The following is a 72,089-nucleotide window of genomic DNA, read 5'->3' as shown; positions in this document are numbered from 1 at the left end:
GTCTCAGGGGGACTTTGAGATATGCCAACAAAATACATTTCCAATTCACACATGCGTTTTAATACAGCAGTAAAAGAGGACTCAGTAAAAACACTTGCTGTTAGGAAACTATCAAATTAAAGTATCATTTTGGTTTTAGGTCTGCGCCGGTTCCGTTTAGTTTTGGTCGGTTTGTTTTTATTTACATGTTCTTATTTACATGTGTGAAATAGGACAAATATAAGTACCCACCAAAATGATGATGATGATGATTATTATTATTAGATAACAAATGGAGAAGACAAATGCGGTTCAGTAAACGATGTAAAGTTTGAAGCACCCTTATAATCTGGCAGTAGATAGATTACTTCAGGGTTCATGTCAACTCTCTAATATTGAGCCTCAGTAGTAGTTAACTAATACAATACCACAGTCTACAATCTCTATCATTTCTTATTTGGATGTGTAGTGAAGGAGAGAGTCAGAGACTGTTCAAAATAACCACCACCGACACGTCCTGCACCGCTCAACCGGGTACATAAAACTGCTCTGTCCATTTGGTTTAGGATCCCCTCCCTCCCTCCCTCCCTCCAAAGGAATGGATGAATAATGGATAAACACAAGTGTTTGCTGAAGATAGGCCTTCCATCCATCTGAGGGAAGGATCTTTAAGGCATCATGGTGATGACTCTCTGTTACTGGCTGAACAACACTGGGGGGGGCACATGTCCAAAACTCCTTCAGCCTGGTCCAGATCTGCTTGTGTTGTCTTGCCTACTCCAATGGCCGTATACAGCACAATCTGATCTGAGACGAAGCTCAACCTGGTAACCACCTAGTAACATCCAGGCTAAACCTGGTAACCCCTAGTAACGTCAAGGCTAAATCTGGTAACAATCTAGTAACATGCAGGCTAAACCTGGTAACCCCTAGTAACATCCAGGCTAAACATGGTAACCCCTGGTAACCCCTAGTAACGTCCATGCTAAACCTGGTAACCCCTAGTAACGTCCAGGCTAAACCTGGTAACCCCTAGTAACGTCCAGGCTAAACCTGGTAACCGCTAGTAACATCCAAGCTAAACCTGGCAAACCCTAGTAACGTCCAGGCTAAACCTGGTAACCCCTAGTAACGTCCAGGCTAAACCTGGTAACCCTTAGTAACGTCCCGGCTAAACCTGGTAACAACCTGTGTGTGTCGTAGTAAGGCTCCAGATTCTATAAAGAAACAGTGTTTCAGTCTAGTTGTATTACTCTTGGCTGTGAGGACAGTGTTTCAGTCTAGTTGTATTTCTCTTGGCTGTGAGGACAGTGTTTCAGTCTAGTTGTATTACTCTTGGCTGTGAGGACAATGTTTCAGTCTAGTTGTATTTCTCTTGGCTGTGAGGACAGCGTTTCAGTCTAGTTGTATTACTCTTGGCTGTGAGGACAGTGTTTCAGTCTAGTTGTATTACTCTTGGCTGTGAGGACAATGTTTCAGTCTAGTTGTATTTCTCTTGGCTGTGAGGACAGTGTTTCAGTCTAGTTGTATTTCTCTTGGCTGTGAGGACAGCGTTTCAGTCTAGTTGTATTATTCTTGGCTGTGAGGACAGTGTTTCAGTCATTGTTTTATTGTATTTCAAGTACTACCCTAAGTTGTTTTTTTTGGGGTATCTCTACTTTACTTTACTATGTATATATTTCACAACTTTTACTTTTACTTCACTACATTCCTAAAGAAAATAATGTACTTTTTACTCCATACATTTTCCCTGACACCCAAAAGCAGGACAGGACAATTGTACAATTCACGCACTTATCAAGAGAACATCCCTGGTCAGTCCTACTGCATCTGATCTGGCAGACTCACTAAACAGAGAACATCCCTGGTCATCCCTACTGCCTCTGATCTGGCAGACTCACTAAACAGAGAACATCCCTGGTCATCCCTACTGCCTCTGATCTGGCAGACTCACTAAACAGAGAATATCCCTGGTCATCCCTACTGCCTCTGATCTGGAGGACTCACTAAACAGAGAACATCCCTGGTCATCCCCACTGTCTCTGATCTGGAGGACTCACTAAACAGAGAACATCCCTGGTCATCCCTACTGCCTCTGATCTGGAGGACTCACTAAACAGAGAACATCCCTGGTCATCCCTACTGTCTCTGATCTGGAGGACTCACTAAACAGAGAACATCCCTGGTCATCCCTACTGTCTCTGATCTGGCAGACTCACTAAACAGAGAACATCCCTGGTCATCCCTACTGCCTCTGATCTGGCAGACTCACTAAACAGAGAACATCCCTGGTCATCCCTTCTAGCTTCTGATCTGGCAGACTCACTAAACAGAGAACATCCCTGGTCATCCCTTCTAGCTTCTGATCTGGCAGACTAAACAGACATGCTTCGTTTGTAAATTATCTCTGAATGTTGGAGAGGCCCTGGTCAGTCCTACTGCCTCTGATCTGGCAGACTAAACAGATATGCTTCGTTTGTAAATTATCTCTGAATGTTGGAGAGGCCCTGGTCAGTCCTACTGCCTCTGATCTGGCAGACTAAACAGATATGCTTCGTTTGTAAATGAGAGCGCCTGGCCATATGTTTAAAAACAAGAAAATGGTGCCGTCTGGTTTGCTTCATATAAGGAATGTGAAATGATTTATACTTTTACTTTTTTGATACTTAAATATAATTTAGCAATTACAATTACAGTATATTTCACTCCAAATACTTTGACTTTTACTAAAGTAGTATTTTACCGGGTGACTTTGACCTTTACTCGCATCATCTTCCTTTAAGGTATCTTTACTTTTACTCAAGTATGACAGTTGGGTTCTTTTCTCACCACTGTTATGTAGTCTACACCAAAGCCAGGATGCATGCAGTGTCACCATGGGGTTCTTCCATTACTTTTGCTTTAATAGATTCAGGCAAGAAACAGATGGAGCAAATCTTTATGTTTGAGCATCCTATAATGTGGACACGCACGCACGCACGCACGTGCACGCACACACACAGTTGAAGCTTCAACAGCGGAATTACATTATTTATTTATATTTATAAAGGAGAGAAATAGTTTCAGTTGTGGTGGGCCGTGGTTGAGATGACTAAATATCTTCTGGGATTTAAAGAGGGGTCACAACATAGTGCTGTTTTTTTTTTAATCGATAAGTATAGCCTACCAAGGCTTGGCGCTGTTTACAGTCATTACAGGGGGGGAAGTGTCCCATCCCTCTCCCTTATTACCAAGGGGGATAAACCACTTACACAGAGAAGCCCGCGGAGTGGCTGAAACACCTGTCAATCACTCGGTGGTGCTGCGGAGTTCGATCGAGGAACCAGAGTCAAAACAGAAGTCGGAAAGTCACATTTCACCAATGCGTCAAAGCCTGGGTTTGACCAACTGAAAAGGGATTTATAATCATAACTTCATTAACCGGAGTTGAATAATAACGTTACCGTGTTCCGTGACGGCTGTGGTCTATATGGTACTGCATTCTTTCCTTTAAAAATGTTACATTTTGGCGTAAAATGTTGGTTGCATATGACCAAATAAATTGTTGACCATTTGGAGTCTGAGGACTTTACTAGAAGGGATGCCAGACAACCAACGTGCGTGAGACCATCCTCTGCCCTTGTACCTGGTGGTAATACCGACTGGCCAACGCGATGGCGTCCGAGGTGGTCTGCGGGCTGATCTTCAGATTGCTTCTTCCGATATGTTTAGCAACAGGTACGTTTAATGCATAAAAAGGTACCGCATCTAATGCGCATCTAATGCGCCATCCAAATAATCATGAAAACAGTCTTTAAAAAAAACCTCACAGGCATTGCAGATGACAGCCTGCAACAAAATATTAGTTTAAATATGTTTATTGCCCTAATAATAACAGTCATACTTTTATGAAGGAATTTATATATATATATATATATATATATATATATATATATATATTTAAAACGTTACAGTAGGCTAATCAATGTCTGGGTACTGTGTTACAGGTTTGTGGTTCTTGTTGGATAAGTAATGACACAAGAATTCAGTCGTCTTTGATTTTGTACTAACCACTGAAATCCATTTATCTATGGAAAACCTCCTAATATGAGCACGTATTACTTCACAGGGGCGGTTGTGCGTTACATTTATCTATGGAAAACCCCCTAATATGAGCACGTATTACTTCACAGGATGCGGTTGTGCGTAACACACTGCAACCTTTCAGTTGTATTCCATTACTTTTCTGCTACAAGTTAATATCTGAAATAGAAAAAGGTTTATTGATTGGCAGGTCAGGAAAAATGTGTCTTGATTGGTTACGTGATAAAGTTCACATCTTTTCCCATTCCTTCACCAAATGTTCAGACTAGAACGGCCCGATTGCTGTGACATGAACTGCGTATGGACGTCATGTGGAATTGATCTTGAGCGCCTTTTTGGAGCCGTTTTATTTCTCCAAGCATCTGAAAAACAACCATGTGAGATTTAAAGTACCAAATATTATACCATTTGGTTGTAACGTATTTATTACCATGAAATAATTAGGAGATTGCTTTGAGTTCATCTATTTTGAAGAGGCTTATTCAGTGTCAAAAACATTAAACTAAATGATGGATTTTTTAATTGTATTTCTCAACCACAAGTATAATTTGTAGTAGACCATATTACTGTAAACATTGGACCAGTAACTAGGGGGTAGGTAGACAGGTGGACCAGTAACTAGGGGGTAGGTAGACAGGTGGACCAGTAACTAGGGGTGGGTAGGTAGTAGCGGTGCGTGGGTAAAATCACTGGGGAAGCCAATCCCTCCCACCCCAAGAAGAAACCATAATGTTAATAATATGTACTGTGATAATTGCGTTGTTTTCTCTATAACCTGTTAGTTCATCTGCCTGACACCGTGATATTTAGGTCTAAAGCCGAGACAATAAGAAGACACAGTGGCAGAATAAATTCAATCACACCTTTGTTTCATCACAAAACCAGAGCAACCTCTGTCCGGTGGAAGTCCACAAAGCATATTGCATGTAACAAACAGTTACATGACCTACAGCATAGTCAAGCAAGGTAATGTTTCAGACATTTTCGGACCACTAAACAACTATTGATTTAGAACCACAGAGAGTTGCTGCAAGTCATGAAGAAAACCAGAGCTACCTCCACTATTCCAGCACCATTTCAACAACAGGAGCTGCCTCCACTATTCCAGCACCATTTCAACAACAGGAGCTGCCTTCACTATTCCAGCACCATTTCAACAACAGGAGCTGCCTCCACTATTCCAGCACCATTTCAACAACAGGAGGTGCCTCCACTATTCCAGCACCATTTCAACAACAGGAGCTGCCTCTACTATTCCAGCACCATTTCAACAACAGGAGCTGCCTCCACTATTCCAGCACCATTTCAACAACAGGAGCTGCCTCCACTATTCCAGCACCATTTCAACAACAGGAGCTGCCTCTACTATTCCAGCACCATTTCAACAACAGGAGCTGCCTCCACTATTCCAGCACCATTTCAACAACAGGAGCTGCCTCCACTATTCCAGCACCATTTCAACAACAGGAGCTGCCTCCACTATTCCAGCACCATTTCAACAACAGGAGGTGCCTCCACTATTCCAGCACCATTTCAACTTCAACATTTCAACATCATCAAATCACCTCTGCTTAGTCTCATACAGTGACAACTTAAAGATACCAAAAACTATTTAGTCCAACGTAAGCTAAATATGATGTGGCTGTCCATGGTTCTGATTTCTGTGTGTGTGTGTGTGTGTGTGTGTGTGTGTGTGTGTGTGTGTGCGCTCGTTCTTGCAAGTATAGAAAACACGTTGACTCACCCTACTGGTAAGGTTTAGGAGTGGAATTAGGAGGAGAGGCCTCATTTAACTCAGTAAATTCCTCAGGTTTTTAGCCATGTTTCAGACAGGCCAATCACATCATGTTTATGATCAGTGATTAGTTCATTGACTATGACTATCTTGAAAGTGAGGGATACAACATTAAGTAGCCCTATTATCATAACCTCTTTCACTTATCGACAAATTCTATCTTTTGGGAGGGGCAGAAAACAGTTTTCAACCAGCGATTGAGTTGTGAGACTGCTGTAGAGCTCATCACTCCCCCTAACTGGGAGGGGGCCAGAGACAATTACTCGATGCCGACACATCTTTCTAGCTGATTTACACGCTGAAGCTATGTTGCGCTTGGTGACCTCTGACTGTTTCATCCTAACATCGTTGGTGCCGACGTGGATAACAATATCTCTATACTCTCTACACTCGCCAGTTTTAGCCTTAGCCAGCACCATCTTCAGATTAGCCTTAACGTCAGTAGCCCTGCCCCCTGGTAAACAGTGTATGATCGCTGGATGATTCGTTTTTAAGTCTAATACTGCGGGTAATGGAGTCACCAATGACTAGGGTTTTCAATTAGTCAGAGCTAATGGTGGGAGGCTTCAGCGGTTCAGACCCTGTAACGGGTGGAGGAGAGACCAGAGAAGGCTTGGCTTGTGACTCCGTAACGGGTGGAGGAGAGACCTGAGAAGGCTCGGCTTCTGACTCCGTAACGGGTGGAGGAGAGACCTGAGAAGGCTCGGCCTCTGACTCCGTAACGGGTGGAGGAGAGACCTGAGAAGGCTCGGCTTCTGACTCCGTAACGGGTGGAGGAGAGGCCAGAGAAGGCTCGGCCTCTGACTCCGTAACGGGTGGAGGAGAGATCAGAGAAGGCTCGGCTTATGACTCCGTAACGGGTGGAGGAGAGACCAGAGAAGGCTCGGCCTCTGACTCCGTAACGGGTGGAGGAGAGGCCAGAGAAGGCTCGGCCTCTGACTCCGTAACGGGTGGAGGAGAAACCTGAGAAGGCTCTGCTTCTGACTCCGTAACGGGTGGAGGAGAGACCTGAGAAGGCTCGGCTTCTGACTCCGTAACGGGTGGAGGAGAGACCTGAGAAGGCTCGGCTTCTGACTCCGTAACGGGTGGAGGAGAGATCAGAGAAGGCTCGGCTTCTGACTCCGTAACGGGTGGAGGAGAGACCAGAGAAGGCTCGGCCTCTGACTCCGTAACGGGTGGAGGAGAGGCCAGAGAAGGCTCGGCCTCTGACTCCGTAACGGGTGGAGGAGAGGCCAGAGAAGGCTCGGCTTCTGACTCCGTAACGGGTCGGGGAGAGGCCAGAGAAGGCTCGGCCTCAGACTCCGACTCGTTGATTAATGGGGAGAACAAGTTGAACGTTTCTATCGGCTGAATGAGAGACACGCCAACAGCATTTCTTTACAGAAGTCCTGAGAAAATAGTCTGCTGTGGGATTAACACTACTGCCTGAATTTACTGGTAGAACAGACACTGTTTCATCCTTTTAAACACACATATTCGTCTTTGCCTAACGATTGCGTCTGAAACCGATCTTGCTAGTCGGCTATTCTCACCATAAGGTGATAGTTCTCCCTTTCACATTATTAACATGGTAGACCTCCTCAGCATGTTAATTGTTCCTACGCTGAGTTCACATTAACACACAGAGACTGTCAGGATGATTAACCACGTCAAGTGTGTTCTCTCTGAGGCTGATATCTAACAGACTAAACAGCAATACCACAGACATGTGCAGATATCTGTATGGTACATGTGCATATATCTGTATGGTACATGTTCAGCCATGTTCAGATATCTGTATGGTACATGTTCAGATATCTGTATGGTACATGTTCAGATATCTGTATGGTACATGTTCAGATATATGTATGGTACATGTTCAGATGTCTGTATGGTACATGTGCATATATATGTATGGTACATGTTCAGCCATGTGCAGACATCTGTATGGTACATGTTCAGCCATGTCCAGATATATGTATGGTACATGTTCAGCCATGTCCATATATCTGTATGGTACATGTTCATCCATGTGCAGATATCTGTATGGTACATGTCCAGCCATGTTCAGATATATGTATGGTACATGTTCAGATATCTGTATGGTACATGTTCAGATATCTGTATGGTACATGTCCAGCCATGTCCAGATATATGTGTGGTACATGTTCAGATATCTGTATGGTACATGTTCAGCCACGTGCAGATATATGTGTGGTACATGTGCATATATCTGTATGGTACATGTTCATATATCTGTATGGTACATGTTCAGCCGTGTGCAGATATATGTATGGTACATGTTCAGATATCTGTATGGTACATGTTCAGATATCTGTATGGTACATGTTCAGCCGTGTGTAGATATCTGTATGGTACATGTTCAGCCATGTTCAGATATCTGTATGGTACATGTTCAGATATCTGTATGGTACATGTTCAGATATCTGTATGGTACATGTTCAGCCATGTTCAGATATCTGTATGTCTTTATATGTCTCTGGTCAATACTGTGTGAAATGCAACATTTCAATTCTGTTAAATATGTTGGTTTTACTTTAATGTCACTACTTATTGGGGGAATTACTAATATCTGTGTGTGTCTGTTACAGCTTGTTTGTTCCGGTACAATGGGCTATCATTCGTCTACCTCATCTACCTCCTCCTTATTCCCCTTTTCTCTGAGCCCACCAGCACAACCATGCAGGGTAAGTCTCCCTCTTTCTCTATCACCCTCTTCGCTCTACCTCTTCCTCGTCCTCCTTTACCACCTCCTCTATCTCCTCCTCTACCTCTGCCTCTACCTCCTCCTCTACCTCATCTTCATCCTCCTCTACCTCCTCTTCATACTCCTCTACCTCCTCCTCCTCTACTACCTCCTCCTCTATCTCCCCTACCTCCTCCTCCTCTACCTCCTCCTCCTCCTCCTCTACTACCTCCTCCTCTACCTCCTCCTCTACCTCCTCCTCCTCTACTACCTCCTCCTCTACCTCCTCTACCTCCCCCTCCTCTACTACCTCCTCCTCTACTACCTCCTCCTCCTCTACCTCCTCCTCCTCTACCTCCTCCTCTACCTCCTCTACTTCCTCCTCCTCTACCTCCTCTACCTCCTCCTCCTCTACCTCCTCTACCTCCTCCTCTACCTCCTCCTCCTCTACCTCATCTTCATACTCCTCTACCTCCTCCTCCTCTACCTCCTCTACCACCTCATCTACCTCCTCTTCATCTTCCTCTTCATCCTCCTCCTCATCCTCCTCTTCAGCCTCCTCTACCTCCACCACCTCCTCCCTCAACTTTTCTCTCTACCTCTTCCTCATCCTCTACCTCCTCCTCTTCTCTCTACCTCCTCCTCTTCTCTCTATCTCTTCCTCCTCATCCTCCTCTACCTCTACCTCCTCCTCTTCTCTCTACTTCCTCCTCTTCTCTCTATCTCTTCCTCCTCATCCTCCTCTACCTCTACCTCCTCTTCTCTCTACCTTCTCCTCTTCTCTATCTCTTCCTCCCCATCCTCCTCTACCTCTACCTCCTCTTCTCTATACCTTCTCTCTTCTCTCTATCTCTTCCTCCTCATCCTCCTCTACCTCTACCTCCTCTTCTCTCTACCTTCTCCTCTTCTCTCTATCTCTTCCTCCTCATCCTCCTCTACCTCCTCCTCTTCTCTCTACCTCTTCTTCTTTCTTCCTCATCCTCCTCTACCTCTACCTCCTCTTCTCTCTACCTTCTCCTCTTCTCTCTATCTCTTCCTCCTCATCCTCCTCTACCTCTACCTCCTCCTCTTCTCTCTACCTCCTCCTCATCCTCCTCTACCTCTACCTCCTCCTATTCCCTCTTTTCACAGAACCAACCAGCCTGACAATCGCCTTTGGACTTTGCCTCTAACTCTTCTCTAAACGTCACATAGTCAATGGCGCTCATAAATACATCACCTCCAGAACCAACCACCTTCACAGAATTCTCTGTTTCAGAAAAGCCAAATTGTTTTTCCTTGCGGACATGATTTCCATGGCAATGATTGGATAATGCAGCTAGTTTGGTCACTGGTTGTATGGTTTGTTCAAGAGAGAAATGTATTGCCTATTTGGGCTCCCGACAAGCGCAGCGGTCTAAGACGATGCATCTCAGTGCTTGAGACGTCACTACAGACACCGTGGTTTGTATCCAGGCTGTATCACAACCGGCCGTGATTGGGAGTCACGTAGGGTGGCACACAATTGGCCCAGAGTCGTCCGGGTTAGGGTTTAGCCGAGGTAGGCAGTCATTGTAAATAATAATTTGTTCTTAACTTGCTTGCCTAGTTAAATAAAGGTTCCTTTAAAATGTAAAACATGTATTATTCAATTGAATTGAGAGAGGGGTTCTCAGAATTCAGATGAGGAGAACTGATGTAAAAGCTACTCAGCTGTTTTGCACAGAAAAGGTCATAAGGAGATCTAAGAGGTCAATGCTTTAGTGTATTATATGTAGAAGTTGTCCTGAACTTAATCGTGCAGCTGACCAATTATGACATGAGTTCTGGGTTAACTTAGAATACAGAGTCCTCTCGATCTCTCCTCTGGCCCAGTGTGGTTTAGTGTGGCATTGTGGTCATGAAAATAGCCTAGAGACAGGTATTCCTTCCTATACCACAGAAGGATAGTAAACCGGATGGTTTAGACGGTTAGAACAGGTGGAATGGAGGGATAGAGTACAGTATGGAGGAAGGGATGATGGAATGGAGGGATAGAGTACAGTATGGAGGAAGGGGTGATGGAATGGAGGGATAGAGTACAGTATGGAGGAAGGGATGATGGAATGGAGGGATAGAGGACAGTATGGAGGAAGGAGAGAGAGAGGAGAGTCTTTAAAGTGTACTACTTACCGTCTCATCAATAGGTAATGAGAGAAGAAGACTTCTGAAAGGTAATGTCAGGGAATGCATGACTTCAGGGTCACATGGTGTCACATAGGTCAGTCCAACACTATAGTTCTCCCCTCTGCCTGTAAAGATGTGAAGGTGGGGTCCTGTTGGGGTCCTACCCCCATCCTCTACATATAGACTCTATTGAACATCCTGATCCTACCTCCATCCTCTACACATAGACTCTATTGAGCATCCTGGTCCTACCCTCATCCTCTACATATAGACTCTATTGAACATCCTGGTCCTACCCCCATCCTCTACATATAGACTCTATTGAACATCCTGATCCTACCTCCATCCTCTACACATAGACTCTATTGAGCATCCTGGTCCTACCCTCATCCTCTACATATAGACTCTATTGAACATCCTGGTCCTACCCCCATCCTCTACATCACATATGTCAGAGTCAAGGCCCGCGGGCCACATCCGGCCCGCAAGAAGGTTTTTTACGGCCCCTGGGATGATCTTGATTTATTATTAGAACCGGCCCGCAGCAAGCCGGCAGCCCGCAGATCTTTTACACGCACCAATACTACATTTCCCACAATGCAAAGGTGACGCACCGAGCAGTAGGCTGCTTCATTTCAATATTTATTGGCACAGCAGTCGTCAGCATCACAGTAAAATTAACTTTCAGATACCCATCAAAAATGGCAAAACGGAAGGTGGATACTGAGAACCGGGGGTTTCAAACAAGGTGGGAGTCGGAGTATATGTTCACGAAGGTAGCTGGAAAACCTGTGTGTCTTCTGTGTGGAGAAAGTGTGGCGGTACTGAAAGAGTATAATCTGAGACGACATTATGAAACGAAACACGCGGACAAAAACAAGAATATGGACATGGAACAAAGGCTACAAAAGGCAGAGGAATTAAAACGAGGCCTCAAATCTCGACAGGCTCTGTTCAAAAAAGCCAAATCACAAGGCCAGGCTGCTGTCAAGGCCAGTTTTATTTTGGCAGAAGAGATCGCTAAATCTGCATGATTAAAAAAAACTGCATGATTAAAGTTTGTGACGAAGTTTGCCCAGAAAAAAGGCAACTCTTTTTAAATGTGAGTCTGAGCAGAAACACCATTGCCGAGAGAGTAGACCAGTTGTCCATCAATCTAAAAGAGCAGCTTGTGAAAAAGGGAAAAGATTTTATTGCATATTCCTTGGCTGTGGATGAGAGCACCGACATTTCTGACATTGCCCAGTTGTCAATTTTCATCCGCGGAGTGGACTCCAACCTAAGCGTGACAGAGGAGTTTTTGGCTTTACGTCCTATGCATGGCACAACTACGGGGCATGATTTGTATGAAGAGGTGTCAAGATGTGTAAATGAGATGGAGCTGCCTTGGGAAAAACTCGTGGGTTTGACAACCGACGGAGCACCTGCGATGTGTGGACACAGGAGCGGACTGGTGGCGAAGATACGGGAAAAGATGCAAGAGGAAAACGCGACAGGTGAGCTGACAGCTTATCATTGTATCATACACCAGGAAGCGTTGTGCGGTAAAGCCTTGAAAATGGAGCATGTAATGAGCATCATCACGCGCACAGTTAACTTTATCAGAGCCAAAGGTTTGAATCACCGCCAGTTCAAGGCATTTCTGACGGAGTTAGAAACGGAGCATGGTGATTTGCCTTATCACACAGAGGTGCGATGGCTAAGCCAGGGAAAGGTGCTTCAAAGATGTTTCGAGCTTCGTGAGGAGATTTGTCTGTTCTTGGACAGCAAAGGGAAAGACACAACACAACTCCGAGACGAAATGTTTCTGTGTGAAATGGCTTTTCTGTGTGACATTACGAGTCATCTGAATGCAATAAACTTGCAGCTGCAGGGTCGGGATCGTGTCATCTCTGATATGTACAGTACAGTGAAGGCATTTAAAACCAAACTGACTCTGTGGGAGACGCAGATGCGGAAAGAAAATTTGAGCCACTTTCCCAGCTGCCAGACCATGAAAGAGAAGCTCTCTACCAGTGCGTTCCCGAGCACACAGTTGGCTGATAAAATAGGTATGCTTGCCGCTGACTTTCGACGCCGATTTGCTGACTTTGAAGCACAAAAAAGCAGGTTGGAACTGCTCGGTAACCCATTTGCTGTTGACGTGGAAAGCTCACCACCAAACCTCCAAATGGAGTTGATTGACCTCCAATGCAATGATGCACTGAGGGCAAAATATGCGGCAGTGGGTGCTGCGGAGTTCGCCCGTTTCCTCCCCGGCACAATGCCCCAGCTGCGCATCCAGGCTGCTCAAACGTTGTCTATGTTTGGCAGCACATACCTGTGTGAACAACTGTTTTCTTTGATGAACCTGAACAAAACATCACACAGAAGTCGACTTACTGCTGAACACCTCCACTCAATTCTGAGGATTTCTTCAGCTCAGAGCCTTACCCCGAACATTGATGAACTTGTGGAAAAGATGGGACACCACCAAGTATCACCCTCAACCTCAAACAAGTGAACATTACTGTGCAATCACATATTTAGAGTTTTTACTCAGTTCAAGTTTAAAAGTTAAAATTTAATATTTGTTTTCACTGCATGTTACTTCTCCTTAAACAAAGTGTTGTTTTTGATTAATAGATTTTTGCACTTTATTTTTTTGTATTTCAATCCAATTATATTTTAAAAATATTTCAGTTGAGTGGATGATAGAAAATTGCTATTATTGTTTTTTCTTTGAAGTAAATTTAGCCCACTTTTGCTAAAATAGAAAATATAGTCTACTGATGGTGCCTTGAATACCGGTTTCTTTCATTTAATGTTCATGTTATGGGGATATTTATATAAAGGAAATTTGTCTTTTGTGTCTGTTGAAAATTAAAGATTACTGACAGAGCCATAAGAAAATATTGCTTTATTTATCTGATCATATTGTAATATATTTGTTAGGTTTTCAGTAGGTTCAATTAGGTTCACTAGACTATATGCGTCATTTAAAAATTTTTCAATGAACATTCGAACAGTCCGGCCCTCGTCTTGTAGCTGATTTTTTTATTTGGCCCTCCGTCCATTTGACTTTGACACCCCTGCTCTACATATAGACTATATTGAACATACTGGTCCTACCCTCATCCTCTACATATAGACTCTATTGAACATCCTGGTCCTACCCTCATCCTCTACATATAGACTCTATTGAACATCCTGGTCCTACCCTCATCCTCTACATATAGACTCTATTGAGCATCCTGGTCCTACCCTCATCCTCTACACATAGACTCTATTGAACATCCTGGTCCTACCCTCATCCTCTACATCCTCTCTATTGAACATCCTGGTCCTAACCTCATCCTCTACATATAGACTCTATTGAGCATCCTGGTCCTACCCTCATCCTCTACATCCTCTCTATTGAACATCCTGGTCCTACCCTCATCCTCTACATATAGACTCTATTGAACATCCTGGTCCTACCCTCATCCTCTACATATAGACTCTATTGAGCATCCTGGTCCTACCCTCATCCTCTACATATAGACTCTATTGAACATCCTGATCCTACCTCCATCCTCTACACATAGACTCTATTGAGCATCCTGGTCCTACCCTCATCCTCTACATATAGACTCTATTGAACATCCTGATCCTACCTCCATCCTCTACACATAGACTCTATTGAGCATCCTGGTCCTACCCTCATCCTCTACATATAGACTCTATTGAACATCCTGGTCCTACCCCCATCCTCTACATATAGACTCTATTGAACATCCTGGTCCTACCCTCATCCTCTACACATAGACTCTATTGAGCATCCTGGTCCTACCCTCATCCTCTACATATAGACTCTATTGAACATCCTGGTCCTACCCTCATCCTCTACATATAGGCTCTATTGAACATCCTGGTCCTACCCTCATCCTCAACATATAGACTCTATTGAGCATCCTGGTCCTACCCCCATCATCTACATATAGACTCTATTGAGCATCCTGGTCCTACCCCCATCATCTACACATAGACTCTATTGAACATCCTGGTCCTACCTCCATCCTCTACACATAGACTCTATTGAGCATCCTGGTCCTAACCTCATCCTCTACATATAGACTCTATTGAACATCCTGGTCCTACCCTCATCCTCTACACATAGACTCTATTGAACATCCTGGTCCTACCCTCATCCTCTACACATAGACTCTATTGAGCATCCTGGTCCTATCCCCATCCTCTACACATAGACTCTATTGAGCATCCTGGTCCTACCCCCATGGCCCATCCTCTACACATAGACTCTATTGAACATCCTGGTCCTACCCTCATCCTCTACATATAGACTCTATTGAGCATCCTGGTCCTACCCTCATCCTCTACATATAGACTCTATTGAGCATCCTGGTCCTACCCCCATCCTCTACACATAGACTCTATTGAGCATCCTGGTCCTACTCCCATCCTCTACACATAGACTCTATTGAACATCCTGGTCCTACCTCCATCCTCTACATATAGACTCTATTGAACCTCCTGGTCCTACCCCCATGGCCCATCCTCTACACATAGACTCTATTGAGCATCCTGGTGAAGTATAGCAGACAAACATAAAGATTCAAGCAGCCATGCTGGGGTTCAAGCTTTGGCCTCATAGCACCAGCATCAGGACAAATTTGACACATTTTACATACGATGAACTACTTCTGTACTCAATATCACACTTGCCAAATATCAGAACTCGAACAGCTAGATTCATATCCCTGAGCATGTGTGCTAACTTTCATCACTCTGAGTCAAACATGTAAACAGGTGTCTTTTATAGCGCCACCGTGTGGTCGATCTGAATGTGCTTAGATATGTTAAATCTGAGTGTTTGGAACATGTGTACCAAGTTTTGTAACAATACGAATATCTGTGTCTGATTTATATGCATTTTGGTGCCAGACTACGCCCATGTGATTGTCTTTTGATGAGTATGGCCCATCTTGTTTGAAATACTAGCCTGGAAAATGTTGCGTTGGTCCATGTATGCAATATATCAAGTTTCGAGCAAATCAGTCTTTCGGTGTGAAAGGAGTCGTGTTTTAAGTGTTATTCACAATTGAAAAAGGTGGAAAATCCAACATGGCGGACCTTATTTTGTTCCTTGTTATCCAGGCCTTACCCAGGTCTTACCCAGGCCTTACCCAGGTCTTACTCAGGCCTTATCCAGGTCTTACCCAGGCCTTACCCAGGCCTTACCCAGGTCTTACTCAGGCCTTATCCAGGCCTTACTCAGGTCTTACCCAGGACTTATCCAGGCCTTACCCAGGTCTTACCCAGGCCTTACCCAGGTCTTACCCAGGCCTTACCCAGGCCTTACCCAGGCCTTACCCAGGCCTTACCATCTCACAGGAATTCGCTTGTTTTTCACAACCTTTTTACCGCAACTGGAATATCAATAATACGGCATCCAATATTATGGTTTCACCAAGCTGCCCGGACCCCTAACTATTTACCAATATTATGGTTTCACCAAGCTGCTTGGACCCCTAACTATTTACCAATATTACAGCATCCAATATTATGGTTTCAAAAAGCTGCTTGGACCCCTAACTATTTACCAATATTATTGTTTCACCAAGCTGCTTGGACCCCTAACTATTTACCAATATTACAGCATCCAATATTATGGTTTCACCAAGCTGCTTGGACCCCTAACTATTTACCAATATTATGGTTTCACCAAGCTGCTTGGACCCCTAACTATTTACCAATATTATGGTTTCACCAAGCTGCCCGGACCCCTAACTATTTACCAATATTATGGTTTCACCAAGCTGCTTGGACCCCTAACTATTTACCAATATTATGGTTTCACCAAGCTGCTTGGACCCCTAACTATTTACCAATATTATGGTTTCACCAAGCTGCTTGGACCCCTAACTATTTACCAATATTACAGCATCCAATATTATGGTTTCACCAAGCTGCTTGGACCCCTAACTATTTACCAATATTATGGTTTCACCAAGCTGCTTGGACCCCTAACTATTTACCAATATTATGGTTTCACCAAGCTGCCCGGACCCCTAACTATTTACCAATATTATGGTTTCACCAAGCTGCTTGGACCCCTAACTATTTACCAATATTATGGTTTCACCAAGCTGCTTGGACCCCTAACTATTTACCAATATTATGGTTTCACCAAGCTGCTTGGACCTCTAACTATTTACCAATATTATGGTTTCACCAAGCTGCTTGGACCCCTAACTATTTACCAATATTATCGTTTCACCAAGCTGCTTGGACCCCTAACTATTTACCAATATTATCGTTTCACCAAGCTGCTTGGACCCCTAACTATTTACCAATATTATGGCATCCAATATTATGGTTTCACCAAGCTGCCCGGACCCCTAACTATTTACCAATATTACAGCATCCAATATTATGGTTTCACCAAGCTGCCCGGACCCCTAACTATTTACCAATATTACGGTTTCACCAAGCTGCTTGGACCCCTAACTATTTACCAATATTATGGTTTCACCAAGCTGCTTGGACCCCTAACTATTTACCAATATTATGGTTTCACCAAGCTGCCCGGACCCCTAACTATTTACCAATATTATGGTTTCACCAAGCTGCCCGGACCCCTAACTATTTACCAATATTATGGTTTCACCAAGCTGCTTGGACCCCTAACTATTTACCAATATTATGGCATCCAATATTATGGTTTCACAAAGCTGCTTGGACCCCTAACTATTTACCAATATTATGGTTTCACCAAGCTGCTTGGACACCTAACTATTTACCAATATTATGGTTTCACCAAGCTGCCCGGACCCCTAACTATTTACCAATATTATGGTTTCACCAAGCTGCTTGGACCCCTAACTATTTACCAATATTACAGCATCCAATATTATGGTTTCACCAAGCTGCTTGGACCCCTAACTATTTACCAATATTATGGTTTCACCAAGCTGCTTGGACCCCTAACTATTTACCAATATTATGGTTTCACCAAGCTGCTTGGACCCCTAACTATTTACCAATATTACAGCATCCAATATTATGGTTTCACCAAGCTGCTTGGACCCCTAACTATTTACCAATATTATGGTTTCACCAAGCTGCCTGGACCCCTAACTATTTACCAATATTATGGTTTCACCAAGCTGCTTGGACCCCTAACTATTTACCAATATTGTGGTTTCACCAAGCTGCTTGGACCTCTAACTATTTACCAATATTGTGGTTTCACCAAGCTGCTTGAACCCCTAACTATTTACCAATATTATGGTTTCACCAAGCTGCTTGGACCCCTAACTATTTACCAATATTATGGTTTCACCAAGCTGCCCGAACCCCTAAATATTTACCAATTTTATGGTTTCACCAAGCTGCTTGGACCCCTAACTATTTACCAATATTATGGTTTCACCAAGCTGCCCGAACCCCTAACTATTTACCAATATTATGGTTTTACCAAGCTGCTTGGACCCCTAACTATTTACCAATATTATGGTTTCACCAAGCTGCACGGACCCCTAACTATTTACCAATATTATGGTTTCACCAAGCTGCTTGGACCCCTAACTATTTACCAATATTACAGCATCCAATATTATGGTTTCACCAAGCTGCTTGGACCCCTAACTATTTACCAATATTATGGTTTCACAAAGCTGCTTGGACCCCTAACTATTTACCAATATTATGGTTTCACCAAGCTGCTTGGACCCCTAACTATTACCAATATTACAGCATCCAATATTATGGTTTCACCAAGCTGCTTGGACCCCTAACTATTTACCAATATTATGGTTTCACCAAGCTGCTTGGACCCCTAACTATTTACCAATATTATGGTTTCACCAAGCTGCTTGGACCCCTAACTATTTACCAATATTATGGTTTCACCAAGCTGCCTGGACCCCTAACTATTTACCAATATTATGGTTTCACCAAGCTGCTTGAACCCCTAACTATTTACCAATATTATGGTTTCACCAAGCTGCTTGGACCCCTAACTATTTACCAATATTGTGGTTTCACCAAGCTGCTTGAACCCCTAACTATTTACCAATATTATGGTTTCACCAAGCTGCTTGGACCCCTAACTATTTACCAATATTGTGGTTTCGCCAAGCTGCTTGGACCTCTAACTATTTACCAATATTGTGGTTTCACCAAGCTGCTTGAACCCCTAACTATTTACCAATATTATGGTTTCACCAAGCTGCTTGGACCCTTGACTATTTACCAATATTATGGTTTCACCAAGCTGCCCGAACCCCTAACTATTTACCAATTTTATGGTTTCACCAAGCTGCTTGGACCCCTAACTATTTACCAATATTATGGTTTCACCAAGCTGCCCGGACCCCTAACTATTTACCAATATTATGGTTTCACCAAGCTGCCCGGACCCCTAACTATTTACCAATATTATGGTTTCACCAAGTTGCCCGAACCCCTAACTATTTACCAATATTATGGTTTCACCAAGCTGCTTGGACCCCTAACTATTTACCAATATTATGGTTTCACCAAGCTGCCCGGACCCCTAACTATTTACCAATATTATGGTTTCACCAAGCTGCTTGGACCCCTAACTATTTACCAATATTATGGCATCCAATATTATGGTTTCACCAAGCTGCTTGGACCCCTAACTATTTACCAATATTATGGTTTCACCAAGCTGCCCGGACCCCTAACTATTTACCAATATTATGGTTTCACCAAGCTGCTTGGACCCCTAACTATTTACCAATATTACGGCATCCAATATTACGCCATCCGATATTACAGCATCCGATATTACGGTTTCACCAAGCTGCTTGGACCCCTAACTATTTACCAATATTATGGTTTCACCAAGCTGCTTGGATCCCTAACTATTTACCAATATTATGGTTTCACCAAGCTGCTTGGACCCCTAACTATTTGGCGACTTCAGAATGGGTTATGTTATTTAAATCTTTTAACAGTTGCCAGTTGTTTTTTTTCCAACAAAGCTGTTTTAAAATAAAGGATTTAATATCCCAACAAATGTATACTGAACGAAAATATACGCACAACATTTAAAGTATTGGTCCCATGTTTCATGAGCTGAAATAAAAGATCCCAGAAATGTTCCATATGCACAAAAAGCTTATTTCTCTACAATTTTGTTCACAAATTTGTTTTCATCCCTGTTAGTGAGCATTTCTCCTTTGCCAAGATAATCCATCCACCTGACAGGTGTGGCATATCAAGAAGCTGATTAAACAACATGATCATTACACAGGTGCACCTTGTGTTGGCATGCACCTACCCCAATGCTCTGTTTCTGATGACTGGGAGGAATGTAGGAGTAGATTTCAGGAGCAGGACCAGACACCTTTTTGACAGAAGACTGATTTAAGGCATGTACGTGATAGGCCTATCTGGTTTATATGATTATGATGGTCATAATGCTTCTTGAAAGTGTCATAATGTGTATTTTCTACAAGTTATTTAAAATATGATGTGAAAAAAACATGTCTGTAAAGAACTAATTACAACAACAAACAATTTAAGAAACAAACTTTCAAACGAAAGGAAACTTCTTGGCAGGGAAAAAAACCGAATGTGAATAAATGTGGATTTTGACACTCTTATGTAGTTGTCATAGCCAGTCTTAAAATAATGCAATATACTGTATGTCACAACAGATGTAAATATATGGGTCACGACCATGTTATGACCATGTTATGACCGTGTTATGACCGTGTTATGACAGGGTTATGACAGTGTTATGACAGGGTTATGACAGTGTTATGACCGTGTTATGACCGTGTTATGACCGTGTTATGACCGTGTTATGACAGTGTTATGACAGTGTTATGACAGTGTTATGACCGGGTTATGACAGTGTTATGACCGGGTTATGACAGTGTTATGACAGTGTTATGACAGGGTTATGACAGTGTTATGACAGTGTTATGAAAGGGTTATGACAGTGTTATGACCGTGTTATGACCGTGTTATGACAGTGTTATGACCGTGTTATGACAGTGTTATGACCGTGTTATGACCGTGTTATGACAGTGTTATAACAGTGTTATGACCAGGTGTCAGGTAATGCGTTACCTTGACCACTGTAGGTTTTAGTGCTACGTATACTTCTGTAGGTTCCAAAAGGCTTCCTAACAGCTTCTACCCATAAGACTATTTACGTTGACCTCCCCTGCCCCCACACTCACACTCCAGTGTTAAAATAAGACTGGCTAGTAGAGATGTTGGTAGGTAGTATTTAATAAGACTGGCTAGTAGAGATGTTGGTAGGTAGTATTTAATAAGACTAGGAGAGATGTTGGTAGGTCGTGCTGGAAGACCCAGCCACGACCCATCTTCAATGCTCTTACTGAGGGAAGGAGGTTGTTGGCCAAGATCTCGCGATACATGGCCCCATCCATCCTCCCCTCAATACGGTGCAGTCGTCCTGTCCCCTTTGCAGAAAAGCATCCCCAAAGAATGATGTTTCCACCTCCATGCTTCACGGTTGGGATGGTGTTCTTGGGGTTGTACTCATTCTTCTTCTTCCTCCAAATACGGCGAGTGGAGTTTAGACCAAAAAGCTCTATTTTTGTCTCATCAGACCACATGACCTTCTCCCATTCCTCCTCTGGATCATCCAGATAGTCATTGGCAAACTTCAGACGGGCCTGGACATGCGCTGGCTTGAGCAGGGGGACCTTGCGTGCGCTGCAGGATTTTAATCCATGACGGAGTAGTGTGTTACTAATGGTTTTCTTTGAGACTGTGGTCCCAGCTCTCTTCGGGTCATTGACCAGGTCCTGCCGTGTAGTTCTGGGCTGATCCCTCACCTTCCTCATGATCATTGATGCCCCACGAGGTGAGATCTTGCATGGAGCACCAGACCGAGGGTGATTGACCGTCATCTTGAACTTCTTCCATTTTCTAATAATTGAGCCAACAGTTGTTGCCTTCTCACCAAGCTGCTTGCCTATTGTCCTGTAGGCCATCCCAGCCTTGTGCAGGTCTACAATTTTACCCCTGATGTCCTTACACAGCTCTCTGGTCTTGGCCATTGTGGAGAGGTTGGAGTCTGTTTGATTGAGTGTGTGGACAGGTGTCTTTTATACAGGTAACAAGTTCAAACAGGTGCAGTTAATACAGGTAATGAGTGGAGAACAGGAGGGCTTCTTAAAGAAAAACTAACAGGTCTGTGAGAGCCGGAATTCTTACTGGTTCGTAGGTGATCAAATACTTATGTCATGCAATAAAATGCAAATTAATTACTTAAAATTCATACAATGTGATTTTCTGGATTTTTGTTTTAGATTCCGTCTCTCACAGTTGAAGTGTACCTATGATAAAAATTACAGATCTCTACATGTTTTGTAAGTAGGAAAACCTGCAAAATCGGCAGTGTATCAAATACTTGTTCTCCCCACTGAATGTACAGATGAGGATTTGCAAGTAAAGATACTGTTTGCAAAAGAGCAGAAAAACGAAAACAATATAGGGATGAGGTAGGTAGTTGGTTGGATGGGCTATTTACAGATGGGCTGTGTACAGCTGCAGCGATCGGTAAGCTGCTCTGACAGCTGACGCTTAAAGTTAAGCCTCCAACTTCAGTGATTTTTGCAATTCGTTCCAGTCATTGGCAGCAGAGAACTGGAGGAAAAGCGGCCAAAGGAGGTGTTGGCTTTGGGGATGACCAGTGAAATATACCTGCTGGAGCGCGTGCTACGGGTGGGTGTTGTTATTGTGACCAGTGAGCTGAGATAAGGCAGAGCTTTACCTTGCAAAGACTTATAGATGACCTGGAGCCAGTGGGTTTGGCGATGAATATGTAGCGAGGACCAGCCAACGAGAGCATACAGGTCGCAGTGGTGGGTAGTATATGGGTAGTATATGGGGCTTTGGTGCCAAAACGGATGGCACTGGGATAGACTGCATCCAATTTGCTGAGTAGAGTGTTGGAGGCTATTTTGTAAATTACATCGCCGAAGTCAAGGATCTGTAGAATAGTCAGTTTTACGAGGGTATGTTTGGCTGCATGAGTGAAGGAGGCTTTGTTGCAAAATAGGAAGTAAATTCTAGATTTAACTTTGGATTTGAGATGAGTCTGGAAGGAGAGTTTACAGTCTAGCTAGGTATTTATAGTTGTCTACATATTCTAAGTCAGAACCGTCCAGAGTAGTGATGCTGGTCGGGCGTGCGGGTGCAGGCAGCGATTGTTTGAAGAACATGCACGGAAGCAGTGTTGTATGGCATTGAAGCTAGTCTGGAGGTTAATTAACACAGTGTCCAAAGAAGGGCCAGATGTATTACAGAATGGTGCCGTCTGCATAGAGGTGGATCAAAGAATCACCCGCAGCAAGAGCGACATCATTGATGTATACAGAGAAGAGAGTCGGCCCGAGAATTGAACCCTGTTGCACCCCCATGGAGACTGCCAAAGGTCCGGACAACAGGCCCTCCATTTTGACACGCTGAACTCTATCTGAGAAGTAGTTGGTGAACCAGGTGACGCAGTCATTAGAGAAACCAAGGCTGTTGAGTCTGCCGATAAGAATGCAGTGTTTGACAGAGTCGAAAGCCTTGGCCAGGTCGATGAAGACGGCTGCACAGTAATGTCTCTTATCGATGGCGGTTATGACATCTTAAGACTTTCTAGGAGAGATGTTGGTAGGTAGTAATTTTTAAACCTGGCTAGGAGAGATGTTGGTAGGTAGTCATTTTTAAACCTGGCTAGGAGAGATGTTGGTAGGTAGTAATTTCTAAACCTGGCTAGGAGAGATGTTGGTAGGTAGTATTTTCTAAACCTGGCTAGGAGAGATGTTGGTAGGTAGTAATTTCTAAACCTGGCTAGGAGAGCTGTTGGTAGGTAGTAATTTTTTAAACCTGGCTAGGAGAGATGTTGGTAGGTAGTAATTTTTAAACCTGGCTAGGAGAGATGTTGGTAGGTAGTAATTTTTAAACCTGGCTAGGAGGGATGTTGGTAGGTAGTAATTTTTAAACCTGGCTAGGAGAGATGTTGGTAGGTAGTAATTTTTAAACCTGGCTAGGAGATATGTTGGTAGGTAGTACATTTTAAACCTGGCTAGGAGAGATGTTGGTAGGTAGTAATTTTTAAACCTGGCTAGGAGAGATGTTGGTTGGTAGTAATTTCTAAACCTGGCTAGGAGAGATGTTGGTAGGTAGTAATTTCTAAACCTGGCTAGGAGAGATGTTGGTAGGTAGTAATTTCTAAACCTGGCTAGGAGAGATGTTGGTAGGTAGTAATTTTTTTAACCTGGCTAGGAGAGATGTTGGTAGGTAGTACATTTTAAACCTGGCTAGGAGAGATGTTGGTAGGTAGTAATTTCTAAAGCTGGCTAGGAGAGATGTTGGTAGGTAGTAATTTTTAAACCTGGCTAGGAGAGATGTTGGTAGGTAGTAATTTTTAAACCTGGCTAGGAGGGATGTTGGTAGGTCCTAAGTGTTCCCATGTTAACATAGCATATTAAAGTCCTAAGTGTTCCCATGTTAACATAGCATATTAAAGTCCTAAGTGTTCCCATGGGGCCATAGCATATTAAAGTCCTAAGTGTTCCCATGTTAACATAGCATATTAAAGTCCTAAGTGTTCCCACGTTAACATAGCATATTAAAGTCCTACGTGTTCCCATGGGGCCATAGCATATTAAAGTCCTAAGTGTTCCCATGGGGCCATAGCATATTAAAGTCCTAAGTGTTCCCATGTTAACATAGCATATTAAAGTCCTAAGTGTTCCCATGTTAACATAGCATATTAAAGTCCGAAGTGTTCCCATGTTAACATAGCATATTAAAGTCCTAAGTGTTCCCATGTTAACATAGCATATTAAAGTCCTAAGTATTCCCATGTTAACATAGCATATTAAAGTCCTAAGTGTTCCCATGGGGCCATAGCATATTAAAGTCCTAAGTGTTCCCATGTTAACATAGCATATTAAAGTCCTAAGTGTTCCCATGGGGCCATAGCATACTAAAGTCCTAAGTGTTCCCATGTTAACATAGCATATTAAAGTCCTAAGTGTTCCCATGTTAACATAGCATACTAAAGTCCTAAGTGTTCCCATGGGGCCATAGCATATTAAAGTCCTAAGTGTTCCCATGTTAACATAGCATATTAAAGTCCTAAGTGTTCCCATGTTAACATAGCATATTAAAGTCCTAAGTGTTCCCATGTTAACATAGCATATTAAAGTCCTAAGTGTTCCCATGGGGCCATAGCATATTAAAGTCCTAAGTGTTCCCATGGGGCCATAGCATATTAAAGTCCTAAGTGTTCCCATGTTAACATAGCATATTAAAGTCCTAAGTGTTCCCATGTTAACATAGCATATTAAAGTCCTAAGTGTTCCCATGGGGCCATAGCATATTAAAGTCCTAAGTGTTCCCATGTTAACATAGCATATTAAAGTCCTAAGTGTTCCCACGTTAACATAGCATATTAAAGTCCTAAGTGTTCCCATGGGGCCATAGCATATTAAAGTCCTAAGTGTTCCCATGGGGCCATAGCATATTAAAGTCCTAAGTGTTCCCATGGGGCCATAGCATACTAAAGTCCTAAGTGTTCCCATGTTAACATAGCATATTAAAGTCCTAAGTGTTCCCATGGGGCCATAGCATATTAAAGTCCTAAGTGTTCCCATGTTAACGTAGCATATTAAAGTCCTAAGTGTTCCCATGTTAACATAGCATATTAAAGTCCTAAGTGTTCCCATGGGGCCATAGCATATTAAAGTCCTAAGTGTTCCCATGTTAACATAGCATATTAAAGTCCTAAGTGTTCCCACGTTAACATAGCATATTAAAGTCCTAAGTGTTCCCATGGGGCCATAGCATATTAAAGTCCTAAGTGTTCCCATGGGGCCATAGCATATTAAAGTCCTAAGTGTTCCCATGGGGCCATAGCATATTAAAGTCCTAAGTGTTCCCATGTTAACATAGCATATTAAAGTCCTAAGTGTTCCCATGTTAACATAGCATATTAAAGTCCTAAGTGTTCCCATGTTAACATAGCATATTAAAGTCCTAAGTGTTCCCATGGGGCCATAGCATATTAAAGTCCTAAGTGTTCCCATGTTAACATAGCATATTAAAGTCCTAAGTGTTCCCATGGGGCCATAGCATACTAAAGTCCTAAGTGTTCCCATGTTAACATAGCATATTAAAGTCCTAAGTGTTCCCATGTTAACATAGCATACTAAAGTCCTAAGTGTTCCCATGGGGCCATAGCATATTAAAGTCCTAAGTGTTCCCATGTTAACATAGCATATTAAAGTCCTAAGTGTTCCCATGTTAACATAGCATATTAAAGTCCTAAGTGTTCCCATGTTAACATAGCATATTAAAGTCCTAAGTGTTCCCATGGGGCCATAGCATATTAAAGTCCTAAGTGTTCCCATGGGGCCATAGCATATTAAAGTCCTAAGTGTTCCCATGTTAACATCGCATATTAAAGTCCTAAGTGTTCCCATGTTAACATAGCATATTAAAGTCCTAAGTGTTCCCATGGGGCCATAGCATATTAAAGTCCTAAGTGTTCCCATGTTAACATAGCATATTAAAGTCCTAAGTGTTCCCATGGGGCCATAGCATATTAAAGTCCTAAGTGTTCCCATGTTAACATAGCATACTAAAGTCCTAAGTGTTCCCATGGGGCCATAGCATATTAAAGTCCTAAGTGTTCCCATGTTAACATAGCATATTAAAGTCCTAAGTGTTCCCATGGGGCCATAGCATATTAAAGTCCTAAGTGTTCCCATGTTAACATAGCATATTAAAGTCCTAAGTGTTCCCATGGGGCCATAGCATATTAAAGTCCTAAGTGTTCCCATGGGGCCATAGCATACTAAAGTCCTAAGTGTTTCCATGTTAACATAGCATATTAAAGTCCTAAGTGTTCCCATGGGGCCATAGTATATTAAAGTCCTAAGTGTTCCCATGTTAACATAGCATATTAAAGTCCTAAGTGTTCCCATGTTAACGTAGCATATTAAAGTCCTAAGTGTTCCCATGTTAACATAGCACATTAAAGTCCTAAGTGTTCCCATGGGGCCATAGCATATTAAAGTCCTAAGTGTTCCCATGTTAACATAGCATATTAAAGTCCTAAGTGTTCCCATGTTAACATAGCATATTAAAGTCCTAAGTGTTCCCATGTTAACATAGCATATTAAAGTCCTAAGTGTTCCCATGTTAACATAGCATATTAAAGTCCTAAGTGTTCCCATGGGGCCATAGCATATTAAAGTCCTAAGTGTTCCCATGGGGCCATAGCATACTAAAGTCCTAAGTGTTCCCATGTTAACATAGCATATTAAAGTCCTAAGTGTTCCCATGGGGCCATAGCATATTAAAGTCCTAAGTGTTCCCATGTTAACATAGCATATTAAAGTCCTAAGTGTTCCCACGTTAACATAGCATATTAAAGTCCTAAGTGTTCCCATGGGGCCATAGCATATTAAAGTCCTAAGTGTTCCCATGGGGCCATAGCATATTAAAGTCCTAAGTGTTCCCATGGGGCCATAGCATACTAAAGTCCTAAGTGTTCCCATGTTAACATAGCATATTAAAGTCCTAAGTGTTCCCATGGGGCCATAGCATATTAAAGTCCTAAGTGTTCCCATGTTAACATAGCATATTAAAGTCCTAAGTGTTCCCATGTTAACGTAGCATATTAAAGTCCTAAGTGTTCCCATGTTAACATAGCATATTAAAGTCCTAAGTGTTCCCATGGGGCCATAGCATATTAAAGTCCTAAGTGTTCCCATGTTAACATAGCATATTAAAGTCCTAAGTGTTCCCACGTTAACATAGCATATTAAAGTCCTAAGTGTTCCCATGGGGCCATAGCATATTAAAGTCCTAAGTGTTCCCATGGGGCCATAGCATATTAAAGTCCTAAGTGTTCCCATGGGGCCATAGCATATTAAAGTCCTAAGTGTTCCCATGTTAACATAGCATATTAAAGTCCTAAGTGTTCCCATGTTAACATAGCATATTAAAGTCCTAAGTGTTCCCATGTTAACATAGCATATTAAAGTCCTAAGTGTTCCCATGGGGCCATAGCATATTAAAGTCCTAAGTGTTCCCATGTTAACATAGCATATTAAAGTCCTAAGTGTTCCCATGGGGCCATAGCATACTAAAGTCCTAAGTGTTCCCATGTTAACATAGCATATTAAAGTCCTAAGTGTTCCCATGTTAACATAGCATACTAAAGTCCTAAGTGTTCCCATGGGGCCATAGCATATTAAAGTCCTAAGTGTTCCCATGTTAACATAGCATATTAAAGTCCTAAGTGTTCCCATGTTAACATAGCATATTAAAGTCCTAAGTGTTCCCATGTTAACATAGCATATTAAAGTCCTAAGTGTTCCCATGGGGCCATAGCATATTAAAGTCCTAAGTGTTCCCATGGGGCCATAGCATATTAAAGTCCTAAGTGTTCCCATGTTAACATAGCATATTAAAGTCCTAAGTGTTCCCATGTTAACATAGCATATTAAAGTCCTAAGTGTTCCCATGGGGCCATAGCATATTAAAGTCCTAAGTGTTCCCATGTTAACATAGCATATTAAAGTCCTAAGTGTTCCCATGGGGCCATAGCATATTAAAGTCCTAAGTGTTCCCATGTTAACATAGCATACTAAAGTCCTAAGTGTTCCCATGGGGCCATAGCATATTAAAGTCCTAAGTGTTCCCATGTTAACATAGCATATTAAAGTCCTAAGTGTTCCCATGGGGCCATAGCATATTAAAGTCCTAAGTGTTCCCATGGGGCCATAGCATATTAAAGTCCTAAGTGTTCCCATGTTAACATAGCATACTAAAGTCCTAAGTGTTTCCATGTTAACATAGCATATTAAAGTCCTAAGTGTTCCCATGGGGCCATAGTATATTAAAGTCCTAAGTGTTCCCATGTTAACATAGCATATTAAAGTCCTAAGTGTTCCCATGTTAACGTAGCATATTAAAGTCCTAAGTGTTCCCATGTTAACATAGCATATTAAAGTCCTAAGTGTTCCCATGGGGCCATAGCATATTAAAGTCCTAAGTGTTCCCATGTTAACATAGCATATTAAAGTCCTAAGTGTTCCCATGTTAACATAGCATATTAAAGTCCTAAGTGTTCCCATGTTAACATAGCATATTAAAGTCCTAAGTGTTCCCATGTTAACATAGCATATTAAAGTCTTAAGTGTTCCCATGGGGCCATAGCATATTAAAGTCCTAAGTGTTCCCATGGGCCATAGCATATTAAAGTCCTAAGTGTTCCCATGGGGCCATAGCATATTAAAGTCCTAAGTGTTCCCAGTAAGGATGCATTACATTTAACGGAACTGTTTGGGGCTGTTGCTGCTTCCTCTGTGTGGAAGGAGTACTGGATGTCTGTCAGTCCGTTAGACCAGAGCTCATATGTATCCAGGTGAACAGGTTACCTCTTTATAGAGGAGAGACCATAAGAGTGGCCCATAGGGCCAAAGCGTGGTGGGTCTTAATTTGATCACTCTTGTTGCTGAGGATTTTCCGGCACAGCAGGAAATACAAACTTGTAGTCTATTTGAGTTTTAAAAAGGATTCTAAAGTTTTTAATTTCCACTTTGAAATATCGAACTTGATTTGCCCAAATGAAAAATGTGTCAACCCCTACAAACATTACCATTAATTATAATCCACATAATAATAACTCAAACGGGCTCAAATTAAGATCCTACTCCTTATCTCCTGCTTCTGCAGTGAGACAGCTTGATGTACAGTACACCCCCTGGACAGGACACCAGTCTATCTCCTGCTTCTGCAGTGAGACAGCTTGATGTACAGTACACCCCCTGGACAGGACACCAGTCTATCTCCTGTTTCTGTAGTGAGACAGCTTGATGGACAGTACACCCCCTGGACAGGACACCAGTCTATCTCCTGCTTCTGCAGTGAGACAGCTTGATGTACAGTACACCCCCTGGACAGGACACCAGTCTATCTCCTGCTTCTGCAGTGAGACAGCTTGATGTACAGTACACCCCCCTGGACAGGACACCAGTCTATCTCCTGTTTCTGTAGTGAGACAGCTTGATGTACAGTACACCCCCTGGACAGGACACCAGTCTATCTCTTGCTTCTGCAGTTACACAGCTTGATGTACAGTACACCCCCCTATCTCCTGTTTCTGTAGTGAGACAGCTTGATGTACAGTACACCCCCTGGACAGGACACCAGTCTATCTCCTGTTTCTGTAGTGAGACAGCTTGATGTACAGTACACCCCCTGGACAGGACACCAGTCTATCTCTTGCTTCTGCAGTTACACAGCTTGATGTACAGTACACCCCCCTATCTCCTGTTTCTGTAGTGAGACAGCTTGATGTACAGTACACCCCCTGGACAGGACACCAGTCTATCTCCTGTTTCTGTAGTGAGACAGCTTGATGTACAGTACACCCCCTGGACAGGACACCAGTCTATCTCCTGCTTCTGCAGTGAGACAGCTTGATGTACAGTACACCCCCTGGACAGGACACCAGTCTATCTCCTGTTTCTGCAGTGAGACAGCTTGATGTACAGTACACCCCCTGGACAGGACACCAGTCTATCTCCTGCTTCTGCAGTGAGACAGCTTGATGTACAGTACACCCCCTGGACAGGACACCAGTCTATCTCCTGCTTCTGTAGTGAGACAGCTTGATGTACAGTACACCCCCTGGACAGGACACCAGTCTATCTCCTGTTTCTTTAGTGAGACAGCTTGATGTACAGTACACCCCCTGGACAGGACACCAGTCTATCTCCTGCTTCTGCAGTGAGACAGCTTGATGTACAGTACACCCCCCTGGACAGGACACCAGTCTATCTCCTGCTTCTGCAGTGAGACAGCTTGATGTACAGTACACCCCCCTGGACAGGACACCAGTCTATCTCCTGTTTCTGCAGTGAGACAGCTTGATGTACAGTACACCCCCTGGACAGGACACCAGTCTATCTCTTGCTTCTGCAGTTACACAGCTTGATGTACAGTACACCCCCTATCTCCTGTTTCTGCAGTGAGACAGCTTGATGTACAGTACACCCCCTGGACAGGACACCAGTCTATCTCCTGCTTCTGCAGTGAGACAGCTTGATGTACAGTACACCCCCTGGACAGGACACCAGTCTATCTCCTGTTTCTGTAGTGAGACAGCTTGATGTACAGTACACCCCCTGGACAGGACACCAGTCTATCTCTTGCTTCTGCAGTTACACAGCTTGATGTACAGTACACCCCCCTATCTCCTGTTTCTGTAGTGAGACAGCTTGATGTACAGTACACCCCCTGGACAGGACACCAGTCTATCTCCTGTTTCTGTAGTGAGACAGCTTGATGTACAGTACACCCCCTGGACAGGACACCAGTCTATCTCCTGCTTCTGCAGTGAGACAGCTTGATGTACAGTACACCCCCTGGACAGGACACCAGTCTATCTCCTGTTTCTGCAGTGAGACAGCTTGATGTACAGTACACCCCCTGGACAGGACACCAGTCTATCTCCTGCTTCTGCAGTGAGACAGCTTGATGTACAGTACACCCCCTGGACAGGACACCAGTCTATCTCCTGCTTCTGCAGTGAGACAGCTTGATGTACAGTACACCCCCTGGACAGGACACCAGTCTATCTCCTGTTTCTTTAGTGAGACAGCTTGATGTACAGTACACCCCCTGGACAGGACACCAGTCTATCTCCTGCTTCTGCAGTGAGACAGCTTGATGTACAGTACACCCCCCTGGACAGGACACCAGTCTATCTCCTGTTTCTGCAGTGAGACAGCTTGATGTACAGTACACCCCCTGGACAGGACACCAGTCTATCTCTTGCTTCTGCAGTTACACAGCTTGATGTACAGTACACCCCCTATCTCCTGTTTCTGCAGTGAGACAGCTTGATGTACAGTACACCCCCTGGACAGGACACCAGTCTATCTCCTGTTTCTGTAGTGAGACAGCTTGATGTACAGTACACCCCCTGGACAGGACACCAGTCTATCTCCTGCTTCTGCAGTGAGACAGCTTGATGTACAGTACACCCCCCTGGACAGGACACCAGTCTATCTCCTGTTTCTGTAGTGAGACAGCTTGATGTACAGTACACCCCCTGGACAGGACACCAGTCTATCTCCTGTTTCTGCAGTGAGACAGCTTGATGTACAGTACACCCCCTGGACAGGACACCAGTCTATCCCTTGCTTCTGCAGTTACACAGCTTGATGTACAGTACACCCCCCTATCTCCTGTTTCTGTAGTGAGACAGCTTGATGTACAGTACACCCCCTGGACAGGACACCAGTCTATCGCAGGGCCTAACTTAAGATATCATAAAATGCATCTCTTATTGGTGCTGTGACTGACTGGGTTGGGTTTGATCCCAGATCCCCTGCTTGTCAGAAGTCTTTGTTAGCCTGCAGAGCTAAAGCCTAGAAATCAATTCAGGGAGCTAACGGCTAACGCAAGTCTTCATGTAACTCACCATGCTAACATGATTCACTGACTAACCTCCCATACACTGTTCCTGTTACGGACTCACCTCCCTACACTGTTCCTGTTACTGACTCACCTCCCTACACTGTTCCTGTTACTGACTCACCTCCCTACACTGTTCCTGTTACTGACTCACCTCCATACACTGTTCCTGTTACTGACTCACCTCCATACACTTTTCCTGACTCACCTCCTTACACTGTCCCTGTTACTGACTCACCTCCCTACACTGTTCCTGTTACTGACTCACCTCCCTACACTGTTCCTGTTACTGACTCACCTCCATACACTGTTCCTGTTACTGACTCACCTCCCTACATTGTTCCTGTTACTCAAGCATCATAACAACTAACAATTATTCCAAATCCCTGTAGGTCTGTACTAAAACCCTGGAAATGTGTGGAGCATTTTATTTCTCTCTCACTGTCCCCCCCTCTCTCTGCCCCCTTCTCTCTCTCCCTCTTTCTCTCTCTCCTCTTCTCCCCACTTCTCCCTACTGACTGAACTCGTTCAATCTCTCCCACTCAACAATTTCATTTAAAAAGCATTGTATTTGTTGTAGTATGATCTAGTATGTTGAAGTATACTATAGTATGCTGTAGTCTGTTGTAGTGTGCTGCAGTGTGCTGCAGTGTGCTGTAGTGTGCTGCAGTGTGCTGCAGTGTGCTGTAGTGTGCTGCAGTGTGCTGCAGTGTGCTGTAGTGTGCTGCAGTGTGCTGCAGTGTGCTGTAGTGTGCTGCAGTGTGCTGCAGTGTGCTGCAGTGTGCTGTAGTGTGCTGCAGTGTGCTGCAGTGTGCTACAGTGTGCTGCAGTGTGCTGCAGTGTGCTGCAGTGTGCTGCAGTGTGCTGCAGTGTGCTGTAGTATGCTATAGTAGGGTTGGAGGGCTGGAGGGCATGTCCACCATATTCTTTATATTTGTCCATCCCTTTTAAATCCATGCCTGGGAGAATATAGTGTTTATTAAAGTCTCATATGGTGAATGTCAGTAATAGATGTCACATACAGGGCCAAAGTCTGATCTCCTTCTCCTCCAGGCCACACGGGGCGCCTGCTCATGTCCCTGTGCTTCAGCAGTCTCAGCTTCCTGCTCTTCCATATAATCTATCAGATCACTGTCAACAGTCTACTGGCCGGGAACAACATAGACCCCGCCTTCAACTGTGAGTACTGAGTCTGTACCCTGATTTAACCCTAACTCTGTTTACCCCCGCTACTGAGTCTGTACCCTGATTTAACCCTAACTCTGTTTACCCCCGCTACTGAGTCTGTACCCTGATTTAACCCCAACTCTGTTTACCCCCGCCTAAACTGTGAGTAACTTCACACCTTATGCCTAATTTACACCGTAGGGCCAAACTTAGCCAAGAAGAGCTATACTGGCCTGATTAGTTGATGTAACCATTCTGGAAAGGACAAATATATTAGGCAACACAGTGGGGTTCGGGTCTACCCTATAGTACGGTGGCTGGTTCAAATCCCAGAGGCGACGAGGTGAAAATCCTGTCGTTGTGCCCATGAGCCAGGCACTTAACCCTAATTGCTCCTGTCAGTCGCTCTGGATAAGAGTGTCTTGCTAAATGACTGAAATTGAATCAGGCTTGAACACAACAACAGCAGCTGTTCTGTTAATTTCCTGTACAGTATATGTGTAGCTTGATACCTGACTTTTGACCCTCAGCATTGAGATGGTGTTCCAGAGTTATAGATCACCCCAGTACAGGTGTAGCTCTCCTCTGTCTCTCCTGGGGGTAGGACATGTACTTACCACCAATGCAAGACACAATAACAGGGTCCAAGGCAGAGAAGGGTAACATGTTTTCTCAAATATCATCATAGACTAACCAGAACAGTACACCGCATACCGCTTGCTATCTCCAGGAAGTGTTAATGTGAGGTATGTCGTCAGTCCAACTGACCTGTTCTCCCATACTGTTAATATCTGACCTGTTCTCCCATACTGTTAATATCTGACCTGTTCTCACATACAGTACATTCAGTGGATGAGGCAGAGTGCTGTTAATATCTGACCTGTTCTCACATACAGTACATTCAGTGGATGAGGCAGAGTGCTGTTAATATCTCTTTTTGGAGACAAGGAAGGAATACTTACCTTAAAGCCAGTAGTCTAACCGGGTAAAGCCAGTAGTCTGACAGTGTAAAGCCAGTAGTCTGTCGGGGTAAAGCCAGTAGTCTGACAGGGTAAAGTAGTCTGACAGGGTAAAGTAGTCTGACAGGGTAAAGTAGTCTGACAGGGTAAAGTAGTCTGACAGGGTAAAGCCAGTAGTCTGACAGGGTCAAGCCAGTAGTCTGACAGGGTAAAGCCAGTAGTCTGACAAGGTAAAGCCAGTAGTCTGACAGGGTAAAGCCAGTAGTCTGACAGGGTAAAGCCAGTAGTCTGACAGGGTAAAGCCAGTAGTCTGACAAGGTAAAGCCAGTAGTCTGACAGGATAAAGCCAGTAGTCTGACAGGGTAAATCCAGTAGTCTGACAGGGTAAAGCCAGTAGTCTGACAGGGTAAAGCCAGTAGTCAGACAGGGTAAAGTAGTCTGACAGGGTAAAGCCAGTAGTCTGACAGGGTAAAGCCAGTAGTCTGACAGGGTAAAGCCAGTAGTCTGACAGGGTAAAGCCAGTAGTCTGACAGTGTAAAGCCAGTAGTCTAACAGGGTAAAGCCAGTAGTCTGACAGGGTAAAACCAGTAGTCTGACAGGGTAAAGCCAGTAGTCTGACAGGGTAAAGCCAGTAGTCTGACAGGGTCAAGCCAGTAGTCTGACAGGGTAAAGCCAGTAGTCTAACAGGGTAAAGCCAGTAGTCTGACAGGGTAAAGCCAGTAGTCTGTCGGGGTAAAGTAGTCTGACAGGGTAAAGCCAGTAGTCTGACAGGGTAAAGCCAGTAGTCTGACAGGGTAAAGCCAGTAGTCTGACAGGGTAAAGTCAGTAGTCTGACAGGGTAAAGCCAGTAGTCTGACAGGGTAAAGCCAGTAGTCTGACAGGGTAAAGCCAGTAGTCTAACAGGGTAAAGCCAGTAGTCTGACAGGGTAAAGCCAGTAGTCTGTCGGGGTAAAGTAGTCTGACAGGGTAAAGCCAGTAGTCTGACAGGGTAAAGCCAGTAGTCTGACAGGGTAAAGCCAGTAGTCTGACAGGATAAAGTCAGTAGTCTGACAGGGTAAAGCCAGTAGTCTGACAGGGTAAAGCCAGTAGTCTGACAGGGTAAAGCCAGTAGTCTGACAGGGTAAAGCCAGTAGTCTGACAGGGTAAAGCCAGTAGTCTGACAGGGTAAAGCCAGTAGTCTGACAGGGTAAAGCCAGTAGTCTGACAGGGTAAAGCCAGTAGTCTGACAGGGTAAAGCCAGTAGTCTAACAGGGTAAAGCCAGTAGTCTGACAGGGTAAAACCAGTAGTCTGACAGGGTAAAGCCAGTAGTCTGACAGGGTAAAGCCAGTAGTCTAACAGGGTAAAGCCAGTAGTCTGACAGGGTAAAGCCAGTAGTCTAACAGGGTAAAGCCAGTAGTCTGACAGGGTAAAGCCAGTAGTCTGACAGGGTAAAGTCAGTAGTCTGACAGGGTAAAGCCAGTAGTCTGACAGGGTAAAGCCAGTAGTCTGACAGGGTAAAGCCAGTAGTCTGACAGGGTAAAGCCAGTAGTCTGACAGGGTCAAGCCAGTAGTCTGACAGGGTAAAGTAGTCTGACAGGGTAAAGCCAGTAGTCTGACAGGGTAAAGCCAGTAGTCTGACAGGGTAAAGCCAGTAGTCTGACCGGGTAAAGCCAGTAGTCTGACAGGGTAAAGCCAGTAGTCTGACAGGGTAAAGCCAGTAGTCTGACAGGGTAAAGCCAGTAGTCTGACAGGGTAAAGTCAGTAGTCTGACAGGGTAAAGCCAGTAGTCTGACAGGGTAAAGCCAGTAGTCTAACAGGGTAAAGCCAGTAGTCTGACAGGGTAAAACCAGTAGTCTGACAGGGTAAAGCCAGTAGTCTGACAGGGTAAAGCCAGTAGTCTAACAGGGTAAAGCCAGTAGTCTGACAGGGTAAAGCCAGTAGTCTAACAGGGTAAAGCCAGTAGTCTGACAGGGTAAAGCCAGTAGTCTGTCGGGGTAAAGTAGTCTGACAGGGTAAAGCCAGTAGTCTGACAGGGTAAAGCCAGTAGTCTGACAGGGTAAAGCCAGTAGTCTGTCGGGGTAAAGTAGTCTGACAGGGTAAAGCCAGTAGTCTGATAGGGGAAAGTCAGTAGTCTGACAGGGTAAAGCCAGTAGTCTGACAGGGTAAAGCCAGTAGTCTGACAGGGTAAAGCCAGTAGTCTGACAGGGTCAAGCCAGTAGTCTGACAGGGTAAAGTAGTCTGACAGGGTAAAGCCAGTAGTCTGACAGGGTAAAGCCAGTAGTCTGACAGGGTAAAGCCAGTAGTCTGACCGGGTAATGCCAGTAGTCTGACAGGGTAAAGCCAGTAGTCTGACAGGGTAAAGCCAGTAGTCTGACAGGGTAAAGCCAGTAGTCTGACCGGGTAAAGCCAGTAGTCTGACAGGGTAAAGCCAGTAGTCTGACAGGGTAAAGCCAGTAGTCTGACAGGGTAAAGCCAGTAGTCTGACAGGGTAAAGTCAGTAGTCTGACAGGGTAAAGCCAGTAGTCTGACAGGGTAAAGCCAGTAGTCTAACAGGGTAAAGCCAGTAGTCTGACAGGGTAAAACCAGTAGTCTGACAGGGTAAAGTAGTCTGACAGGGTAAAGCCAGTAGTCTGACAGGGTAAAGCCAGTAGTCTGACAGGGTAAAGCCAGTAGTCTGACCGGGTAAAGCCAGTAGTCTGACAGGGTAAAGCCAGTAGTCTGACAGGGTAAAGCCAGTAGTCTGACAGGGTAAAGCCAGTAGTCTGACAGGGTAAAGTCAGTAGTCTGACAGGGTAAAGCCAGTAGTCTGACAGGGTAAAGCCAGTAGTCTAACAGGGTAAAGCCAGTAGTCTGACAGGGTAAAACCAGTAGTCTGACAGGGTAAAGCCAGTAGTCTGACAGGGTAAAGCCAGTAGTCTAACAGGGTAAAGCCAGTAGTCTGACAGGGTAAAGCCAGTAGTCTAACAGGGTAAAGCCAGTAGTCTGACAGGGTAAAGCCAGTAGTCTGTCGGGGTAAAGTAGTCTGACAGGGTAAAGCCAGTAGTCTGACAGGGTAAAGCCAGTAGTCTGACAGGGTAAAGCCAGTAGTCTGTCGGGGTAAAGTAGTCTGACAGGGTAAAGCCAGTAGTCTGATAGGGGAAAGTCAGTAGTCTGACAGGGTAAAGCCAGTAGTCTGACAGGGTAAAGCCAGTAGTCTGACAGGGTAAAGCCAGTAGTCTGACAGGGTCAAGCCAGTAGTCTGACAGGGTAAAGTAGTCTGACAGGGTAAAGCCAGTAGTCTGACAGGGTAAAGCCAGTAGTCTGACAGGGTAAAGCCAGTAGTCTGACCGGGTAATGCCAGTAGTCTGACAGGGTAAAGCCAGTAGTCTGACAGGGTAAAGCCAGTAGTCTGACAGGGTAAAGCCAGTAGTCTGACAGGGTAAAGCCAGTAGTCTGACAGGGTAAAGCCAGTAGTCTGACAGGGTAAAGCCAGTAGTCTAACAGGGTAAAGCCAGTAGTCTAACCGGTCAAAGCCAGTAGTCTGACAGGGTCAAGCCAGTAGTCTGACAGGGTAAAGCCAGTAGTCTGTCGGGGTAAAGTAGTCTGACAGGGTAAAGCCAGTAGTCTAACCGGGTAAAGCCAGTAGTCTGACAGGGTAAAGCCAGTAGTCTGACAGGGTAAAGCCAGTAGTCTAACCGGTCAAAGCCAGTAGTCTGACAGTGTAAAGCCAGTAGTCTAACCGGTCAAAGCCAGTAGTCTGACAGGGTCAAGCCAGTAGTCTGACAAGGTAAAGCCAGTAGTCTGACAGGGTAAAGCCAGTAGTCTGACAGGGTAAAGCCAGTAGTCTGACAGGGTAAAGCCAGTAGTCTGACAAGGTAAAGCCAGTAGTCTGACAGGGTAAAGCCAGTAGTCTGACAGGGTAAATCCAGTAGTCTGACAGGGTAAAGCCAGTTGACAGGGTAAAGCCAGTAGTCAGACAGGGTAAAGTAGTCTGACAGGGTAAAGCCAGTAGTCTGACAGGGTAAAGCCAGTAGTCTGACAGGGTAAAGCCAGTAGTCTGACAGGGTAAAGCCAGTAGTCTGACAGTGTAAAGCCAGTAGTCTAACAGGGTAAAGCCAGTAGTCTGACAGGGTAAAACCAGTAGTCTGACAGGGTAAAGCCAGTAGTCTGACAGGGTAAAGCCAGTAGTCTGACAGGGTAAAGTAGTCTGACAGGGTAAAGCCAGTAGTCTGACAGGGTAAAGCCAGTAGTCTGACAGGGTAAAGCCAGTAGTCTGACAGGGTAAAGCCAGTAGTCTGACAGTGTAAAGCCAGTAGTCTAACAGGGTAAAGCCAGTAGTCTGACAGGGTAAAACCAGTAGTCTGACAGGGTAAAGCCAGTAGTCTGACAGGGTAAAGCCAGTAGTCTGACAGGGTCAAGCCAGTAGTCTGACAGGGTAAAGCCAGTAGTCTAACAGGGTAAAGCCAGTAGTCTGACAGGGTAAAGCCAGTAGTCTGTCGGGGTAAAGTAGTCTGACAGGGTAAAGCCAGTAGTCTGACAGGGTAAAGCCAGTAGTCTGACAGGGTAAAGCCAGTAGTCTGACAGGGTAAAGTCAGTAGTCTGACAGGGTAAAGCCAGTAGTCTGACAGGGTAAAGCCAGTAGTCTGACAGGGTAAAGCCAGTAGTCTGACAGGGTAAAGCCAGTAGTCTGACAGGGTAAAGCCAGTAGTCTGACAGGGTAAAGCCAGTAGTCTGACAGGGTAAAGCCAGTAGTCTGACAGGGTAAAGCCAGTAGTTTGACAGGGTAAAGCCAGTAGTCTAACAGGGTAAAGCCAGTAGTCTGACAGGGTAAAACCAGTAGTCTGACAGGGTAAAGCCAGTAGTCTGACAGGGTAAAGCCAGTAGTCTAACAGGGTAAAGCCAGTAGTCTGACAGGGTAAAGCCAGTAGTCTAACAGGGTAAAGCCAGTAGTCTGACAGGGTAAAGCCAGTAGTCTGACAGGGTAAAGCCAGTAGTCTGACAGGGTCAAGCCAGTAGTCTGACAGGGTAAAGCCAGTAGTCTAACAGGGTAAAGCCAGTAGTCTGACAGGGTAAAGCCAGTAGTCTGACAGGGTAAAACCAGTAGTCTGACAGGGTAAAGCCAGTAGTCTGACAGGGTAAAGCCAGTAGTCTGACAGGGTCAAGCCAGTAGTCTGACAGTGTAAAGCCAGTAGTCTAACAGGGTAAAGCCAGTAGTCTGACAGGGTAAAACCAGTAGTCTGACAGGGTAAAGCCAGTAGTCTGACAGGGTAAAGCCAGTAGTCTGACAGGGTCAAGCCAGTAGTCTGACAGGGTAAAGCCAGTAGTCTAACAGGGTAAAGCCAGTAGTCTGACAGGGTAAAGCCAGTAGTCTGTCGGGGTAAAGTAGTCTGACAGGGTAAAGCCAGTAGTCTGACAGGGTAAAGCCAGTAGTCTGACAGGGTAAAGCCAGTAGTCTGACAGGGTAAAGTCAGTAGTCTGACAGGGTAAAGCCAGTAGTCTGACAGGGTAAAGCCAGTAGTCTGACAGGGTAAAGCCAGTAGTCTGACAGGGTAAAGCCAGTAGTCTGACAGGGTAAAGCCAGTAGTCTGACAGGGTAAAGCCAGTAGTCTGACAGGGTAAAGCCAGTAGTCTGACAGGGTAAAGCCAGTAGTTTGACAGGGTAAAGCCAGTAGTCTAACAGGGTAAAGCCAGTAGTCTGACAGGGTAAAACCAGTAGTCTGACAGGGTAAAGCCAGTAGTCTGACAGGGTAAAGCCAGTAGTCTAACAGGGTAAAGCCAGTAGTCTGACAGGGTAAAGCCAGTAGTCTAACAGGGTAAAGCCAGTAGTCTGACAGGGTAAAGCCAGTAGTCTGACAGGGTAAAGCCAGTAGTCTGACAGGGTCAAGCCAGTAGTCTGACAGGGTAAAGCCAGTAGTCTAACAGGGTAAAGCCAGTAGTCTGACAGGGTAAAGCCAGTAGTCTGACAGGGTAAAACCAGTAGTCTGACAGGGTAAAGCCAGTAGTCTGACAGGGTAAAGCCAGTAGTCTGACAGGGTCAAGCCAGTAGTCTGACAGGGTAAAGCCAGTAGTCTAACAGGGTAAAGCCAGTAGTCTGACAGGGTAAAGCCAGTAGTCTGTCGGGGTAAAGTAGTCTGACAGGGTAAAGCCAGTAGTCTGACAGGGTAAAGCCAGTAGTCTGACAGGGTAAAGCCAGTAGTCTGACAGGGTAAAGCCAGTAGTCTGACAGGGTAAAGCCAGTAGTCTGACAGGGTAAAGCCAGTAGTCTGACAGGGTAAAGCCAGTAGTCTGACAGGGTAAAGCCAGTAGTCTGACAGGGTAAAGCCAGTAGTCTGACAGGGTAAAGCCAGTAGTCTGACCGGGTAAAGCCAGTAGTCTGACAGGGTAAAGCCAGTAGTCTGACAGGGTAAAGCCAGTAGTCTGACAGGGTAAAGCCAGTAGTCTGACAGGGTAAAGCCAGTAGTCTGACAGGGTAAAGCCAGTAGTCTAACAGGGTAAAGCCAGTAGTCTGACAGGGTAAAACCAGTAGTCTGACAGGGTAAAGCCAGTAGTCTGACAGGGTAAAGCCAGTAGTCTAACAGGGTAAAGCCAGTAGTCTGACAGGGTAAAGCCAGTAGTCTAACAGGGTAAAGCCAGTAGTCTGACAGGGTAAAGCCAGTAGTCTGTCGGGGTAAAGTAGTCTGACAGGGTAAAGCCAGTAGTCTGACAGGGTAAAGCCAGTAGTCTGACAGGGTAAAGCCAGTAGTCTGACAGGGTAAAGTCAGTAGTCTGACAGGGTAAAGCCAGTAGTCTGACAGGGTAAAGCCAGTAGTCTGACAGGGTAAAGCCAGTAGTCTGACAGGGTCAAGCCAGTAGTCTGACAGGGTAAAGTAGTCTGACAGGGTAAAGCCAGTAGTCTGACAGGGTAAAGCCAGTAGTCTGACAGGGTAAAGCCAGTAGTCTGACAGTGTAAAGCCAGTAGTCTGACAGGGTAAAGCCAGTAGTCTGACAGGGTAAAGCCAGTAGTCTGACAGGGTAAAGCCAGTAGTCTGACAGGGTAAAGCCAGTAGTCTGACAGGGTAAAGCCAGTAGTCTGACAGGGTAAAGCCAGTAGTCTAACAGGGTAAAGCCAGTAGTCTGACAGGGTAAAACCAGTAGTCTGACAGGGTAAAGCAAGTAGTCTGACAGGGTAAAGCCAGTAGTCTAACAGGGTAAAGCCAGTAGTCTGACAGGGTAAAGCCAGTAGTCTAACAGGGTAAAGCCAGTAGTCTGACAGGGTAAAGCCAGTAGTCTGTCGGGGTAAAGTAGTCTGACAGGGTAAAGCCAGTAGTCTGACAGGGTAAAGCCAGTAGTCTGACAGGGTAAAGCCAGTAGTCTGACAGGGTAAAGTCAGTAGTCTGACAGGGTAAAGCCAGTAGTCTGACAGGGTAAAGCCAGTAGTCTGACAGGGTAAAGCCAGTAGTCTGACAGGGTCAAGCCAGTAGTCTGACAGGGTCAAGCCAGTAGTCTGACAGGGTAAAGTAGTCTGACAGGGTAAAGCCAGTAGTCTGACAGGGTAAAGCCAGTAGTCTGACAGGGTAAAGCCAGTAGTCTGACCGGGTAAAGCCAGTAGTCTGACAGGGTAAAGCCAGTAGTCTGACCGGGTAAAACCAGTAGTCTGACAGGGTAAAGCCAGTAGTCTGACAGGGTAAAGCCAGTAGTCTGACAGGGTAAAGCCAGTAGTCTAACAGGGTAAAGCCAGTAGTCTGACAGGGTCAAGCCAGTAGTCTGACAGGGTAAAGTAGTCTGACAGGGTAAAGCCAGTAGTCTGACAGGGTAAAGCCAGTAGTCTGACAGGGTAAAGCCAGTAGTCTGACAGGGTAAAGCCAGTAGTCTAACAGGGTAAAGCCAGTAGTCTAACCGGTCAAAGCCAGTAGTCTGACAGGGTCAAGCCAGTAGTCTGACAGGGTAAAGCCAGTAGTCTGTCGGGGTAAAGTAGTCTGACAGGGTAAAGCCAGTAGTCTAACCGGGTAAAGCCAGTAGTCTGACAGGGTAAAGCCAGTAGTCTGACAGGGTAAAGCCAGTAGTCTGACCGGGTAAAGCCAGTAGTCTGACAGGGTAAAGCCAGTAGTCTGACAGGGTAAAGCCAGTAGTCTGACAGGGTAAAGCCAGTAGTCTGACAGGGTAAAGCCAGTAGTCTGACAGGGTAAAGCCAGTAGTCTAACAGGGTAAAGCCAGTAGTCTGACAGGGTAAAACCAGTAGTCTGACAGGGTAAAGCCAGTAGTCTGACAGGGTAAAGCCAGTAGTCTAACAGGGTAAAGCCAGTAGTCTGACAGGGTAAAGCCAGTAGTCTGACAGGGTAAAGCCAGTAGTCTGTCGGGGTAAAGTAGTCTGACAGGGTAAAGCCAGTAGTCTGACAGGGTAAAGCCAGTAGTCTGACAGGGTAAAGCCAGTAGTCTGACAGGGTAAAGTCAGTAGTCTGACAGGGTAAAGCCAGTAGTCTGACAGGGTAAAGCCAGTAGTCTGACAGGGTAAAGCCAGTAGTCTGACAGGGTAAAGCCAGTAGTCTGACAGGGTCAAGCCAGTAGTCTGACAGGGTAAAGTAGTCTGACAGGGTAAAGCCAGTAGTCTGACAGGGTAAAGCCAGTAGTCTGACAGGGTAAAGCCAGTAGTCTGACAGTGTAAAGCCAGTAGTCTGACAGGGTAAAGCCAGTAGTCTGACAGGGTAAAGCCAGTAGTCTGACAGGGTAAAGCCAGTAGTCTGACAGGGTAAAGCCAGTAGTCTGACAGGGTAAAGCCAGTAGTCTAACAGGGTAAAGCCAGTAGTCTGACAGGGTAAAACCAGTAGTCTGACAGGGTAAAGCAAGTAGTCTGACAGGGTAAAGCCAGTAGTCTAACAGGGTAAAGCCAGTAGTCTGACAGGGTAAAGCCAGTAGTCTAACAGGGTAAAGCCAGTAGTCTGACAGGGTAAAGCCAGTAGTCTGTCGGGGTAAAGTAGTCTGACAGGGTAAAGCCAGTAGTCTGACAGGGTAAAGCCAGTAGTCTGACAGGGTAAAGCCAGTAGTCTGACAGGGTAAAGTCAGTAGTCTGACAGGGTAAAGCCAGTAGTCTGACAGGGTAAAGCCAGTAGTCTGACAGGGTAAAGCCAGTAGTCTGACAGGGTAAAGCCAGTAGTCTGACAGGGTCAAGCCAGTAGTCTGACAGGGTAAAGCCAGTAGTCTGACAGGGTAAAGCCAGTAGTCTGACAGGGTAAAGCCAGTAGTCTGACAGGGTAAAGCCAGTAGTCTGACCGGGTAAAGCCAGTAGTCTGACAGGGTAAAGCCAGTAGTCTGACCGGGTAAAGCCAGTAGTCTGACAGGGTAAAGCCAGTAGTCTGACAGGGTAAAGCCAGTAGTCTGACAGGGTAAAGCCAGTAGTCTAACAGGGTAAAGCCAGTAGTCTGACAGGGTCAAGCCAGTAGTCTGACAGGGTAAAGTAGTCTGACAGGGTAAAGCCAGTAGTCTGACAGGGTAAAGCCAGTAGTCTGACAGGGTAAAGCCAGTAGTCTGACAGGGTAAAGCCAGTAGTCTAACAGGGTAAAGCCAGTAGTCTAACCGGTCAAAGCCAGTAGTCTGACAGGGTCAAGCCAGTAGTCTGACAGGGTAAAGCCAGTAGTCTGTCGGGGTAAAGTAGTCTGACAGGGTAAAGCCAGTAGTCTAACCGGGTAAAGCCAGTAGTCTGACAGGGTAAAGCCAGTAGTCTGACAGGGTAAAGCCAGTAGTCTAACCGGTCAAAGCCAGTAGTCTGACAGTGTAAAGCCAGTAGTCTAACCGGTCAAAGCCAGTAGTCTGACAGGGTCAAGCCAGTAGTCTGACAAGGTAAAGCCAGTAGTCTGACAGGGTAAAGCCAGTAGTCTGACAGGGTAAAGTAGTCTGACAGGGTAAAGCCAGTAGTCTGACAGGGTAAAGCCAGTAGTCTAACAGGGTAAAGCCAGTAGTCTGACAGGGTAAAGCCAGTAGTCTGACAGGGTAAAGCCAGTAGTCTGACAGGGTAAAGCCAGTAGTCTGGCAGGGTAAAGCCAGTAGTCTAACAGGGTAAAGCCAGTAGTCTGACAGGGTAAAGTAGTCTGACAGTGTAAAGCCAGTAGTCTGACAGGGTAAAGCCAGTAGTCTGACAGGGTAAAGCCAGTAGTCTAACAGGGTAAAGCCAGTAGTCTGACAGGGTAAAGTAGTCTGACAGTGTAAAGCCAGTAGTCTGACAGGGTAAAGCCAGTAGTCTGACAAGGTAAAGCCAGTAGTCTGACAGGGTAAAGCCAGTAGTCTGACAGGGTAAAGCCAGTAGTCTGACAGGGTAAAGTCAGTAGTCTGACAGGGTAAAGTAGTCTGACAGTGTAAAGCCAGTAGTCTGACAGGGTAAAGTAGTCTGACAGGGTAAAGCCAGTAGTCTGACACTGTAAAGCCAGTAGTCTGACAAGGTAAAGTAGTCTGACAGTGTAAAGCCAGTAGTCTGACAGGGTAAAGCCAGTAGTCTGACAGGGTAAAGTAGTCTGACAGTGTAAAGCCAGTAGTCTGACAGGGTAAAGCCAGTAGTCTATATTTCATGATCAGTTCATCTCATAATATGATGTCTCAATGAATAAAAAGTGATTACAAATTATTTAGGTAATTTTAAATTAGTTTCAGAACAGGTGTTTTAATTACCATATCTCACCAAGCCGCAAATCTCTCTGGTCTCAGTGGAAAATGGCACTAGACCACCAAAGTTTATTGCTCATGTGCACAGATCTGCAGTTGTTATAGCAGGGCCAGCAAAATTATTATGTTGCTAGCGCCAACAGTGTTGTAGAATGTCTAGCAAATACAGAAATAATAAGTCATTTTTCCAACAATTGTTTACAGACAGATTATTTCATTTATAATTCACTGTATCACAATTCCAGAGGGTCAGAAGTTTACTACACTAAGTTGACTGTGCCTTTAAACAGCTTGGAAAATTCCAGAAAATGATGTCACGGCTTTAGAATCTTATGATAGGCTAATTGACATAATTTGAGTCAATTGTAGGTGTACCTGAGGATGTATTTTAAGGCCTACCTTCAAACTCAGTGCCTCTTTGCTTGACATCATGGGAAAAGACCTCAGAAAAAAATTGTGGAGCTCCACAAGTCTGATTCATCCTTGAGAGCAATTTCCAAACGCCTGAAGGTACCACGTTCATCTGTACAAACAATAGTACACAAGAATAAACACCATGGGACCACGCAGCTGTCATGCCGCTCAGGAAGGAGACTTGTCAGTCCCAGAACAACAGCAAAGGACCTTGTGAAGATGCTGTAGGAAACAGGTTCAAAAGTGTCTATATCCACAGTAAAACGAGTCCTATATCGACATAACCTGAAAGGCCACTCAGCAAGGAAGAAGCCACTGCTCCAAAACTGCCATAAAAAAGCCAGACTACGGTTTGCAACTGCACATGGGGACAAAGATCTTACTTTTTGGAGAAATGTCCTCTGTTCTGAACAAAAATAGAACTGTTTGGCCATAATGACCATTGTTATGTTTGGAGGAAAAAGGGGGATGCTTGCAAGCCGAAGAACACCATCCCAACCGTGAGGCACGGGGGTGGCAGCATCATGTTTTTGGGGGTGCTTTGCTGCAGGAGGGACTGGTGCACTTCACTAAATAGATGAGGTAGGAAAATCATGCGTGTATATTGAAGCAACATCTCAAGACATCAGTCAGGAAGTTAAAGCTTGGTCGCAAATGGGTCTTCCAAATGGATAATGACCCCAACCATACTTCCAAAGTTGCGGCAAAATGGCTTAAGGACAACAAAGTCGAGATATTGGAGTGGCCATCATAAAGCCCTGACCTCAATCCTATAGAAAATGTGTGGGCAGAACTGAAAAAGCATGTGCGAACAAGGAGGCCTACAAACCTGACTCAGTTACACCAGTTCTGTCAGGTGGAATGGGCAAAAATTCACCCAACTTATTGTGGGAAGCTTGTGGAAGGCTAACCGAAACGTTTGACCCAAGTTAAACAATTTAAAGGCAACGCTAACAAATACCAATTGAGTGTATTCTGACCCACTGGGAATGTGATGAAAGAAATAAAAGCTGAAAGAAATAATTCTCTCTACTATTCTTACATTTCACATTCTTAAAATAAAGTGGTGATCCTAACTGACCTAAGATAGGGGATTTTTTACTAGGATTAAATGTCAGGAATTGTGAAAAACTGAGTTTAAATGTATTTGGCTGAGGTGTATGTAAACTTCCGACTTCAACTGTATTAGACTGAACAGTGTCAGACTCAGAATATAAATACGTGGTGTGTATAGACGATATATAATTTGGGAAATAAATCCCTTCCCTCTGCTAGCTATCCTGAATGAGGCTTAATTCCCCTCACGTTACCCTAAGACCTGTTGCATATCGCGGTGTTATGATGCCAATGGGGTTCTAACATGGCTGTTATAGAATGTTGTAGTGTCATGTTAATGGGGTTCTAACATAGCTGTTATAGAATGTTGTAGTGTCATGTTAATGGGGTTCTAACATAGCTGTTATAGAATGTTGTAGTGTCATGTTAATGGGGTTCTAACATGGCTGATATAGAATGTTGTAGTGTCATGTTAATGGGGTTCTAACATGGCTGTTATAGAATGTTGTAGTGTCATGTTAATGGAGTTCTAACATAGCTGTTATAGAATGTTGTAGTGTCATGTTAATGGGGTTCTAACATGGCTATTATAGAATGTTGTAGTGTCATGTTAATGGGGTTCTAACATAGCTGTTATAGAATGTTGTAGTGTCATGTTAATGAGGTTCTAACATGGCTGTTATAGAATGTTGTAGTGTCATGTTAATTAAGAGTTAACATGGCTGTTATATAATGTTGTAGTGTTATGTTAATGGGGTTCTAACATTACTTTTATAGAATGTTGTAGTGTCATGTTAATGGATTCTAACATGGCTGTTATATAATGTTGTAGTGTCATGTTAATGGGGTTCTAACATGGCTGATATAGAATGTTGTAGTGTTATGTTAATGGGGTTCTAACATGACTTTTATAGAATGTTGTAGTGTCATGTTAATGGGGTTCTAACATGGCTGTTATAGAATGTTGTAGTGTCATGTTAATGGGGTTCTAACATGGCTGTTATAGAATGTTGTAGTGTCATGTTAATGGGGTTCTAACATGGCTGTTATATAATGTTGTAGTGTCATGTTAATGGGGTTCTAACATGGCTGTTATATAATGTTGTAGTGTCATGTTAATGGGGTTCTAACATGGCTGTTATAGAATGTTGTAGTGTCATGTTAATTAAGAGTTAACATGGCTGTTATAGAATGTTCTAGTGTCATGTTAATGGTGCTCTAACATTTTGTTATCTACTTCACTTGCTTTGACAATGTTAACATGTGTTTCCCATGCCAATAATGCCCTTAAAATGAAATTGAAAATGAGAGACAGAAAGAGAGTGAGAGAGACAGTGAAATACAGAGAGAGAGGCAGAGAAAGAAAGACAGGCAGACAGAGAGAGGCAGAGAGAGAGAGAAAGAAATACAGACAGACAGAGAGAGAGAAAGAAAGACAGACAGACAGAGAAGGTGAGATTGAGAGAGATTGTGAGAAAGAGAGCGATCGGGAGAGAGAGAGAGAGAGAGAGCACCAATTTGTAGAGCGAGAAGAGGTAGCCTAAAATGACTAAGACCTTTCAGAAGAAAGATTTGTGTCTGAGTCTCTGAGTTGTGTTTGTTGGTATAAGACTGTCTGCCCCTGTAGTGTCTGAACCATAGAGGACGGACCTCCCCATTCAGGTCATAATGGGTGGAGATTCTATTTCAACGGTCTCCACAACAGCACTACCATCAGTAGGATATTCAACACCTAACTGCTCACCTAATATACCTTCACATTGATTTGCCATTTGTCTAGATTAGTCTGTAGTCTCCAGTCACAATGTGATGATGTGTTTTCCCTGGAACTAACGCATTATCAGCCGTGGGTCATTTTCTGCATGAGGTGAATAGAAAATAATAGAGTACCTGGAAATCTGTCTTGAAATACACAACGGCAATCAGGAACACCTTAGGTAGCAGAGAAACGCAGCCCTACCTGCAGAGAAATGAAGCCCTACCTGCAGAGAAACTAAGCCCTATCTGCAGAGAAACGAAGCAAAGCCCTACCTGCAGAGAAGCGAAACGAAGCCCTACCTGCAGAGAAACAAAGCCCTACCTGCAGAGAAACAAAGCCCTTCCTAAAGGGAAACGAAGCCCTACCTGCAGAGAAACGAAGCCCTTCCTGCAGAAAAACGAAGCCAAGCCCTACCTGCAGAGAAACAAAGCCAAGCCCTACCTGCAGAGAAACAAGCCAAGCCCTACCTGCAGAAAAACAAAGCCAAGCCCTACCTGCAGAGAAACAAAGCCAAGCCCTACCTGCAGAGAAACAAAGCCAAGCCCTACCTGCAGAGAAACGAAGCCAAGCCCTACCTGCAGAGAAACGAAGCGAAGCCCTACCTGCAGAGAAACGAAGCCAAGCCCTACCTGCAGAAAAACAAAGCCAAGCCCTACCTGCAGAGAAACAAAGCCAAGCCCTACCTGCAGAGAAACGAAGCCAAGCCCTACCTGCAGAGAAACGAAGCCCTACCTGCAGAGAAACGAAGCCAAGTCCTACCTGCAGAGAAACGAAGCCAAGTCCTACCTGCAGAGAAACGAAGCCAAGCCCTACCTGCAGAGAAACAAAGCCAAACCCTCCCTGCAGAGAAACAAAGCCAAGCCCTACCTGCAGAGAAACAAAGCTCTACCTGCAGAGAAACAAAGCCAAGCCCTACCTGCAGAGAAACAAAGCCAAGCCCTACCTGCAGAGAAACAAAGCCAAGCCCTACCTGCAGAGAAACGAAGCCAAGCCTACATGCAGAGAAACAAAGCCCTTCCTACTCTGATGATGTTCTTCTGTGTTTCCTCTCCAGGTTCCATGTGGGAGAGATCCATACGACAGATCGGCTTTGAGAGGTAAGAGATAAGGAAAACATGTACAGTACATAGATACGAGTTAATAAAGTGAATAATGTTATTATTATATACAGTATTTCTGCTGTATATCTCATGTACATAATTTCTGACGTTAATAAAATATCAAACCTGAATAGAAATGTCACACATTAGAGGACAGCAGAACGTACCACAGATGAGAATACATTGTGAAATATATCACCCACTATCTATCTGTCTTAGAGATATACGTTTTTTTGGTGCGTATGGAACATTTCTGGGATCTTTTATTTCATCTCATGATAAATGGGACCAACACTTTATTTTTGTTCAGTATAATTAGTTAGGGCTCTGGTCAAAAGTAGTGTACTATGTAGGGAATAGGGTACAATTTGGACACAGACTAGGTTTCTAAATGCTTCTGATGGTTCTGACCTGTCCTTCTCAACCTGTGGTTTCTGTTGATGTTAAACCTCATTATGTCTGTCAGTCTGTTGAGGTTAAACCTCATTATGTCTGTGAGTCTGTTGATGTTAAACCTCATTATGTCTGTCAGTCTGTTGAGGTTAAACCTCATTATGTCTGTCAGTCTGTTGAGGTTAAACCTCATTATGTCTGTCAGTCTGTTGAGGTTAAACCTCATTATGTCTGTGAGTCTGTTGATGTTAAACCTCATTATGTCTGTTAGTCATTTATCTACACTGATTGAAGTGGATTTAACAAGTGATATCTATATGGATCATAGTTTTCACCTGGATTCAGTCTATGTCATGGAAAGATTATGTTTTGTCGAGAAATTTGGCTGTCTGAATCTATGAACATAGAACTCAGTGGTTTCTCCATGAAGCCCTACCTGCACGATCAGACAACGGAGGAATCAGGCTAGTCCAAAGAGGGAGGGGTGTGCCTTTTAATAAACAGCAACTGGTGCGCTGCTTCCAGTTTTAAGGAAAATCTCAAGATTTTGCTCACCTGATATAGAATACCTCATGCTAAGCTGCACACCTTTTTTTTATATCTACTAAGAGAGTTCTCATCCGTAATTATCAAGGCTTTCTAAATTTCTCCACAGGCCAACACTACTGTGGCACTCAACAAACTGTATTGAGCCATAAAGAAAACAGGAAAGCGCACACCCAGAGGCAGCTTTTATGGTGGACGGAGACTTTAACGAGGGGAGACTTAAAACCATCCTACCTCATTTCTACCAACATGTATCCTGTGCCACTAGGGGGCACTAAAACTCCAGACCACTTTTATTCTACACACAAAAATGCATAACATGCCCTCCCTCTGGAAAATCTGACCACGACTCTATCCTCCTGCTTCCTGTTTACAAACAAAAGCTAAAACAGGAAGTACCAGTGACACGCTCAATACAGAAGTGGTCAGATGAAGCAGACGCGAGGCTACACGACTGCTTTGCTAGTACAGACTGGGATATGTTCTGCTATTCATCCAATAGAATTGTGGAGTTTACCACATCGGTCATCAATAAGTGCATCGACGACATCGTCCACACAGTGACTATACTAATGTATCCAAACATAAAACCATGGGTTACAGGAAATATCAGTGCTGGGCTAAAGGCTAGAGTCACCGCTTACAAGGAACGGGAAAAACGGACGCATACAAGTAAGCGCTACAACCTCCAACCAGACATCAAACAGGAAAAATGAGAATATAGGAGGAAGGTGGAATCTTGTTTTCATCAGCTACAATGTTCATTGTATGTGGCAGGGCTTACAGACGATAACGGACTACATAGGGAAACCCAGCCGTGAGATGCCCAGTGACGCGGCCTTCCAAACGAGCTAAATGCCTTTTATACTCGCGTAAAGGAAAACAACACCAAGTCTGGCATGAGAGCCCCTGTTGTTCTGGATGACTGTGAGATCTCGCTCTCTATGGCCGATGTGAGTAAACAGCAAGGCCTTCGGGCCAGATAGAATACTAGGGCACGTTCTCAAAGCATTCACAGACCAGCTGGCAAGTGACTTCACTGACGTTTTCGATCTCTCTTTGTCCCAGTCTGTAATCCCAATATCTTTCAAGCTGACCACCACTGTCCCTGTCCCCAAGAACTCCAAGGTAACCTGCCTAAATGCCTATTGCTTTGTAGCACACATCTGTACGTATGAAGTGCTTTGGAAGGCTGATCATGATTCAACACCATCATCCCAGATGCCCTAGATCCACTCCTATTCGCATGCTGCCTCAACAGATCCACATATGACTCGGGTTCAGACTACGGATCAGTGTTCAACACCATAGTGCCCTCCAAGCTCATCACCAAGCTCGGGACCCTGGGAATGAACACCTCCCGCTGCAATTGGATCCTGGACTTCCTGATGGGCCGGCCCAAGGTGGTGAGGGTAGGCAATAACACCCCCGTCATGCTGACCCTCAACACGGGGGCCCCCCAGAGGTGTGTGCTTAGTCCCCTCCTGTGCTCCCTGTTCATCCATGACTGAGTGGTGACGCACAACTCCAACACAACCATCAAGTTTGCTGATGACACGACAGTAGTAGGCCAGATCACAGACAGCGATGAGACAACCGACAGAGATTAGGTCAGAGACTTTGCAGTGTGGTGCCATGACAACAACCTCTCCCTCAATGTTGGTAAAGCCAAGGAGCTGATTGTGGACTGCAGGAGAAAGAGGGGAGAGCCTGCCTCCATCCACATCGACGGGGTTGTAGTGGAGCGGGTTGAGAGCTTCAGGTTCCTTGGTGTCCACATCACTAAGAACTTAACGTGGTCCACATGCCCCCGCATAGTAATGAGGAGGGCATGACAGCGCCTCGTCTCCCTCAGGAGGCTGAAAAGATTTGGCATGGGCCATCAGATCCTCAAAAAGTTCTACATCTGCGCCATCGAGAGCATCTTGGCTGCATCACCGCTTGGTTTTGCAAATGTACCACATTTCAATTCTACAGACGTATTATTATCAATTATACAGGGCCTTCTGAAAGTATACAGACACCTTCCCTTTTCCCACATTTTGTTACATTACAGCCTTATTCTAAAATGGATTAAATACATGTATTACCTCATCAATCTACACAAAATAGCCTCCTAAGGAGGGAGGCAAAAGGCAACACACATAAGGTAGGACAGCCGTGAATTAGGGAAGAGTGAGGAATTCGGGACGAAGTCAGGTCAGACAAAGTGAGAAGGAACAGTCCTATTATACACTAATACTATATTATACACTATACTTGCCCACGAAGGTTCTAGCGTGAGGCAGGGCCATGACTACACCGGTGAGAGGAACCCATTATGTTCCTGCCAAGCAACAGAGTATTTGGCTGTCTAGATGTGCAAGGAGTGGACTCCTCCAAGTAGGAGGGTAAAAAAATCTGTGTTTGTGTAATCATGTCTTTGTCTTTGCAGCTGTTTGACCCAGTGGGTGAATAAACTTGGTTTGAGCTTTTTAAGCTGTCTGTGAGTTTTTACTCTTTAGAATTATTAAATGGAAGAAGTTTGGAACCACCAAGACTCTTCCTTTCAGTTTTATTTTTATTTTTTTTGCAAGCATTTCTAAAAAACATTTTTTTTGTCGTTATGGGGTATTGTGTTGTCATTATGGGGTATTGTCTGTAGATTGATGAGAATTTTTTAATCCATTTCAGAATAAGGCTGTAACGAAACAAATGTGGAAAAAAGTCAAGGGGTGTGAATACTTTCCGAACGCCATGTATATTATATCCATGAACTGATTGAACTGTCTCCATGTCCCAGAGAGGTTGTAAAGACAGACATTATGAAGAGTAACTCTGTGGGTTGAACTGTCTCCATGTCCCAGAGAGGTTGTAAAGACAGACATTATGAAGAGTAACTCTGTGGGTTGAACTGTCTCCATGTCCCAGAGAGGTTGTAAAGGCAGACATTATGTAGTGTAACAATGGTAACTCTCATCTGTCTCTCTCTTCTCTCTGTCTCCAGTGTGATACTGTAGGTATGACTGTACTGTCTGTGTGTCTGTCTACAGTGTGATCTGTGTAGGTTTGATTGTAGTGTAACAACGGTAAGTCTCATCTGTTTCTGTCTGTATCTCTGTGTCCAGTGTGATAGGTGCAGATGCAGGGAACGGTATCCGTGTGTTTCTCCCTGACGTAGGGATGTTTCTAACTGGTCTGGGCTGCTGGCTGCTGTGTCACAGTCTGGTCCAAAACAGACCACCAGAGGACGTGGTTTACGACTTCGAACCGGAGGAAGGGGTGAGTGGAGGGAGACGCAACCACGCACACACACGCACACGCACGCACGCACGCACGCACACACACACACACACACACACACACACGCACGCACACACACACACACACACTTTTAGTTTTCTTCCATTTATTAAACTGAAGTTGAACTCTAATGAAAACATTACATTACAATAAAACCTTATATTTTTCTGTTATAAAATCAGTTTGATTTCCTTTTATTAACGAGAATTTATCATCACAACAATTACTTCACAAATGTTATGAATTGGTTATGAAATACCTGAAGGCTTTAAAGGTTTTATTAAACCTTATCAAATAAAATAACATTTTATTTGTCACATCCACATGGTTAGCAGATGTTAATGTGAGTGTAGCGAAATGCTTGTGCTTCTAGTTCCCGAAGGTAATATCTAACAAGTGTGCTACGGGGCGGTAGTCATTTAGTTTAGTTTTCTTTGCCTTCTTGGGTACAGGAACAATGCTAGTCATCTTGAAGCATGTTGGGGGACAGCACTGGGACAACTGGGATAGGGAGAGATTGAATATGTCCGTAATCACTCCAGTCACCTGGTCTGCGCATGCTCTGAGGACGTGGCTAGGGATGCTGTCTGGGCCAGCAGCCTTGCGTGGTTTAACACATTTAAATGTTTTACTCACGTCGTCCACGGAGAATGGGGGGGAGGCTGTCCTTGTTAGCGGGCCACAATGGTGGCACTGCATTATCCTCAAAGCGGGCAAAGAAGATGTTTAGTTTGTCTGGAAGCGTAATGTCGGTACCCGTGACATGGCTGGTTTTCTTTTTTGTTGTCCGTGAAATACAGTGCCTCAAACATAAAGATATAAAACTGTATTTTAAAAAAAATAATTTTTGCACACCCAATTTTTCAGTTTTTGATTTGTTAAAAAAGTTTGAAATATCCAATAAATGTCGTTCCACTTCATGATTGTGTCCCACTTGTTGTTGATTCTTCACAAAAAAATACAGTTTTATATCTTTATGTTTGAAGCCTGAAATGTGGCAAAAAGTCGCAAAGTTCAAAGGGGCCGAATACTTTCGCAAGGCACTGTATGCCACATATATCTTGTGTCTGAGCCGTTGAATTGCGACTCCAATTTGTCCCTGTACCAACATTTTGCTTGTTTGATTGCCTTGCGGAGGGAATAACTACACTGTTTATATTCAGCCGTATTCCCAGACCTTTTTCCATGGTTAAATGCGGTGGTTTGCTCTTTCAGTTTTACCCCTGTCCGTCCACGGTTTCTGGTTAGGGTAGGTTTTAATAGTCACAGTGGGTACAACATCTCCAATGCACTTCTTTATAAACTCACTCACCTAGTCAGCGTATAGGTCAATGTTGTTCTCTGAGGTTGACCGGAACATATTCCAGTCCGCGTGATCAAAACAATCTTGAAGCATGGCTTCTGATTGGTCAGACCAGCGTTGAATGGTTCTAGTCACTGGTACATCCTGTTTGAGTTTCTGCCTATAAGCTGGTAGGAGCATGATGGCGTCGTGGTCGGATTTGCCGAAGGGAGGGCGGGGGAGGGCTTTGTATGCATCACGGAAGTTAGAGTAGCAGTGTATTACCCCTGCGCGTAGTGCAATCAATATGCTGATAGATTTTAGGTAGCCTTGTTCTCAAATTTGCTTTGTTAAAATCCCCAGCTACAATAAATGTAGCCTCAGGATGTATGGCTTCAAGTTTACATAGAGTTCAGTGAAGTTCCTTGAGGGCCGTCTTGGTGTCTGCTTGAAGGGGAATGTACACAGCTGTGACGATAACTGAGGAGAATTCTCTTGGGAGGTAAAATGGCCAGCATTTGATTGTAAGGAATTCCAGATCAGGTGAGCAGAAGGACTTGAGTTCCTGTATGCTGTTATGATTACTCCATGAGTCGTTAATCATGAAGCATACACCCCCGCCCTTCCTCTTCCCAGAGAGGTGTTTATCTCTGTCTGCGCGATGCATGGAGAAGCCTGGTGGCTGAATCAATTCCGACAACATATCCCGAAGGAGCCATGTTTCCGTGAAACAGAGAATGTTACAATCTCTGATGTCTCTCTGGAAGGCAACCCTATCTCGATTTCCATCAACTTTGTTGTCAAAAGACTGGACATTGGTGAGTAGTATATTCGGGAACGGTGGGCGATGATCTCCGGAGTCTGCGGCACTGTAGTTTTGGGTCACCTTCTGGGATCCAATCCGTTGTCCTCTCCAAACTTTCCTAAGTTTCCTAAGAACTCGAATTGAGTCGACCATCTTGCTACGTAAAAACGTAATAAAATAAAAGTTGATATCCACCATGTATAATTAGCAACCTATTTCAGAGTTCAGAGTTCAGTTAAATAAGAACATTTGAATGTTTCCTGAATCTTAATGTGAACATTACTATGCATCTGAAGTGTTATTCCTTGGAAAAGTTTGTCTGGTTCATCATACTATGTCTCTCTCTCTCTCTCTCTCTCTCCCTCTCCTCTCTCTCTCTCTCTCTCTCTCTCTCTCTCTCTCTCTCTCTCTCTCTCTCTCTCTCTCTGTCTCTCTCTCTCTCCCTCTCTCTCTCTCTCTCTCTCTCTCTCTCTCTCTCTCTCTCTCTCCCTCTCTCTCTCTCTCCCTCTCCTCTTTCTCTCTCTCTCTCTCTCTCTCTCTCCTCTCTCACCCCCCCCTCTCTCTCCCTCTCGTCTCTCACCCCCCCTCTCTCTCTCCCTCTCCTCTCTCACCCCCCCTCTCTCTCTCCCTCTCTCTCTCTCTCTCCAAGCCTCCATGCTTCTATTTAAAAAATCTTTCTCATCAATAGCGCCCCAGCTTCAAACTCTCCCATGGTTCATAAACACTGATAACAGAATTTGAGTTTAGCAGTGTTCCCCTAGATTGGTGATAAAGTTGGAAGGCTGCCCCCTGGCATTAAGCCCCTTCCCTGGTATCTACCCACCTCTCTTTATTGCTCTGATATAATTAAAAACCTCACTCAGATGGCTGTAGAATAGACTCTAGACCAGATTTGTTTCCAGAGAACGCGTTTCCACTGCTCCAGAGTCCAAGAGCTTTACACAACTCACAACAGTCAATGCTTGGCATTGCGCCTGGTGATCTTAGGCTTTTTTGTGGCTGCTCGGCCATGGAAAACCATTTCATGAAGCTTCCGATGAACAGTGCTACGAGCTTCAGCACTCGGCGACCCCATTCTGTGAACTTGCTACCACTTTGTGGCTGAGCCATTATTGCTCCTAGACATTTCCACTTCACAATAACAGCACTTACAGTTGACCGGGGCAGCTCTAGCAGGGCAGACATTTGACAAACTGACTTGTTGGAAAGGAGGCATCTTATGACGGTGCCACGTTGGAAGTCACTGAGCACTTCAGTAAGGCCATTCTACTGCCAGTGTTTGTCTATGGAGATTGCATGGCTGTGTGTTTGATTGTATACACCTGTCAGTAATGGGTGTGACTAAAATAGCTGAATCCACTCATTTGAAAGGGTGTTCACATCATTTTCGTCAACATCCGCTGAATTGCAGAGCGCCAAATTCAAATTAAATTACTAAAAATATTAAATTTTCATGAAATCACAAGTGCAGTATACCAAAATACAGCTTAGCTTGTTGTTAATCCACCTGGCATGTCAGATTTCAAAAAAGCTTTACAGCGAAAGCAAACCAAGCGTTTATGTTAGGACAGCACTTAGGACAAAATATTACAAACACTAGCAGCCAAGTAGATTGGTCACGAACGTCAGAAAAGCAATAAATTAAATCACTTACCTTTGATGACCTTTGGATGTTTGCACTCACGAGACTCCCAGTTACACAGTAAATGTTTGTTTTGTTCGATAAAGATTATTTTTATATCCAAAAATCTCAATTTCGTTGGCGTATTTTGTTGAGTAATCCACAGGGTCTTTCGGTCACGACGGGGCAGACCAAAAGTCCAAATAGTATCCGTAAAGTTCGCGGAAACATGTAAAACGTTTTTTTTATAATCAATCCTCAGGTTGGTTTTACAATAAATAATCGATAATATTTCAACCGGACGGTAGCTTTTTCAATAGGAGAGAGAGAGAGAAAAGGTCTCGCTCCAGAGGCTCGCGCATGCACAAATCTGAGGACACCCAGCTATCCACTGATATACGCCTGAAACTATGTCTAAAGACTGTTCACACCTTGTGGAAGCCATAGGGAAAGGAATCTGGTTGATATCCCTAGGCAGGAAATGGAACATAGAGGTAAAAAAAAACAGCACTTCCTGGTTGGATATTCCTCAGGTTTTCGCCGGCAATATCAGTTCTGTTATACTCACAGACAATATTTTGACAGTTTTGGAAACTTTAGAGTGTTTGCTATCCTAATCTGCCAATTATATGCATATTCTAGCTTCTGGACCTGAGAAATAGGCAGTTTCATTTGGGCACGTTTTTCATCCAAACATCAAAATACTGCCCCCTAGTCTCAAGAGGTTTTAAAGAAAGAAGAAGATACACTACCGGCCAAAGGTTTGGACACACCTACTCATTCATGTTGTTTTTCTTTATTTATTTGTACCATTTTCTACATTGTAGAATAATCTGAGCCACTGGCTTAATCCCATTCTTGTCACTTTAAAAAAAAAAATTTGGTTGAGTTAGAGACATGAATCCAACATATCATAGAGTTTATTGACGCACCAGTGCGTCCATCTAAGTAACATAATAAACAAATCCCCATCAAAATACGTACAATTTAAGGTAGAGATTCATTGCGTCTTAATCCACCGCATCTGCCTATGATACAAGATGGCGGCCAAGATACAGCGGTGTTTGACCATGAAACATTCAAAAAACTGGTCTTCTCGCGAAAACGTCCGAACGGTTTGGCCTACAAGCTAATATGGAAAGATGAGACTCTCATGATGGTTCGTTCTTCTCTACAAAGTCGATACCGTCGATGTGCCAACTTCTGTTCGTCCAAACCATTTGGGCTACAAACTAATGTGACCCCCACTGTGGAAAAGGGATATTCCCTCAAACATGAGTTCTCGGTTTTGCTCTGTGACCTCCACAAGTGTCACTGGAGTCATCTGTAGGTAACCAGTAGCGGTTAAAAACATTAATGGAAGTATGGAGGTAGTTTTGTGCCTACCACAAAAAAGGGGTTAAAAATGTGTAAAAAAATATATATATTTCCTGAGCTTTCTTATATCAAGTAGGACAGACATTTCAAAAACCTTATTCTTTATGATTTACTTTTTTGACTGTCTTTGCCAAGTCTTTGCCATTTATTAAATGCGTTTCTATGGGCTGTAGTACTGCCCATTTTTAAACCTAAATGGGTCTTAAAATTCTAAATTAAATAGCTAAAATGATCCATGGTATGACCATCTTAAAACTATTCCATATGTCAGCTCAGACTCCCAAGGTTTTAACTTGTCAACTAGTTAATATGCATTTCATTGTATTTCTAAAGTGATTTAATTCCACTTTGTCTACAAAATAATCATTGATATGTTGGATTCAACAGTCCATCATTACTTTAAGACATAAAGGTCAGTCAGTCCTGAACATTTCAAGAACTTTGAAAGTTTCTTCAAGTGCAGTCGCAAAAACCATCAAGCGCTATGATGAAACTGTCTCTCATGAGGACCACCACAGGAAAGGAAGAGCCAGAGGATAAGTTCATAAGAGTTATCAGCCTCATAAATTGCAGCCCAAATAAATGCTTCACAGAGTTTAAAAAAAAAACAGACACGTCAACATCAACTGTTCAGAGACTGTGTGAATCAGACAAATCAACAAACCTTCGTGGTCGAATTGCTGCAAAGAAACCACTTCTAAAAAGACACCAATTAGAAGAAGAGACTTGCTTGGACCAAAAAACATGAGCAATGGAAATTAGACCGGTGGAAATATGTCCTTTGGTCTGATGAGTCCAAATATGACATTTTTGGTTCCAACCGCTTTCTTTGTGAGACGCAGAGGTGAAATGCAAAGTAGGTGAACGAATGATCTCCGCATGTGTGGTTCCCACCGTGAAGCATGGAGGAGGAGGTGTGACGGTGCTTTGATGGTGACACTGTCAGTGATTTATTTCGAATTCAAGGCACTCAACTAGCATGGCTACCACAGCATTCTGCAGCAGTACACCATCCCATCTAGTTTGGGCTTAGTGGGACTATCATTTGTTTTTCAACAGGACAATTACCCAACACACCTCCAGGCTGTGTAAGGGCTATTTGCCCAAGAAGGAGAGTAATGGAATGCATGGAATGCATCAGATGACCTGGCCTCCACAAGCCTCCACAATCACAAGACCTCAACCCAATTGAGATGGTTTGGGATGAGTTGAACCTGAGAGTGAAGGAAAAGCAGCCAACAAGTGCTCAGCATATGTGGGAACTCCTTCAAGACTGTTGGAAAAGCATTCCAGTTTAAGCTGGAACCTCCTGGTGTCTCCTGGTGTCTCCTGGTGAATGATTTGATACTCATCGTCTGGTTCTGTTATACCAGATTCAGTCGTGTTTCAGAACCATTCAGTCGTGTTTCAGAACCATTCAGTCGTGTTTCAGAACCATTCAGTCATGTTTCAGAACCATTCAGGCATGTTTCAGAACCATGGATAGCTCTAGCGACAAACTTAATGTGCCACACACTAAGGTAAATGTTATGTATAATCAGGGTTACATAGAGAAAATCAGACCTCTCTGAAAGGAAATGGATGGCCCTCCCTTCAGCAAAATATAATTTACCTAAACCCTCCCTGAAATATTGAAAAAAAAACAAGTGACCGTCCCCTATACCTTAAATAATAATAATATAAAGTGGAAAGTAGAGAACATGTCTACCGTTGCCCCTCTCTTCTGGGACAGACCAGAGTCTTTAGATATGCAGTTTTAGAAACTGTTCTTCGTCCTGTCAGTGTTACATGGCAACGCAGGAATTTTGATAGAACACAGGGCTGCTGGGGGCCAGAAGGTTGTGGGTTCACAGACCACCGTGGACAAGGGGTGGAAATATCTCCTTCATAGTAAAAGCTTTGCATGAATCTATCATCCTATATCTCCTTCATAGTAAAAGCATTGCATGAATCTATCATCCTATAATTCCTTCATAGTAAAAGCATTGCATGAATATATCATCCTATATCTCCTTCATAGTAAAAGCATTGCATGAATCTATCAAATATTTGATACAATTCTACGTAATTTTAATATTTTTTTTATATCACACAAATTACAGAAATTACAGGCTAAGAATGGACAAAGAGATGTGTGTTCATCTCATCATATTTTTCCAATGCCAAATCAGTGTGTCTTGTTAAATCGGAGACTTAATTAGGAAGCTGAGTATTTTCAAAAGTTAGTCCTACAGAGTAGGTCTACCTTTCCACCCCAGGCAGAGTAGGTCTACCTTTCCACCCCAGGCAGAGTAGGTCCTACCTTTCCACCCCAGGCAGAGTAGACCCTACCTTTCCACCCCAGACAGAGTAGGACCTACCTTTCCACCCCAGACAGAGTAGGTCCTACCTTTCCACCCCAGGCAGAGTAGGTCCTACCTTTCCACCCCAGACACAGTAGACCTACCTTTCCACCCCAGTCAGAGTAGGTCTACCTTTCCACCCCAGACAGAGTAGGTTCTACCTTTCCACCCCAGACAGAGTAGGTCTACCTTTCCACCCCAGGCAGAGTAGACCCTACCTTTCCACCCCAGACAGAGTAGGACCTACCTTTCCACCCCAGACAGAGTAGGTCCTACCTTTCCACCCCAGGCAGAGTAGGTCCTACCTTTCCACCCCAGACACAGTAGACCTACCTTTCCACCCCAGTCAGAGTAGGTCTACCTTTCCACCCCAGACAGAGTAGGTTCTACCTTTCCACCCCAGACAGAGTAGGGCCTACCTTTCCACCCCAGACAGAGTAGGTCTACCTTTCCACCCCAGACAGAGTAGGTCCTACCTTTCCACCCCAGACAGAGTAGGTCTACCTTTCCACCCCAGACAGAGTAGGCCTGCCTTTCCACCCCAGACAGAGTAGGACCTACCTTTCCACCCCAGACAGAGTAGGTCCTACCTTTCCACCCCAGACAGAGTAGGCCTGCCTTTCCACCCCAGACAGAGTAGGTCTACCTTTCCACCCCAGACAGAGTAGGTCCTACCTTTCCACCCCAGACAGAGTAGGTCTACCTTTCCACCCCAGACAGAGTAGGTCTACCTTTCCACCCCAGACAGAGTAGACCTACCATTCCACCCCAGACAGAGGAGACCTAACTGTCCACCCCAGACAGAGTAGGGCCTACCTTTCCACCCCAGACAGAGTAGGTCCTACCTTTCCACCCCAGACAGAGTAGGTCCTACCTTTCCACCCCAGGCAGAGTAGGTCCTACCTTTCCACCCCAGACAGGGTAGGTCAACCTTTCTACCCCAGACAGAGTAGGTCCTACCTTTCCATCCCAGACAGAGTAGGTCCTACCTTTCCATCCCAGACAGAGTAGGCCTACCTTTCCATCCCAGACAGAGTAGGCCTACCTTTCCATCCCAGACAGAGTAGGTCTACCGACACAGAACAACGTAAGCTTTAACTGCTGGATACTCTTCTTCTGTGGTTTAACCCAACGAGAGAAGGTCATAAGTGTCTCCCTATAATCTGTCTGGTTTAAAAATCTTCAAGTTTCAGCACCACAATATAAGTTACTTGAATCGGGCTTATTGTGACGTCAATAACTCTGAGAAAGACATCATGGGCAAGAAACATTGTTTTTAATCCCCCAAACATTGTACACTCAGTGTATAGACTAATAAGCAATTCATTCTAAAATACTGAGACATTTAGAAATGTCATCATAATTGACCCTCGCTTGGACTAGATAAAAAAACAAAGAATATTGAACCCTCCCCTTGACTGAGCATGTCCCTCCCATTTTTACTCCGGGAAAATTTACTATAGATACACCTCTAACCAGTAGTTCTCCATGAGGAGGTTTGGCCACCTCTAACTAGTAGTTCTCTATGAGGAGGTTTGGCCACCTCTAACCAGTAGTGCTCTATGAGGAGGTTTGGCCACCTCTAACTAGTAGTTCTCTATGAGGAGGTTTGGCCACCTCTAACTAGTTATTCATGAGGAGGTTTGGCCACCTCTAACTAGTAGGTCTCTATGAGGAGGTTTGGCCACCTCTAACTAGTAGTTCTCTACGAGGAGTTTTGGCCACCTCTAACTAGTTATTCATGAGGAGGTTTGGCCACCTCTAACTAGTAGTTATTCATGAGGAGGTTTGGCCACCTCTAACTAGTAGTTCTCCATGAACAGGTTTGGCCTCCTCTAACTAGTAGTTCTCCATGAGGAGGTTTGGCCACCTCTAACTAGTAGTTCTCCATGAGGAGGTTTTTCCACCTCTAACCAGTAGTTCTCTATGAGGAGGTTTGGCCACCTCTAACTAGTAGTTCTCTATGAGGAGGTTTGGCCACCTCTAACCAGTAGTTCTCTATGAGGAGGTTTGGCCACCTCTAACTAGTAGTTATTCATGAGGAGGTTTGGCCACCTTCAACTAGTAGTTCTCCATGAGCAGGTTTGGCCTCCTCTAACTAGTAGTTCTCCATGAGGAGGTTTGGCCACCTCTAACCAGTAGTTCTCTATGAGGAGGTTTGGCCACCTCTAACTAGTAGTTCTCTATGAGGAGGTTTGGCCACCTCTAACCAGTAGTTCTCTATGAGGAGGTTTGGCCACCTCTAACCAGTAGTTCTCTACGAGGAGGTTTGGCCACCTCTAACTAGTTATTCATGAGGATGTTTGGCCACCTCTAACTAGTAGTTCTCTATGAGGAGGTTTGGCCACCTCTAACTAGTTATTCATGAGGAGGTTTGGCCACCTCTAACTAGTAGTTCTCTATGAGGAGGTTTGGCCACCTCTAACTAGTAGTTCTCTATGAGGAGGTTTGGCCACCTCTAACCAGTAGTGCTCTATGAGGAGGTTTGGCCACCTCTAACTAGTAGTTCTCTATGAGGAGGTTTGGCCACCTCTAACTAGTTATTCATGAGGAGGTTTGGCCACCTCTAACTAGTAGGTCTCTATGAGGAGGTTTGGCCACCTCTAACTAGTAGTTCTCTACGAGGAGTTTTGGCCACCTCTAACTAGTTATTCATGAGGAGGTTTGGCCACCTCTAACTAGTAGTTCTCTATGAGGAGGTTTGGCCACCTCTAACTAGTAGTTATTCATGAGGAGGTTTGGCCACCTCTAACTAGTAGTTCTCCATGAACATGTTTGGCCTCCTCTAACTAGTAGTTCTCCATGAGGAGGTTTGGCCACCTCTAACCAGTAGTTCTCTATGAGGAGGTTTGGCCACCTCTAACTAGTAGTTCTCTATGAGGAGGTTTGGCCACCTCTAACCAGTAGTTCTCTATGAGGAGGTTTGGCCACCTCTAACTAGTAGTTATTCATGAGGAGGTTTGGCCACCTTCAACTAGTAGTTCTCCATGAGCAGGTTTGGCCTCCTCTAACTAGTAGTTCTCCATGAGGAGGTTTGGCCACCTCTAACCAGTAGTTCTCTATGAGGAGGTTTGGCCACCTCTAACTAGTAGTTCTCTATGAGGAGGTTTGGCCACCTCTAACCAGTAGTTCTCTATGAGGAGGTTTGGCCACCTCTAACCAGTAGTTCTCTGTGAGGAGGTTTGGCCACCTCTAACCAGTAGTTCTCTACGAGGAGGTTTGGCCACCTCTAACTAGTTATTCATGAGGATGTTTGGCCACCTCTAACTAGTAGTTCTCTATGAGGAGGTTTGGCCACCTCTAACTAGTTATTTATGAGGAGGTTTGGCCACCTCTAACTAGTAGTTCTCTATGAGGAGGTTTGGCCACCTCTAACTAGTAGTTCTCTATGAGGAGGTTTGGCCACCTCTAACTAGTTATTCATGAGGAGGTTTGGCCACCTCTAACTAGTAGTTCTCTATGAGGAGGTTTGGCCACCTCTAACTAGTAGTTCTCTATGAGGAGGTTTGGCCACCTCTAACTAGTAGTTATTCATGAGGAGGTTTGGCCTCTAACTAGTAGTTATTCATGAGGAGGTTTGGCCTCCTGAAACTAGTAGTTATTCATGAGGAGGTTTGGCCTCCTCTAACTAGTAGTTATTCATGAGGAGGTTTGGCCTCCTCTAACTAGTAGTTATTCATGAGTAGGTTTGGCCTCCTCTAACTAGTAGTTCTCTATAAGTAGGTTTGGCCTCCTCTAACTAGTAGTTCTTCATGAGGAGGTTTGGCCACCTCTAACTAGTAGTTCTCTATAAGTAGGTTTGGCCTCCTCTAACTAGTAGTTCTTCATGAGGAGGTTTGGCCACCTCTAACTAGTAGTTATTCATGAGGAGGTTTGGCCTCCTCTAACTAGTAGTTATTCATGAGGAGGTTTGGCCACCTCTAACTAGTAGTTATTCATGAGGAGGTTTGGCCACCTCTAACTAGTAGTTCTTCATGAGGAGGTTTGGCCTCCTCTAACTAGTAGTTATTCATGAGGAGGTTTGGCCACCTCTAACTAGTAGTTATTCATGAGGAGGTTTGGCCTCCTCTAACTAGTAGTTATTCATGAGGAGGTTTGGCCTCCTCTAACTAGTAGTTATTCATGAGGAGGTTTGGCCTCCTCTAACTAGTAGTTCTTCATGAGGAGGTTTGGCCTCCTCTAACTAGTAGTTCTTCATGAGGAGGTTTGGCCTCCTCTAACTAGTAGTTATTCATGAGGAGGTTTGGCCTCCTCTAACTAGTAGTTCTCCATGAGGAGGTTTGGCCTCCTCTAACTAGTAGTTCTTCATGAGGAGGTTTGGCCACCTCTAACTAGTAGTTCTCCATGAGGAGGTTTGGCCTCCTCTAACTAGTAGTTATTCATGAGGAGGTTTGGCCTCCTCTAACTAGTAGTTATTCATGAGGAGGTTTGGCCTCCTCTAACTAGTAGTTCTCCATGAGGAGGTTTGGCCTCCTCTAACTAGTAGTTCTCTATGAGGAGGTTTGGCCACCTCTAACTAGTTATTCATGAGGAGGTTTGGCCTCCTCTAACTAGTAGTTATTCATGAGGAGGTTTGGCCTCCTCTAACTAGTAGTTATTCATGAGGAGGTTTGGCCACATCTAACTAGTAGTTATTCATGAGGAGGTTTGGCCTCCTCTAACTAGTAGTTATTCATGAGGATGTTTGGCCTCCTCTAACTAGTAGTTATTCATGAGTAGGTTTGGCCTCCTCTAACTAGTAGTTATTCATGAGGAGGTTTGGCCTCCTCTAACTAGTAGTTATTCATGAGGAGGTTTGGCCTCCTCTAACTAGTAGTTATTCATGAGGAGGTTTGGCCTCCTCTAACTAGTAGTTATTCATGAGGAGGTTTGGCCTCCTCTAACTAGTAGTTATTCATGAGGAGGTTTGGCCACCTCTAACTAGTAGTTATTCATGAGGAGGTTTGGCCACCTCTAACTAGTAGTTATTCATGAGGAGGTTTGGCCTCCTCTAACTAGTAGTTATTCATGAGGAGGTTTGGCCTCCTCTAACTAGTAGTTATTCATGAGGAGGTTTGGCCACCTCTAACTAGTAGTTATTCATGAGGAGGTTTGGCCTCCTCTAACTAGTAGTTATTCATGAGGAGGTTTGGCCATCCCTTTTCTTTATACACTGAATTGTTGAAAGAAATACCAAATAAAAGCCTGGGCACCGCAGTGTGTCTAGAACCAGGTGCTGGTTTTTGCAGGAACAAGTATGAATCCATTTTGGATTGGCTCTGAATCGTTTCGGCACACTGTCTGTGAACTTTGAACTCTATGTCTACCAACCAGGTTGAAGAGGAAGATCTTAGCCTTGATGACAATGTCCTGTTGGATGAAAACTTTGAGGCTGGGTACGAGGCCGGAGAAGAGGAGGAAGAAATGGAGGAGGAGGAAGATGAGGAGGAGGAGGAAGAGGAGGAGGAAGAAGAGGAGGAGGAAGAGGAGAGCACCAAGATGAAGATTCTGGGTTGCGTCGCTGCCGTGGCGTCCAAAGTGAAGGAGATCATTGGGAATCTGATCACCACCGCAGGGAAAGTGGTGGTCACCATACTACTAGGGCTAACAGGTCAGTGTCTTTCAGTGGTAGAATCAGCCTCCAACTATCTTACTGTGTTCAAACCCTTCTTTATGAGTGCTATTACATTTCTTAAATATGACTATAGTGAAAATAGGGCCCAGAGATTGTCTTAGTCAGGTCACGGGGTCAGAGGAAAAACTTCTGGTCTTCTCTGTTATATCTGAATGCTCACATCTCACCCACAGTGTAGCTTGCTGTAAATAAACTTCTGGTCATATTTCTTATCTGAATGCTTATTATTTTTCCACCAGGTATCATGCTGCCCCCCCCCCCCCCCCCTGAACTCGGCAGTCTACTTATTGATTGGTTGATTGATTGATGAATTGATTTATAAATGTCTGTGTATTTTTAAGGTATAATTCTGCCCTCCCTGACGTCGGCGGTCTATTTCTTCGTGTTCCTGTTCCTGTGTACGTGGTGGTCGTTCTGCCGGACCTTCGACACCCTCATCTTCAGCTGTATGTGTGTCCTCATGGCCATATTCAGCGCTGGACACCTGGTCGTCCTCTACCTCTATCAGTTTCAGTTCTTCCACGAGTTCATCCATCCAGAGGACAGCTACATCAGGTTAGATACTGGAAAGAACTTTCTTTCTTTCTTTCTTTTTAAATGACTGCATTAGGTGAGTTGCTCTACATGTACCCAGGCTGCCATGCCTCTGTTTGATGACAGATCTTCAGTTGCTACTATGACTTCAGGGTGCACCACCTTGGATGGTTAGCAACGCGTCCTCATCACTGTCCAACGACCACCCCTCATCACTGTCCAACGACCACCCCTCATCACTGTCAAACGCTCCCTAGAACACTTCAGCGAGCAGGCCTTTCTAATCGACCTGGCCCGGGTATCCTGGAAGGATATTGACCTCATCAGTAGAGGATGCCTGGTTATTATTTAAAAGTGCTTTCCTCTCCATCTTAAATAAGCATGCCCCATTCACAAAAATGTAGAACCAGGAACAGATATAGCCCGTGGTTCACTCCAGACCTGACTGCCCTTGACCAGCACAAAAACATCCTGTCTGCGTACTGCATTAGCATCAAATAGCTCCTGCGATATGCAACTTTTCAGGGACATTAGGAACCAATATACACAGGCAGTTAGGAGAGCTAAGACTAGCTTTTTCAAACTGAAATTTGCGTCCTGCAGCACAAACTCCATAAAGTTTTGGGACACTGTAAAGTCCATGGAGAATAAGAGCACCTCCTCCCAGCTGCCCACTGCACTGAGGCTAGGAAACTTTCCACCTGGCCACCCCTACCCTGGTCAACAGCCCTGCACCCCCCATAGCAACTTGCCCAAGCCTGCCCATTTCTCCTTCACCCAAATCCAGATAGCTGATGTTCTGAAAGAGCTGCAAAATCTGGACCCCTACAAATCAGCTGGTCTAGACAATCTGTACCCTCTCGTTCTAAAATGATCTTCCGAAATTGTTGCAACTCCTATTACTAGCCTGTTCAAACCCTCTTTCGTATCGTCTGAGATCCCCAAAGATTGGAAAGCTGCCGCGGTCATCCCCCTCTTCAAAGGGGGAGACACTCTAGACCCAAACTGTTACAGGCCTATATCTATCCTACCCTGCCTATCTAAGGTCTTCGAAAGCCAAGTGAACAAACAGATCACCGACCATTTCGAATTCTCTGCTATGCAATCTGGTTTCAGAGCTGATCATCACCTCAGCCACGCTCAAGGTCCTAAACGATATCATAACCTCCATCGATAAGAGACAATACTGTGCAGCTGTATTCATCGACCTGGCCAAGGCTTTCGACTCTGTCAATCACCACATTCTTATCACATTCCGACTCAAGAGCCTTGGTTTCTCAAATGACTGCCTCGCCTGGTTCACCAACTACTTCTCTGATAGAGTTCAGTGTGTCAAATCGGAGGGCCTGTTGTCCGGACCGGGGGCAGTATCTATGGGGGTGCCACAGGGTTAAAATCTCGGGCCGACTCTTTTCTCTGTATACATCAATGATGTCACTCTTGCTGCTGGTGATTCCCTGATCCACCTCTACGCAGACGACTACATTCGTGATACCTTCTTTGGACACTGTTAATTAATTAACCTCCAAACGAGCTTCAATGCCATACAACTCTCCTTCCGTGGCCTCCAACTGCTCTTAAATACAAGTAAAACTAAATGCATGCTCTTCAACCGATCGCTGCCCGCACCTGCCCACCCGTCTAGCATCACTACTCTGGACGGTTCTGACTTAGAATATGTGGACAACTACAAATACCAAGGTGTTTGGTTAGACTGTAAACTCTCCTTTCAGACTCACATTAAGCATCTCCAATCCAAAATTAAATCTAGAATCTGCTTCCTATTTCACAACAAAGCATCGTTCACTCATGCAGCCACACATACCCTCGTACAACTGACTATCCTCCAGATCCTTGACTTCGCGATGCCATTTACAAATGAGCCTCCAACACTCTACTCAGCTATTTGGATGCAGTCTATCACAGTGCCATCTGTTTTGTCACCAAAGCCCCATATTCTACCCACCACTGCGACCTGTATGCTCTCGTTGGCTGGCCATCGCTTCATATTTGTCGCCAAACCCACTGGCTCCAGGTCATCTACAAGTCTCTGCTAGGTAAAGCCCCGCCTTATCTCAGCTCACTGGTCACCATAGGAGCACGCACCCGCAGCACGCGCTCCAGCAGGTATATCTCACTGGTCACCTCCAAAGCCAATTCCTGATTTGGCCGGTCCTTCCAGTTCTCTACTGCCAATGACTGGAACGAATCGCAAAAATCACTGACCCTGGAGACTCATATCTCCCTCACTAACTTTAAGCACCAGCTGTCAGAGCAGCTCACAGATCACTGCACCTGTACATAGCCCATTTATAAATAGCCCATCCAACTACCTCATCCCCATACTGTTATTTATTTATCTTGCTCCTTTGCGCCCGTCTCTCTACTTGCACATTCATCTTCTGCACATATATCACTCTGTGTTTTCTTGCTATATTGTATTTACTTCGCCACCATGGCCTTTTTTTTGCCTTTACCTCGCTTATCTTACCTCAGTTGCTCACTCTGTATATATATTTTTTTTCTCTATTGTATTATTGACTGTATGTTTGTTTATTCCATGTGTAACTCTGTGTTGTTTGTGTCGCACTGTTTTGCTTCATCTTGGCCAGGTCACAGATGTAAATGAGAACTTGTTCTCAACTGGCCTACCTGGTTAAATAAAGGTGTTCTCAACTGGCCTGCCTGGTTAAATAAAGGTGTTCTCAACTGGCCTACCTGGTTAAATAAATGTGAAATAAAAACAAAAAAAGAGCCACAGTGCTGTAACATTTTCTGTCACTTTTAGTCTTTACAAACAAAATGTGCATTTAAAATTGCCTCAACTATACTACAAATGTATGTCACTTTTATATATCGAGGTGCTGCAAGTTCAATAATATGTCTCTCTGTCTCTCGCTCTCGCTCTCTCCCTCCCCCTCCCCATCCCCCTCCCCCTATTCCTCCCCCTCTCCCTCTACCTCCCTCTCCCCCCTCCCCCTCCCCATCTACCTCCCCCTCCCCCTCTACCTCCCCCTCCCCCTCTCCCTCTACCTCCCCCTCTCCCTCTCCCTCTCCCTCCTCCTCTTCCTCTCCCTCACCCTTCCCCTCTCCCCCCTCTCCCTCTCCCTCCTCCTCTCCCTCTCCTTCTCCCTCTACCTCCCCCTCTACCTCCCCCTCTCCATCTCCCTCCCCCTCCCCCTCTCCCTCTACCTCCCCCTCTCCCTCTCCCTCTCCCTCCTCCTCTTCCTCTCCCTCACCCTTCCCCTCTCCCCCCCTCCCTCTCCCTCCTCCTCTCCCTCTCCCTCTCCATCTCCCTCTACCTCCCCCTCTCCCTCTACCTCCCCCTCTCCCTCTACCTCCCCCTCCCCCTCTCCGTCTACCTCTCCCTCTCCCTCTACCTCCCCCTCCCTCTCTCCCTCTCCCCCTACCTCCCCCTCTCCCTCCCCATCTACCTCCCCCTCCCCCTCCCCCTCCCCCTCCCCCTCTCCCTCTCCCTCCCCCTCCCTCTTACTCCAGTCTGTTCGGCATCTCATCCATCATCCAGACTGACTGCTCCTCCACGTGGAGGATGATGGTTAACCCTGATCTGGCCTGGCACCACTTTGTTAACCCCATTATGCTCCTGCTGCTGTACTACACCCTGGCCACTCTCATACGCCTCTGGCTCCAGGAACCTATAGAGGTAGGTAACACCCTGGCCACTCTCATACGCCTCTGGCTCCAGGAACCTATAGAGGTAGGTAACACCCTGGCCACTCTCATACGCCTCTGGCTCCAGGAACCTATAGAGGTAGGTAACACCCTGGTATCTCTCATACGCCTCTGGCTCCAGGAACCTATAGAGGTAGATAACACCCTGGCCACTCTCATACGCCTCTGGCTCCAGGAACCTATAGAGGTAGGTAACACCCTGGCCACTCTCATACGCCTCTGGCTCCAGGAACCTATAGAGGTAGATAACACCCTGGCCACTCTCATACGCCTCTGGCTCCAGGAACCTATAGAGGTAGGTAACACCCTGGTATCTCTCATACTCCTCTGGCTCCAGGAACCTATAGAGGTAGGTAACACCCTGGTATCTCTCACATGCCTCTGGCTCCAGGAACCTATAGAGGTAGGTAACACCCTGGCCACTCTCATACGCCTCTGGCTCCAGGAACCTATAGAGGTAGGTAACACCCTGGTATCTCTCATACGCCTCTGGCTCCAGGAACCTATAGAGGTAGGTAACACCCTGGTATCTCTCATACGCCTCTGGCTCCAGGAACCTATAGAGGTAGGTAACACCCTGGCCACTCTCATACGCCTCTGGCTCCAGGAACCTATAGAGGTAGGTAACACCCTGGTATCTCTCATACGCCTCTGGCTCCAGGAACCTATAGAGGTAGGTAACACCCTGGTATCTCTCATACGCCTCTGGCTCCAGGAACCTATAGAGGTAGGTAACACCCTGGCCACTCTCATACGCCTCTGGCTCCAGGAACCTATAGAGGTAGGTAACAACATAGAGATACAACCCGTAGACAGGGTAGGTAATAACATAGAGATACTAGCCATAGAGAGGGTAGGTAACAACATAGAGATAGAACCCATAGACAGGGTAGGTAACGACATAGAGATACTAGCCATAGAGAGGGTAGGTAACAACATAGAGATAGAACCCATAGACAGGGTAGGTAACGACATAGAGATACTAGCCATAGAGAGGGTAGGTAACAACATAGAGATAGAACCCATAGACAGGGTAGGTAACAACATAGAAATACAACCCATAGACAGGGTAGGTATTGACAGAAATACAACCCATAGACAGTGTAGGTAACGGCGTAGAGATACAACCCATAGACAGGGTAGGTAACGGCGTAGAGATACAACCCATAGAGGTATGTATAACAACATAGAAATACAACCCATAGAGGTATGTAACAACATTGAGAAAGAAGGTAGGTAACTTTCTCTCTCCCCCTTCCTCTCCCTCCAGTCTGTTTGAGATCTCATCCATCATCGTACACCTCTGGCTCCAGGAACCTATAGAGGTAGGTATGCCCTCCGACGAACCATCAAACAGGCATCGATACAGGACTAAGATTG

The 72,089-nt window shown here is 44.7% G+C and overlaps 1 protein-coding gene across 1 annotated transcript in view; it reads left to right on the top strand.

The window, feature by feature from the left end:
* The first annotated feature begins 71,883 nt into the window (after positions 1 to 71,883).
* The window catches only part of LOC110508253 (piezo-type mechanosensitive ion channel component 2), a 149,101-nt gene continuing 148,895 nt past the window's right edge, over positions 71,884 to 72,089 (top strand). Inside the window, exon 1 of the mRNA XM_036966347.1 lies at positions 71,884 to 71,916. Coding sequence (XP_036822242.1) covers positions 71,884 to 71,916 — 33 coding nt within the window. The remainder of the gene's footprint in view (positions 71,917 to 72,089) is intronic.

The sequence above is a fragment of the Oncorhynchus mykiss genome, chromosome 28 (genome assembly GCF_013265735.2).
Source record: "Oncorhynchus mykiss isolate Arlee chromosome 28, USDA_OmykA_1.1, whole genome shotgun sequence".
Classification (NCBI taxonomy): domain Eukaryota; kingdom Metazoa; phylum Chordata; class Actinopteri; order Salmoniformes; family Salmonidae; genus Oncorhynchus; species Oncorhynchus mykiss.
Note: the sequence above shows the minus strand (reverse complement) of the source record. Positions and strands in the feature narration are given on the sequence as shown.